Raw genomic sequence first — 72,089 nt, forward strand, 5'->3', positions numbered from 1 at the left:
CATATGTCTCTAACAGAGGAGTGTCTAGTGCAGGAGCTGATGTGCTGTGAGGTGGGGACATGTGTTAGATTTCTCTGCTGAGATAAGCTGGGGGATAGGAGGAGACCGGGATGGGTAAGGAGGAACTGGAGAAGTCCCAACTTTAATCAGTGTGGTTCCTTGTTTCCCTCACAGACATATGCACGAACAGGAACAAAACCACCCTTGTCTGGTAGGAAAACAAGGCCTATCAGGAACATTTATATCACAGGTCCAGACAAAGCCTGCAGATGCAGTCTGCCACGGGAAGGGTTTAGTGTCCATACTACAGCCTGTCATTGTAAGTGACTATATAGATACTCCACAGTGATAAATTAACTAAAAGACAATCAGCCATGCTTAGGATGCTTAATATCAGAGATACATTATCATGTAATGCTTCTGAACATAAAGCTCAGAATTGGTCTGCGCCTTAAGGCACTTCTACTCTGCTTGAGCCCTACCTAACTAAGACACCAAAATGTACTTTGTGACAGTCCAGATCAGTTAACGTTTCTGTGCTAGTCACTCCCTGATTTTAAGGCTGACAGCTCTGCATTTTCAATTCTTTTTAATGAAGAGTCAGGACTGTGGTAAACTGAGAAACTCTTGGCATTATCTTTTATAAATATTATGAGAGCAGCCATTTGCCTGCCCAGGTTTGCTCTGATGCCTGTTAATCTGTGTGACTGTGCTCAGAATCAAAGGAACTGCAAAGTAAATACATAAAGCAAAGCTTAAAAAAGTAATGACAGCTACAGCTACAGAACTTCTGAGAAGGGAAAAATAACTGCAGTTGGTTTTCTCCAAGCTGCGATCTTCCAGCGATCAAGCCTGGGATGGACAGAAACCTGACATCTTCAGAGGCCTGAGAAGGGAGAGGGATTTTTCTAGACATGCCAGAAAAATCACAGAATATGTTAATGAAACAGCCAACAATTTGGAAAAGCTGAAAACCAGAAGGCAGAAGTATGTTGTGGGCTGAACAGGCCCTTGCAGAGGGATCTGACAGGCTGGATTGATGGGCTGAGGCCAACATTATGAGGTTCAACAAGGCCAATTGACAGGTCTGCACTTGGGTCACAACAACCCCATGGGCTGTCCTCTGAGGAGCAGCTGAGGGAGCTGGAGTTGATTAGCCTGGAGAAAAGGAGGCTCAGAGGGAACCCGAGGGCTCACTACAGCTGCCTGAAAGGAGGGTGTAACCGTGTGGGGGTCAGGCTCTTCTCACAGGCAATAAGCAGCAGGACAGGAGGGAATGGATTCAAGTGGCATCAGAGGAAGCTGAGGTTGCACATCTAGGAAAACTTTTTCACTGATACGGTGGTTAAGCATTGGAATGGGCTACCCAGGGAAGTGGCGGAATCACCATCATTGGAAGTGTTCAAGGAACGATGGGATTTGGAACTTAGTGGTTGAGACGTGGTGGGGTTTAGATGTGGTCAAAGGTTGGACTCGATGATCTTGGAGGTCTTTTCCAGCCTCAATCATTCTGATTCTAAAAGTAAAGTAATATAGCTCCTTATTTCATAAATGGCATTGTGGCTAGGAATTGTCCCTAATAATCCATATATACAGCATGCCCATGCAAATGAGGAGGCTAAAATAGCAACAGAGATTTGAAAAACAAGAAAGGCATTCTAATTTACTTTCACAGAATTAGGAAAAATATACATAATTAGTACTGGACACTATCGTGATGGACAGCTTGGAAGTCTCTGAAGAATATAACCTGTTAAGGCTATGCCACACACTAAACTATTAAAAGACAGCCATTTGCTAAAATAATTCTTTAAGTGTATGCTAGCTCCAGACTGTATCATGAGAAAGTCACCCACTTAAAAGAATGGAGTTTTCTATGACTTCTGCTTAACAAAATTTTGATTGAAATCTAAAGTGTCAGCACTGAGAACACAGGGTTGACATAACAAATGCCATAGCCAATTTGAACAATTATGAGCCCAAATCTGCCATCATTTACATATACATGTGATTCCAGCTGGTGAGCTCAAATTATGTATGCACAACCAACAGAGAATACTTTTTTATATATCTCCAAGATTCATCACAAAAAATACAATGGATATTCAAGTCAACAGCATTTAAGCAAAACAAAAGATGCTTTAAGGAATATGCTGATCACCCTTCTCGGTGTATTTGTCCCAAATACTGCAAGTTTGATAGTGCTGTATGGTTTTATATGCAAACTTGCACTGTAAATACAAAATGAATGCAAAAGGATGCACTAATGATGTGAAATGCAGCAACAAGACAATTTTTTATATCTCAGCTGTTGTATTGCTGTTTGTTTTGTTACTGCTCTCCTCTAGGGGTACCCAGCCCAAACTGGTCACTTTTGGGAAGCTAGGCTTCCCAAAAGAGAGCACTACTTGTGCAAGTTTCTTTGGGGTCCAAAACAGAAGAAAAATCATTCCTGAATATGAATGATTCAGCCTAGAATCTGAAACAATCAAAGATGATCATGATGTGCTTCTCCTTCCAAGTGGGAGATGGAAGAAGTTGTCTTTATTCTCTAGCTTGAGCCAGCTTTGTCCATATGAAGTCTGACAGTCCCATGACAGAATTTAAGCAGCAACGCAGCTTCTGGTGTGCCTGCCTATTCCACCATAGCTCTCTACAGTCACGGAAATATCAACCACACCTGTAAACACCACCACAACCACTGCAGATTAGGAAAGCAGTAGCAACTCAAACAGCATCTAAAATAAGAGGACACTGGACTCCAAATGTTGGGAGTTTTCAAAATATAATCGCTGAATCTTTGCCAATCAATGATTCGCATCTCAGGCGTCCACAATGCTTAAGTGAGAAAAGCAAGTCTCTTGCAACCAGGATATGCCTGCATCCTCAAAGGAAGAAGAGGATAGGTGACCACATATCAAACATTTTGAAAGGGTCTAACTGGCTCAATTTCACAGCGCCAAGTAGGGAAAAGGGCACTAAGATAAAATGGGCTTTTGGAAATTACATGACAATAATGTGAGGAAGTTTGTTGTTTTGCTTCACACTATTTCTTTGACATATTCCTCTGTAAGAAGAGTTGTTAATGCTGTCTATGGATCAATTACAAGTGCCTTCCACTAACTCTAGTTGAGAGACCACAGCCCTTTCAAAACACAATGTTTCAACTCATGAAAAAGACTGATCCAAACAACATTCATATAATTTGTTGTTTAGGACTTCTCAAGGCTGAACAAACTCAAGTCTTCTTTGGAGAGATGCTCCAGCCTTCTGATCATCTTTGTGGCCTTCCTCTGGACTCACTCCAAAAAGACCTGGTCTATTTAATTAAAAAAAACCAAACCAAACCAAAAGGTGAAAGGGGAACCCTCTTTTACTAATAAGAACATATAGTTAGAAGCTATCTTTTAATTCAAATAATAAATTCCAACTTCAGTATCTTACTTAAAATGGATCACTACATCTTTGTTTTCTTATGAAAAAGCATAGATCAGCCAAACAAGTGTAACCAAAGGCATATGTGAGCAAAACCAAGGCATATGTGAGCTAATCCTTTCTGAGACCAGTGTCCAAGTCCAGCAAGATGAACCAGATACAATACACTATTCTCTCATTTATGTTACATCCTTCTTTCACTTCTTTTATTGAACATTGAGTGTCTCAGCTCCACAGACTTGCAATATAACTGGTCTCCATTTGCTTGATCAGCTTATTCTCAAGAAATGGACAAAACAAGCCATGGCCAAAAAATTACCATCCACCTCAAAGAGAAAGTTTGGAGCAAAACATAGAATGGGAAATGGTAATACAGAATAGGAATCTGACTTGCTCTGCTACAGCACATCATTTGCTCTTTTGCTAGCATACCTAGAAATATATATTGAGAACAAATGGTGCATTTGACCTTACTGACAGCAGCACCAGAGGGAATCCTGTGTTGTTTCAGAACTGGTAAACCTGTATATATCATCACGATGCAATTTGTCTTTATTTTTCTTATAAAACAACCCCAAGCCCCTGCATTACAAGCAAGCTAACAAGTTCTTTTTTCATAGCACTGTTATTTTAAAACACTATGTGTTCATACATATATGTTGACACTTTCTGGAAGGGAAATGGACTTGCTTGACACCAGGAGGGTAAATGAAGTTTATGGATGTATAAATACAAACCAAAAATTACTATGTTTATGGCGTGATACAATAAAGGAAATCAACCTTTCATGATTCACGATGAAAAATTCACTGAACTACACGTTTTAACTTATGGGTACACATATTAACCCATGAAAAAAATTATTCCTTAGTGCTATAATTCTTTCAAGCAAAATCTCAGAAGGACCCACTCCTGTAATCACATAATTTCTAAAGCTGAAAGGCTGGGGAGCTTAAACAGCAGCAAGGAGCACACAGAGACAAGACTCAGAGATTTTCACCCTTTTGAGTCAACAAGGGAGTGTTCCAGCTGACATATGCAGCCTCTGCTTGCCCTTTGTCATGTCTGTGTTTCACCTCAAAAACTGTCAGTGACTTGTCAGAATCAATCAGAAAAGCTAATGCAATTCTGCAATGATGTACAAGTTTGGACAGCATGACATCAAATTTCTGGTAGTGTGTGTCAAGCACCATATGAAAACAGATGTCCTCATTACTCCACTGCTTTGGTACAAAAGAGTACATCTTACCTTTTTGACCCGTATCTGGCAATTGGGGGATTACAATAAAGGACAGCCAGAGATTACAGCCTCTAGCCAGTACTTTTATCATATAAATCAAATTCTAATCCTCTTTATCTTCTGGCAAAACAAGTTTACTTTAGCAAGTACAGTTTTCCTACTGGATGCAGCTTTATGTTCCAAAGACTTAGAAGTCAGACTGCCAGTGCTTCAATGACCTGACAAAACCCATCATCTTGCTTAATGCAACATGGGGTTTCAGACTTCCTGTCAATAACTGCTCCAGTTTCACCAGAAAAGCCAAAGCCTTTTACTAAATGGCTGTGCAGCTCCTGGATGAAGCTGGAGCTTGGAGCATGATTAGGGACCTGAGATGCAGCCTCAACAGGGGTTTACATAAAGTGCTGTCCTTTCCTACAGCCAAAATGCTTGCTCCTAGTATGTTCCATGGTTCCCAAGTGTCATAGCTGAAGGTGAAGCATGCAAGAGCAAGGACAGCTGAAAATTCATTCAAAACGTAGTCAGTATTCTAAGTGCACATTTTTAATTATCTTATATGATGAACAGCAGTCCTCCAACAGCCTACCCTTTCGTTAAACCAGGACATACAAAACCCATCTCATGTTGCATTTCTCTTTTTTGATACTTGCCACTAAGCTCTACTGATGCTGTATCAGAGAAGAGAGGATTTTGTTTTAGGAAGGAAGGAAGTTAGGAAGACTCTAACTGCTGAGGTGTAACTGCTGAAACTGGTAAAATCCCCAGATAAATTAGTCTATCCAAGGCAAAGCATGGATACAGATGCCTGTCCTTCAGAGCATCTTTGTGAAAACAACCTTCAGACTCTCCAATTCCATTAGAAGATTAATTAAAGGAATTCTATAACCTGAGGTATATTAGAAGGCAAAAGAAACTTGATATAAAACTGATTTAAATGTAAAAAGAATAAATTTCAACCATATGCAATTAGAGGGAGAGGATTAGTTTTATCTCATGAGGAAAATGCAAGTACACCTCCCTGCACCAGGTAATACCCAGGAACAGACTCATAATTAGATGCCTTAGGAAGGAGAACCATTCTCCCTGCTCAGAGAGAGCTCTGGAATCTGAAACTTGCCAGAGAATTCTCTTTGTGCTAACCAGGAATGGCAAAGGGAGTCTCTGAATTACTCTGTTTGTTGGCTGTGACTCTCTCACACTCAGTGGGTTCTTAGGGTGTCCAGGCTGCTCTTATTTAGGATATCTGTACAGTCACAGCCCATCTCAGGGAAAGAGCTGGCAATGAAGCTTCTATGTAAGGATGGGCAATGACAAGGGAATGAATCTCATCTGCAGGAGTCCACATGGCATATTCCTCAGCACGGAGATCTGCTTGCCCAAAGCCACTCAACATAACATAATACAGTAATATCCAGTGTTTTGTATTACTATTCCTCTTTAAATGTCTAAGCATACTACAGACAGGACACAGAAAGCAGTAAGAAGATCTGGTTCATGAAAATGGATGATCTCTGTTTTACTTTAACAGGTCATACCTAGAAGACAGTATTCTTCCACAGCAATGGACAGAAAAATGTAGTGTGGACAGAAGCAACATCAGTTGGAGTAAGAAGGTAGTAAGCCTTTGCATCCTTTCAGCTAGTGGCTTTGAGAGAGGCAAAACAGATCCTGCACAGTACAAATGATGGTTAAGTTCTTTGTGATTTGTGCAATTAGCACACTAGCCGTCACAAGGGCCTGAGCAACTCATCTTGGGTGCTAAAATTTGGTTAACACTAAATTAGCCTGATCTCTAATTTGCCATGGAATTGGCTTCATCTGTGTCCACTCTTCACAGACATTTTAGTAGCTGGCTTTCCTCCAAGTATTTCCGAGCTTCTTACACTAAATTCAGCCTTTTCAGCTATCCACATCCCAAGAGTTACACACAAAACATTTTATTCCATTAAAACATCTAACACACTTTGAGTTAACACATGGTTTGCAAGAGTATGGTAATACGACTTAACACACAGTTTATTATTTAGCACACAAAAGATATAAGATCTTTAGATCTTTATGGTTATGAAGACCAGGGTCGGCATATTGCATGGCAGTTGTAGCTACTGTACTGCATGTACAATAAAGGGCTTTTATACGTCATCAAAAGCCTGTCCTTAAACACATACTGGTGCAAAGTTTAGGAGTATCATAGCTACAGTCAAGGACTCCTTGATGTACAATAAATGCATCCTTTTGACCTCCCACACCTTGTACATTATTTTCTTGTGCCACTTCTCATAAGGGCAACTTCCTCCAGGAGATGGACAAAATACAGGTCATCTAATGAAAAAAAATAATGATGAAGATGGAATTTTCATCCCCATCAAATGTACGAGTGAATAATGATCAACAGTGCCACCTAGTAAAGAAACTGTATAAATATTATCATAACTGTATTAACATTATTAATAGTAAGACAAACAGAGGGGGTTTTAAGGCATAACAAGTATGCACCAAAAAGATTTGCCTGCCTTCTCCATGTCCTGTATGTGAGAGGATGTTGCTTTAACTACCATTGCAGTTTAAAATATCATCATTACAGAAGAGGAGTTTTTGACAGCCAATCTGACCTCCTATTCCATATGCAAGCTACATCTTTCTTCTCTCTGAAACACATGCCAACAGCAAGGAGTAGTAAAACCCAAGCAACATGCCTACAAGAACAGAATACTGCACGTTACACAAAAACCTGCCATTGCTTACGCTGGAAGGGACCTTTTGAGATTGTATAGCCCAATTCACATGCTCAAGCAGGGTCATTTATAACTGGTTGTCCAGGACTGTGTATTGATAGATGGGGACTCCATAATCTACCTGAGCAATCTGTTCCAATGTCTGAGCACCCTCACAGTACAAAGGTGTTCAGATGTAAGGAGTAATTGGACAGACCACACGTGACAAATATTAGCCATGCTACTTCATGAAAGATGTTCTGATAACAAGATGCTGAAGAAGAGTAAAAGTCTTGGAAGATTAGGAAGGGCTGATTAAGATCTGACCTTCATGCAAGTAGACGAATTACATTCCCAGAGAAAGCTCCCTCCTGTTTCCCACAACCTTGCCCTTCCCATACTGCAAACCATTGCAATGGTACTCACACCTGAACTCCCTGCATTTTCCCAGGCAGCCAGGGTTTCTCACCCCCACTCCTTCCCTCTCACCCCAAGAATCAGGAAACTCCAGAAAACACAATGCATCTCAAAGGCCAAATATCGTCCACTATATCAGTATGACACCTCCAGCCACACTCCAAGTATTGCTGATCAGACAAAGCCAGTTGTAACACAAATGTTCAACAGATTTTCTTCTTAAAATTGAAATGAATGACATTTCTTCAGTAAATATGCAGAGTACTTTAACTGAATTTTTATTTGCTTTTCTGTTCACTGAGTCCTCTTTGGACCAAGCTCTAGGACTGCTCTGTTAAACAAATCTCATTTATCATTGAAAAATCTCAAACCTCTAAGTTAATATCCTCTTTCCTTAATACATAAGAATATGAATCATCTTGAGGCTCTTTTGCATTTGTGACTCTCAGTGGTGTCACAAAAATATTTTAATAATTTTCTCAAACATTAGCACAGGCTTTCAGTCGTTAAATCTTTTCTTTCTGATATGTGCTTTGTAAAAACACTGTCAAGGACAGCACAATTTAACTTCTGCAAACATCAATTTCTTATGATAAATCAACAGGGCAGCAGATACACGTATTATGAAGTTAATGGTCTGTCAAGATATTAACGATGTTGATTCCTGAAGAGAGGTCTAGAATTTAAAAGACAAAACTGGGTTTATTGGATAGGACAGATTGCTGCTTGTCTGACCAACTTAGTCTGTGTGACAGAACTACAAGCTGCCTTTGGGTTCACAAGTCCTTCAAAACCGAAGATTCATGGTAATAGAAAGCTTTTCAGCATAAAACACCCAACAATCACAGTTAAAGTTTTATTTATTGGCTCTGACCATCTACTTCTGTTATCAACCATAAGGGCCCATACACTTCATCAACTCCCAACAATAGCCGCAAGCTTGGACAATCTGTCTTGTGTCTTCATTGGGTAAAACTTCAATGGAGCAGCATCGATTAAAGGACAGCCCACGCATAAAATGGAAGCTCATTAAAATAAACTTTTTCAAAGGGGGAAGAAACTTCAGTTCCAATTGAATTGAACTGTTTTTATTTCAGAGATGAAAGCTCCATTACCCAGCTATACATTCATGTGCTCATGGCTTAAGTGCTTTTTATTTGACTTAAACTTTTGGTTTCTTCCCATGTCTTTTTGGAGGCTTGAGAAACATAATAGGAATTCAGAGCTTATTGAGCTTGATTGGAACACAGTATCTGTGAACCTCACCATAATACCTCCTGGACCTTTATGTTTATCGTCTCTCTATGGCCTCTTTTGTGTGTTTTCCTGGCCTTTCCTACAAGAACAATTGTCTCCTTTCACACATATTTGCAGAAACGTTTTTAATGCTTTAAGCATTTTTAAATGAGTGGACAAAAAATAATGAAGAAATAAAAATAACCCAGGTGTAGTCATTTACATTATAGATGGAAGACTGCATAAGTCGCTGATGTCAAGATGGCTTTTCTAAAGTGTTTATATGAAAACTGACTTGCAGCTTACTGCCTGAAAATCTCACCTTGAACTTATTATGAGGGCAATAATAATATGAAAAAATACAGATGGTATCCTGCACTGTCTGGAAACTTCAGTTCAAACAGAGGAAGCTTAATACACGGTAGATTCTCATTTATATCAAAGCTAAGTATCAATATTCCAAATGCTTTGATTTTAGATGACTGAACACTAAATGAAATGAACTATATTCTCGGTTACCTACATATACTGAATGTCAAGAGAAATTTGTTTTACACTGCAAAGCTATACAGAAATATTCACTGACTGTGCCACCAAACACCCTGCATTGCAGAAAACGAGCCCACAAATGCTTTACAAAATTTCATCACACTATGTGCTTTTGCCTTCATACATACTTTTATGAAATATAAAGTAATCTAACTCTATTAAAAATACATGCAGATATTTTTTAGAGCCTTCTTCTTAAATAATATTACATGGCTTGCATAAAGATTAACATAGAGAAGGCAAGTATGTTTGTGCTTCAAATTCACCACCAATATTTTTTTCACCTAAATTATCATTCAGGGTGAAAAATGTGAAACACCTTTGATTCCAGCTAGACACAGATGCACACAACAGAACTCAGTTCTTCAAGTTTACATATGGCCATACAAAGGCTGAGAAAACACAAAGGTCTATTAATGATCATCTCCCTGGAACACAAAAAATGTACTTCATGCAACACATTATTTAAAAACAATGTGTGGGAATCAGACAGATTTAAGACCTGCATTATTCTAAATTTTTGCATAAAGACTCAGTGTTGATTATAAATTAGTTTTTCTTATCAATGTGTTCATTCTCACACATTTAATTCCTGAGGCTGATAGACATTAGTCTAACACTTAAACAAGACAAGGAGAGTCTGAATACTCAAGAGAAAGCCATGCAAATCTGGGAGTCTGGGACTCCCAAATCTGATTTCAATCTTACAATTTCCAGATTGCATTTGTCCTTCAGATACTGAATGAAGGTACAGCTCACAGTCCAGTGAGGCAAACCCCAGTTAGCTTTCAACTTGGGGCTACAGACAACATCAGCTAAGATACACCTAGGCTGCCCCAAGTTTGTGTGCTGACCACTGCACTGCCACAGCTTCCCCACCCTTCACTGCTCTCACTGCAGCTAAATTAAAAGTGCACAGTTATGGCAGCTTGTGCTTCAATTGTCCCACAGAGATACCAATCACAGGAGATAAATGCTTAAGCACACCAAAAAGTCCCTTTTTCCCACCTCTGCCTCAGTTTCACCAGCTGTAAATTTAACCTGCTCCATGGAGATCCTGCACTAATTGGCCAGTGCTTGCACTTAACGTAGGCAACACATTATGTAAAGAACAGTTTTCAAAACCATCTCTTTTAAGGGATTAAATAGCTGTTTCCCACTCTAAAAACATTTTTAACACCTGCAAAACGTCTCAGAATTAATTAAATATATTTCTTGTTTAAAATCTCAACCTATAAAGTCATTTGAGAGAACAACCCCACATTGGTCAGGCCACCAGAACCTGCAGCCATGGATTTTCTGCACAGAAAGTCACACTAGAGTAGGGTGAGAGTTTGGTACACAAGAAATGTGGGATCAACTGCAGATAGGTTAGATTGCTGTGCTACTTAGCAGTTTTTAATGAGAAACTCAAAAGGCAATTCAGAACAAAAAAGGCGCACATCAAATACAGACGTGTGATCTGCATCAAAACCAAAGACAAAATAGGCAAATTAAACGTATTTCAAAAATAGAACATTATTACTGGAATGATAAATATTTTTAAAGTATTTCTCGAGGGACTTAACAGTTCAAACACACTTATGTCAAAAGTTAAACTTACAAACCAAAGCAAGGGTCTATAAAGCTGAGCTATGCTTCTACATTGCTGTTCCTAGAGTTTATGTTCAGTATAACTCACAAGGATTACTACTCCCTTTCAGATATTCTCAAGCGAATCAGAGAGCTTATAAGAATAAAGCAGAAAAGAATAAAGTAGGACACAGAATTCTTGCTTACATTGTCTTCACAGGCCATTTAATTATTTTACAGGTCATTGCAATCTGCATATATTTTGCAAAGGTAATATTAGATATGGTCATATTCGGGTTCAAAAGTGCCTTTTATATCCCAAAACTGAATGCTGTAGTTTAAAAAATAAAATACGAATGCATCAAATTGTTATAGTTTAACTTGAAACTATTCCCTTTTTTCTGTTCTCATAAAATACAGACTTGCACTACACACAAAAAATCCAAATATTCTGAAAAGTTTGCTTATACTACTATTGTAACTGCTGGCACGGAGCTCTATCCCAATTAGACCTTAAGGAAATGTACTGTCCTATTATCTGAGTGTGTTTTTGGAAATGGCAATCAAAGAAATATTCTAACATGAACAAGTGTTTCTAAGTGCTAATTATTCATGGTATCACTTGCTGATTGGTGCCTGCGGCCATGAAAATTTATTTCTAGGCTGTATTTACAGTAAAACCAAAAGTGCTTAGTGGCAAGTAGCTTAATCAAATTTAAGAACAGCAGACAGATAACATAGGAGATTTTTTTTTTTTTTTGTTGCTTTAATCCTCTCATTTGGTTTTGAAACATAAGGCCCTGTTCACTTCATTTAAGTCTCACAATGACTGGAAGCCTGATCAATCTGTCTTGTGTCTTCTTAGGGTGAAACTGCAATTGAGTGGAAGCAACAGATGAACAAAGCCCACATTCAAATCTGCAGCTCATTAAAATAACGTTAAAATAGGGTAAAATCGCAATTGTAAGTGAATTGTAGTTGGCTTCTTTCAGCTACATACATTTGATTAATAAACCATACATTCATTAGCCATGAACCACTGGTCTTTAAAGTAAACTTAAATGAATGACCCTGCTTTTTTGATCTTCAGACAGTTTTGAAAACAGTTATGAAATAAAGCTTAAAAAAATAGGTCAAGGGCTGCTTCCTACAAGCCAAAGAGCTAATGGGATACAATCCGTCAAATCCTATAATCAATTCAAATTCTGATACAGAAACTTAGAAAGCTGCAAGTTTACAAGAGACATATTGTAAAACAGCTTTTCAAGAGGGGAAAAAAAAGAAGTATTGTTAATTTGCTTTAAACTCACAAGCAGTTCAACACTTCCAAGAACATTTAAAAAAATACTGTAAGAAGGCAACCTTAATTAAGGTTACAGCAACTCAAACAGCAATGAGAGAATATGGGGATGGAAGAAACCCTGTAAGTCATGAAGCTGAGTATCATGCAGGAATTCACCCCAGACCATCCTGTTCAGAAACATAAATTAGGATGATTCTGCCTTATAACATGGATGAAGTTAAACTAGTATTTTGTTGTACAGACTTTCTCCCAAGATCATGGAATCACAGAATGGCCTGGGTTGGAAGGGACCTTAAAGATCATCTAGTTCCAGCCCCCCCCCGTCACAGGAGCACCCTCTCAGGAGCACCTTCCACTAGACCAGACCGCACAGGGCCCCATCCAACCTGGTCTTGAACATGTCCAGGGATGGGGCATTCATATCCTCCCTGGGCAACTCATTCCAGTGCTTCACCACCCTCTGAGTAAATAATTTCTTCCTAACAGCCAATCTAAACCTGCCCTCTTTCAGTTTAAACCTTCCCTTGTCCTTGCTATCTACCTGTATAAAAAGTCCCTTTTCCTCTGTTTCATATGTCCCCTATGGCACTGGAAGGTTGCATTGAGGTTTCCAATGAAACCTTCCAATCTCCTCTCCAGCTGAATAGCCCCATCTCAGCCTGTTTTGTATGAGAGATGCTCTAGCCCTCTATCATCTTTGTGGCCCTCCTCTGGACTCACTTTAACAGATTCATGTCTTTTTTATGTTGAGGACCCCAGTCCTGGACCAGCACTCCAGGTGGGGCCCCACGAGTTTAGAGCAGAGGGGTAGAATCCCCTCCCTCAATGTACTGGCCACGCTGCTTTGGATGCAGCCCAGGGTGAGTTTGCCTTTCTGGGTCTGTAAATGCACACTGCTGGCTCATGCCCAGCTCTTCATCCACAAAAACAACCACACAAGAACACTCCTCTGATGGGATGCTCTCAATGGCTTCTCCCAGACTGTACTCATGCCTAGGACTTACCCTGACCCAGGTGCAGCAGACCTTGGACTTGAACTTAGTGAACTTCATGAGGTTCCCATGTCCCACTGCTCAAGCTTGTCCAGGTCCCTCTGGATGGCATCCCATCTTTCTCTTGTGTCACCTGTACCACTCAGCTTCATGCCGTTGGCAAACTTGCTGAGGGTGCACTCAATCCTTCTGTGTCATCGATGAAGATACTGAAGAACACCAGTCCCAAGACATATCCCTGAAGGACACCATTCATCACCAGCCTCCACCTGGACATAGAGCTATTGACCTCAACTCTGGCTGCAACGATCCATCCAATTCCTTATCCACTCAGTAGTCCATCCATCAAATCTGTGTCTCTCCAATTTGGAGAAAAGGAATGCCGTGTGGGACCACATCAAAGGCCTTATGGAAACCTAAAAATGATATGTGTCAGACTTTCTCCATCAACCACTGCTATCACTCCATTATAAAACATTACCGTATTGGCCAGGCACAATTTGCCATTAGTAGAAGTGTGGTGGCTGTCTTGGATCACCTCCTTGTCTTTTATGTGCCTTAACACATAATTAAATGAAGGGTAAAGCTTTGTCTCATGAACAGAAATCACTGTTAGATGATGAAAAGAGTTATCAGGAATTGCTCCTGAAAAACATTATTCTAGGAACACTTTGGTTTTCCTGGAATTAATCAGTTGTTTTGTCTCCACTGGAATAATTACAACTGTCTGCCACCATTTTTTTAGGAATTCTGCATGGGCAAGACTCAAGTTGCAAGACATGGTGACAGCTGGAACAAACCACAGTTAATCCTATACATAACAAAAAACCATCAGGTCATGGTTTTGAAGAAGATGAGCAAGAAAATGATTCCTAACTCAAATTCAACACTCAGCCCAACATCTGAGCCAGCCAACCACCAAATCTGTTTGATATTTGTCTGCCTCCCTAACACCACTGAGGTATCACTCCACCCTCCTTGCAGACTCCTTATTATACTTGCTTTACATTTCAGGGGTTCTCTCTGAAGCTGTAACATGAAAAAAAATTCAGACCCTGATTTATCTGTCTTAAATTAAAGCAATCAGTAAGGATCTTAATCCCCCTGCACATCCTAGACAGTGCATGAAAAGTATACTTCCTAGCACGACTGCTAATTCAGGTGCTCTGAATTCCTCTATAGAGATACCTGTCTTACCTCCGTAGCAGAGGGACAATGGCAGTCTTCACTTCTATGTAGTCAGGTGCATGAACTTAGTATGGGTGAATGCATCTTACACTTCACTTGTCAGAATTTCACATTTTATTTAAAGATGAGTTTGCACCATGATGACTTTAGGTTGGTAGAGGGTGGCATGCCAACAAGTTTCTAGCCTCCATCCCATGTACCAATGAAGACAGTAAGTACTCTGCTTTTGGCTGTATGTTGGTTTCAGACTAAATTTTAGGTACCAGAATGTAGGTATCTAAAATTGCTTGAGCTCTCTGTACCCAAATCAGTACTATCAGTGGAGCTTGAACTGATTTATTTCACCTGAAGTAAACAAGCAGAGCTCAATTCAGCTGCCTCAAGATAGGGCATTATCTAGCACTGTGAGATACTCCATGGTATTTATTTCACATTCACACATAGCTGGCACGTCTGACACTGCCATGGATGGAGAATTACATCCTTCTGGGCCCACAGCTGGAGGCCTCACAAGACAGACATCTCTGTTTAGGAGAATGAATGGTGCCCTTTATGTCTTCATTACAAGTATGTCCCTGCATCATAAATGATTTCCACAAAACCATTAACAGTATCTCAGGAGAGGTGACCAGGGGGAGAATAAAAACTGAGGATAAATACACTAGAACTGGTCTCCTTGCCCATTTGGACATGCTGGAAGCTCAAAGGGCTCAACACTCTGAGGTACAAATATCACCACACTCAAATAAGGAGTCTGTGCATGTATCCCACCAAGCTTCCAGGCAGGGATCAAGCTGAGAACTGGACATCACATATAGACTATATGGAGCAGCAGAGCACTCCCACTTACATGGCAGCACTGATTTTATCCTTTTATAAATCAAACTCTGCCCTGTTTTTGGGCAGTAGCTAAACAATGTCAACGCTCATTTTTGGAAAAGTTACTGCAACTGTGGTAACCATTTTTAACTCTCCCTTAGTACATGCCATTAGATGGTGATTCCATGAAAGACAGATTATCCAGTCTGATCAAAAAGCGTATCTCAGTTCAGCTGGGCATGGGAAGTCTTGAAGTTAAACTCATTTAATGTTTTTCCTATACTGGCAGCATAAATCAAACCAATCAACTTTAGTGAAATTTCTCACAGAATTAAGGAAACAGTAAATTTTACTGATAAGCCTATTTAAAAGAGGCTAAAAAAAACCTGTGTTTTTTTTTCTTTTTAATTATGTCAAGTATTTATTTTACAACAGCCACAATCCATTGGTAACTACTGTTATTACACAGCATTTTTCATCAGTATTTTACGTTTGCGTCTTCATTGCAGGAGAGAAAATGGCAATAAGACGGTAGCAGAAGTAAATATTCGTCAGTTAATAACAAAGTGATGGTAACAGAGAGCTTTAGACCTGAAATCTTTCATATTCTGGAACTGTTTTGATAATTTTCTTTTGTATTTACTTCATGCATGAACTGTTAATTTAGCTGTGTTACTATAATTAAACTTTAATTCACTCAATGCTGGAATTAGGAAGTTGACATGTTGCTTAAGAAGACAGCCTTTACTTCAAGCTGAAGGCAGAGAACACATTCCTCTTTTGATACTGATTATCACTATGCATATTGAGGACTGAACATGCAGTAATCATCTGCAGTGAGTACTAAATATCAAATTTGTTCGATAAATTTATACACAGAAGTCTCCATGTCTTTAGAAATATCACCCACTTTCCCAAATACATAGGAACAGAAAGGGCATAGATTCCTCCTAATTTAACAAGAGAAAGCTACCAGAGAGCCACCCTCACTTGAGGAAAACAGAAACAGCTTTCCATTTTGCTGGTGTCCAGCTCTCTTATGAGGGCTGACGCCACTCAGTTACACTACAGCCTCAGCAGTGCAGCCACTCAGAAACCACTTTCACCTGTTTGGAATTAAACAAGGGACAGCTGGGCATATAAAATAAAGACTACATCATCAAATGAAACCTAAAACAAATATTAGTAAGTGAAAGGTATTTTCTGAGATGAGGGGGATACACTACTTGGAAGCAACTAAAGAATTGGATGAACATGCCATGACAAAGCTTTCTATAGGATGTCCTAATAACAACAAACAGTTTCCTCTTTTAAAAACCCATTTGCAAGAAGGTAAGATAGTTTTTCTATCAGTGTGAATGGGTCCATAAATGTTGGCTTCTTCTTGGAAAGTTAGAAAGACGCTTTTCAAGACAAACAAGTTTCTGATTAAAAAACATTCAGAAATCGAAATTTTGCATGATCAATTGCTCCATAAAACTCCATACAACATCCATAAAGTGCAATGGAACTTCACTTCCAAACACTGAAAAAGAAGATTAAAACTCAAGAATAGTCTGCTTTGAAAAAAGAATCACTGCACTAATTTTTGCTGAAATAAATACTCTTCATACAAATCAAGAGTTGCACAATATAATTGTCTATTTCCTCCTAATTTAGACATTAGGAATAAATTCCCTTACTGCGAGGGCAGTGTGGCACAAGAACAGGTTGCCCAGAAAAGTTGTGGCTGCCCCATCCCTCAAAATGTTCAAGGCCAAGATTGAATGGGGCTCTGAGCAACATGGTCTAGTGGAAGGCGTCCCTTCCTATGGCATAGGAGGGGCTGTAACTAGATGATCTTTAAAGTGCCTTCCAACCCAAACCTTGTATGATTCTATGATTCTGTGAAACAGTATTTTACATCAAAAATTGAAACCAGCAAAACCAGAAATTCTTAATCTATCTGGAACTCAACAGATTATTCCAATAGTCACAAACAGTTCTAGAATCAGCTGCCAGTTCCAGTACTTTATACACTAAAAAAAATTATTCCTACAGGAAGGAGGATATTAGTGAAGTACTTTAGGGACTGGCTTCAAGGTTGGTTTGGTTTAAAATTTCCACCAACAAAATATTAAATGTGAATGTGAAGTCGACTCACTGGCAACAAAAAGAAGGATGCGAAATCACAAAGATAAAATGTGGGGCATCAGTACTGGAAGCTTTGTTAGCCTTACTTGAGACATTGTGCAGTTCAGGACAGGGACAAGAACTGCTGGGTGCTGTGCTTCCACAACTGAAAACACAGAGGAGGCCAAGGACCAAGAACCAAGAGATATCAGTTCTTTCTAGTAATGAGACCCACAGACACAATAGTACAGTAAATCCACACACTGTCAACAGGAATACTTGTATCACGCCCCAAAAAAATATCTCTGATGAAGCCTCATCTAGAGTTTCAAAGAAAATTTAGTGGTCAATAAAATAAATAAATAAAGATTTATATGCCATAGGAGTGAGACCAGTTCTTTGGACAAGGACTTATACTTACTTACCATAGTAAAACTTCAACTTCACAAAAATATCCTGGGAATAACTGGAAAGTAAAAGCAGCAGATTTATTTAAGCTAGTATAAAAGTGTAGATAAAAAATTCTGGGTGTTGCTGATTAGCCCATTTGGGGTTGAGATGAGAAGTTTAATTTTATGGGTTTTATTAGCTTTTTTCATCTTTGTCTTTCTGTTCTCTCAGCCACAAGAATGATGATTAGAACCACAAGCCAAGAAACCTGTTTGTGTCCTGATTAAGATGAAATTCCTACTCAAGCAGTTCACTTTGCAAGTTGAATCATCTGGAGAAAGATATAAACCAACAAACCAAATCTTCCCCATTTTCCAAAATCTGTAGCAAAACGACAGCTTGCCCCAGGAAGAGTGGAAAACAAATCACTGTAAGATAAGTCCTTCCACGTCACAAATTAGGCTTGATAAATCAAATGCCTTGTCGTACAAGTTTTGAATTCATGTGCCAAATTGGGGATAGCAGGCAGGTCTGCCTTCCCACCGTGGTGAAAACCTGTCTCTGCCTGAAGTCCACGGGCAATGTGAGAATTCTTAGCCATCTGACAGCTAAAAATGTGACCCACCTTCAAAAAAGAAGCATATGGCTTCCAGCACCCAATTCTGACAACATTTTGTCCTTATTCCAATTTTGTGCCAAATTCTCTAACTCTACTACATTTTCGCCTAACATATTATTCACCTTGTGAAAGGATGTTAATCAGTATCATTGTCAAAATTCTTCTCTGGGAAGAGAAATCTCCACCAAGAAAAGGAGACTGCTTAAAAATATTTTTAAGGGATATAATAACATGTCCTAAAACAAACAAGCAAACAAACAACAACAAAAAAACCCCAAACAAAAAAAAAACCACAAAAAAAACAAACCAAAGGGGAAAAAAAAAGAAAAAAACACAGATTTAGATTTTTATCCTGATGCAAACCATAATCTGAAAGGAAACAAAGTCAAAGAAGCTTTATTTCTGTGTGCCCATCCCAAAAATATTATTTATATCAGACTATTTCCCTGTCTCCTATAGGATGCAGAGAATCGGAGTCTTCACTTGATCTAAAGAAGAAATTCCCATTTTTTTCCTCGATAAAACCCCAGCCAAATAATACACAGACCCACAGTACTAATAGTCCTGCATTATTGTTGTTTGCATCTCTTTTACAACTCATGTACACACTTGATTGTAATGCATGATAGACATGTGGGCATTGGATTGACCAAAGTAGAATCTAATCCATCCTGAGACCACAGATAAATTATTCCCATCAATCACTGCAGCATAAAAACACAACCCTACAACTTTACCCAAGTGCATCTCCACAGTTTTTCTGTTGAAAACTGGTAATGAGAAAAGGTTGAAGTGCAATACACTAATGACATATTTTTCCAAGGCTCAGATTTAGGTCTATCTATGTATTTATACTGCTCTTGATCAGAAGGACTATAAGCAAACACTGATATTGTGCAGCACCTGTTTGTGTAATTCCATCTGAAGTAAAGTAGATCAAGGAACTGCACTTGGTAAGATCTCTTTATTTAACTGAACTGTAATTTCATTTGGCAAAACTGGGCACCCTTGGAAGTAGGCACTGAAGTTAATCACTTAAGGCATATAACAAAAGGATTGCAATACAAACCCATTTCCAGAAAATTATGTGAGAGCAAACAAAAGATTAAAAGCAGAAGGAAACTGCTACTGCTTAAGAGAGGCTGGGGTTCTTTCAGCTCTTTCAGCAAAGAAATGGGCTTTATCAGTACATTGTGCAGCACACTGTACACAGCTAAAAAGCATCCTTGAGCAGATGATTTCAGACTCTACAACACAGGATGAGGCAAACACAGCCCTGAGTCTGACACAAAGAGTGCAACTTTGAACAGACTTTCAGAGATGTGACAAAGAAGTCCCCAAGAGTAAACAAAGATTTTCAGGATTCCTCCACTCCACCCCTTCCAGGAGGTGCAAATAGCAGGTGTCTTGGCTCCTCACCATCCCTGAACTTCACTGGTGGTGCAGCATTCCCTCTGTCTCTCTCTTGCTCAGAGGTTTGGTCCTCTGGCAACCAGCAAGTAGGTGTCTGATACATTTTTTTTAACTTCATGGCAAGGATTGCACTTTGTTAATACTGCCAGACATATATGATAGCTGTCAAGCTGGTGAGTTATTTTAACACTTGGAGAACTGGCTCTGAAACAGTCAGGTAGCAAAATGCTAATGAAAAAGATAAGCAAATGAGTCAAATCAAGTATGCTACACTGTCTGTCTTAATGTTGCTTGGACGTCTGGAAAGAAAAACAAGTCTTTCTACTGGCCAAATTCCTTTTTAGAACACCCAAGTGACTTCCTATAATTCACTAACTCACCTCACTCATAGGTCTCTCCCCTGGAGATAATTGCATGTGCAGTATTTTTTAAGTACTCGAGATTTTATTTCTTCTACTCACCTCCAGTTTCTCTCTGTGGAATTTTCCTGCCAACAGACATGGACCTACACGCACTTAGAAGGGTAAATGTTTCTGAAGAATATTACTCTTCAATATTTAGTAGAAGGAAATGCTTAGAAATTGTGTATACACTGTATGTGCCCTGAGAAAGAACCAGTAGTGCAGAATTTTCTCTTCACACAGGAAAGCAGACACTTCTTGATACTAGTATCATTTACTGCTCATCTGCTTTACCATAGTTTTTTTCTCCAAACAGCTACATGATTGAAGACTTAATTTACAAAAAAAAATAAATTAAAAAAAAAACCAAAAAAACCCAAAAAACCATAAAAGTAGGCCAAATCTAGAGCAGTAACAGCAATAACCATCCTATTCTTATTTTTTCTTTATATTAGAGTTACTAGTCAATTGACAATTCAAAGTGCTGCAGCAACTGGATATTTATACATCATATGGATTGTTCTAAAAACTATTAACTTAAACAAGAAGGAAGCCCGGGAAGGAAGCACTCACAGATACTGCTAAGAAAATGACTCCGAAATACGTTAATAATGGTGCAAGGGCAAAAGGACAATGTCGCTATTTTTACTCAAGTTTTTCACTTTTTACACAGAGGCTGAGAGTGGTTTATTAAGTTAGGCTGGGGTGTCCCTTCATAACATTATGCAAGCAGCCTGAATAGAGAGTACATTTGAAAAGCTACTCTGAGCTGTGAAAAGAAACATGCTGCAGCTGGTGCAGGTGATCATCTTTTCATTCGGGCTGCCATCCTCCTCTTGTTTTCTTCCCTCCTACATGCACATATACATCATTGTTAATTTAAAAAAGACATATCCTTGAATGTGTTCCCTCTGCAGATTCTTTATTACCGCATCATTTCCATCCCTGAATCACAAAGAGAAAGGAAAAAAATATTCTTACACAAAGAAATTAATATTAAGCTTTATGTGACTGTGATATGATTCTTAAAGACAGCAGTCCCCTAACCACAGTTGTTGACAATTGCATTTTCAAAAGCATAATCACAACTTAATTGTAAGTTTAGATTTTGTAATATCACAAATAAACAAAAAAGATGTATCTATGTATTGTAATTGGCTCATCACACAAATACTTATTAAATATAAACACATATGCTTTTGTAGATTTGTTAGAAAGATTCGTTAATTGCTTAATGAAAGATGTCTTTCAGATACTAATTCCTTCATTTAGTTCGACAGATTAAATTTTATATGAGGAGATATTAGCATGCATGCAATGAAGTGACAAGGACAACTAAAAAGCTTAAAATGTTAATGGATGAAGTGCAGCTTTCTCGGTTACTCCAAACTAAAAGCTATAATCTTCATTACATGCACTAAAGATCATATTTTCCTCTGCTTTCTGCAGAGATAAGACAGCTATATTTAACAGAGAAATGAACACCACAATATGTTTCGATTCAGCTGCTATATTTTCATCATCATAAATAAATTATGAAAACTTGAAACAGTGCATGAATGATTCTGCATAGAAAACAACAACAAAAATGCAATTAATTTTTATAGAAGAGAAAATTGATAGTTGACATCCAAGCAATCCAATTGTTTCTATATTTCATCGCAGTAGCTTTAGGTAATTATCTTCTTGACAATCTCTCTTTGCAATGTGCTTTCAAAAAAAAAAAAACAAACATAAAAGCCTAAACAATTGGCTTTAGTTACTAAGGCACTAAAGGGTTAATGTCAACCATTACTGTAAAAAGCAAATTACTAGCAATACCAACAGTCCAGATCCTTCCTTTTTGCTGTAGACTGAAGTTCAATCTGGCATCATCTTTTCTCTGTCCCCAGTAGGGTGCAGGGAGCCCTCTAGCTTCCATGTGGGATTCCTACTGTGGTACATATTGGCCAGCATACAGCTGCTCTAAACAACTATTTGCATCTACAATGCGGTCATCCCACCACCTTCTTTTCAGATCAATATGATTGGGACAAACAATAGTTTGATTTTGATTGCTCTATAGTACGCTTGGGTAGAGCTGCTGAATGCAAGCGCATCGCTCAGAGACAATGGGCTGGTTCATCATCCAAAGCGTCCCTTTTCAAACAGCTGCCTCTGCCACACTCACCCTGACAAACGTCCAGAAAAACAGATGGTTTCAGCATTCATGGGCAGTTTAGTGAAAGCCCTAGAGTCAACTATTCAAGACATTTTATCATCTAGCTGATAATAGAGCATTGCTTGGAGATAAAAATTAAAAATACATTTAAAAACTCTATTAATTCGCATCCACGTGCACCCCCCTTGCACATACACAAAACAACTTCCCCATGCCCTGTAACAGTGCAAAGTGCAAGTACTAAAGGAAGCTTCAGTCTTAATTCCTTCTGTGGAATAGCAGCACCACTATGAAAAATGACAATCAGCGGGTAATCCCGCCAACCACATAGACTGCAATACCCACAAACAAAAGCAATGAATTAGTAATTGAATGGGAAGTTTAACTTTGAGCTGCCTGAGGTTTGCTGTGTATTAAACCAGGTTCTGCTATTATTTTTTTTTTTTTTTGCTTGTGTGTATCTAAGAAACAGAGATATTTTTTGCTTGTTTTTTCCAGGCTAAACCACAAATGCTTTTGAGGCATTGTATTGAGAAAGGCACAGGATACACCGTGATATAAATTCTGCTCATACCTATGGACAATCACCTCATTTCCAACTGATTCACTGGTACTAAGCAGCCTCCAAGGCAAAGAAGCTGTGCTATTAAAAAGCTGAGGGTCTGTGCTCCCTTGAACATGGCTGTGCCACACTGGTCTGGAGGGACATGAAGGACAATGGCTCCTTAGCTCCACCAGCCACAAAGCCTGACCTAGAGATGAGAAATGGGAAGTATTATCTTTCTGGGATGTCTGGGCAGTGTTGTCTTTCACAGGATGCATTACTTCAATTTGCTCCACAAATCCCTACAACTTTGGGGAAACTTAAGCTCCTTTAAGTCACACTGAAAAGTTTAACTCTTCTTGAGGGAAGATAGGAAGATTTGGCTTCTTTGAAAAAAAATGGTGTTATAGTTATTATTCTTCAATTAACAATTTAAAAAAAGATTCATTATTACTGATCTATTAATATTTTGCTTTATAATCATTTATAATGATTGATTTATAACGATTTTTCCACAGCAAAGATAAATGCCATACTTGGCACTGCATTAGTCCACCGAGAAGAGCTGCTGCACAATCATGTTCACTCTAACTCTGCTTTTCAGCAGAGCACATGGGACTGAATCTTCCAAATGCTGGGAACTTTCTGGCAGCTGCATGCAAGTATGTGTCACACAGCTCTAAAGAAAAGCAAAGAAACAGAAAGAAAGGGTCAGCAATCATCTTTGCCAATACCTCAATGTCTAAAGGATACAACTCAGCAGATGTATTTTAGAATTAAAAAACACTCATAATAGAAAGAACAACAAATCTGGCCATATACTGTGAATGTGGACTTATTTTTAACAATTTTTGTTTTCTAAAAACATTGTGCTTCATCTATTGTTTTCAGCTCAGGGAAATTATATTCTGAGTCCAACCAGAAATCTCCAGCAATGAAAACTTTACTGAAGGAAATCCCCGAGTGGTGAGAGATGGTACCAACTTGTAAAAATGAAAATATTTTAGTCCATGTGGCCATACACAAATATAGCCATCATGTAAAAAGTAGCTTTTCTCTACAATACCAATGATGTCAGTATTAAACATGGGCTTGTATTTTCCCAATAAACTCTTCTTTACTGCTGAACATGCACAAACATGCACTCTGAAGCCTCTTCTAGTGTCTGCTTCCTCTTTCAGAACTTCTCCCTTACCTCTGCTATAACATCAGCTAAGTGTTACTGAGGTGAGCATGTTATTCAGAATGACAATATTACAGTTAGGGCTACAAAAACAGAACTCTCAGATACCTCAGGATATTGTTTAACCCCTCTACTGCATAAAAAAGGGCAAGGGGCATAAATATTTTATACAAAACTAATTCCTTGAATCTTTCATTTTAAATCATTCTTTTAAAATTCTTGATTTCCTCATGATTTCTTTTGGAAACTCTCCAATTTATCTACATCTTTCTTTATATGCAGTCCCAAAAACTGGATTCAGTACTCCAGCTGAGGCCTCACCAGCACCATATGGTGCAAAATAATTACTTCCCATGTCTTACACATGACACTCCTGTTAAAGAATCCTGAAAAAAGAGGTGCTTTATTTGCAATAGCATGTCCTTTGTGAGTTGTATTTCACTTGTGATCTCCTAAAGCCCCAGACACTCTTCTGCCTTCCAGTTACTTCTACCTTTTGTCTTTATGCATTTACTGTATTGTGGGCAGTATTTCTTTTTTTTTTCTTTACCAAAAATTCACCTGGTCAATTTTTATATAGATGCTTCTGAACCAATTCATTACTCCAAAGTGTTGCAAACCTCCCTGCCTGGCCCTGCCTGACTCTATGAAAAAAAAGAAAGTTTATTTTCTCATTAGCATTCTGAATGATAGATTAGATGGACCAGAGAGCAGAACTTTCTGTGGAAGAGCCCATTCAGCAAAGCCAGGTGAGGGGCCCCTGCTGCAGCTGGGAAGGGCACCACCAATAACTTCTCGTTGAGAACACTTTTCTACTGCTTTGCAGCCATTCATAGTGATTTCATCTAGGCCATATTTTTCAAGCTTGCTTATAAGAATGTCATGTTGGCCAGTGTCAAAAGCCTCACTTAAGTCAAGATAGATCACATCTCCTAGTTCTCTGTTATCCACTAGGCCAGTTACTCTGTCAAAGAGGGAAATGAGATTGGTCTGACACAACTTGCTCTTGACAAATTCATGCTGGCTGTTTTTTATCACCTGATTATTGTCTAGGTGCTTATAAATTGCCCTAACATTTCTCCAGGGGATCAAATTAGGGCTAAACTGGACTTGGCAACTGGAAAAAGGAGTATCCAGGGAATTAATGACAAGCCTGGCTTTCTTCAGCCCTGCCATGCTGCTTCTGTTTACACTAAACACGGCTTACAGCTTAAGATCAAACCAACAAAACCTGGCCAACTTCTTCAGTAGGACCCTCTTGCAGTTAAACACTCACATTACACTGTGACAGTGCAAGAATCATTTTGATCTACAAGAACAATTTAATCTAATACCTGTCTGGGAAGCTGCGGGGCTGAAATCCTAGTCCTGCTTTCTCCAGTAAGGCCAGGACTTGGTCTTTCATGTTGGGATGAATTACCTCAGACTTCGGCTGCTCAGACTTTCAGGGCTTGCTTTAACTCCTGATGACACATTATTGCAAATGAGGACAAATACTTAGTTTTCTAGCACATTTAAAATGTTACCCCGACAGTCACATTAAAAGGAGTCTTCACAGTGCTTTGAACCAGGTTTCAAACAGTCTTTGAACAAGGCTTCAGAACACAAAATTTATAATCTTTGTTTTCACAGCCTCTTTCCCAGAAAGGTCCTGACCTTGTTTGAGATTTTGAGTGGTACTGCAATAAGAGTAATAAATATAATGGGAAAGTAATAAATCCCACCTCAGTTTAGAGAATGAGAATATGTTGTGAAATCAGGAGATATTTAGCCAGAAAAAGAAAGAATAAAAAAAAAAGGGGGGGGGGGGGGGAAGGGGAGCAGCAATCTGGGAGCATTCTGTTGCCAAAAAAAAAAGGAAAAACCAAAGAAAAATTCACAAAACAAAACCCACAAAACCCAAACAAGAAAGGCCTTTCCCACTCTTTTACTTCCAGCTTAATGTTTCCTTGGTCATCTTTCCCAATTCTTTATGTTTTCCTCATATTCAAGTGAGTTCTTTCTCATGCACACATTTTTATGCAAGAGATGAGCAAGAAATTCTTTTCTTCCTCCTTTCTATCACTTCTTTTCAGCTTTCCTCTTACTTTTTTTTCCTATTTACCCCTCTCAGTTTCCAACACATCCATCCTCCCCCACATCATCTCTCATCCCCTGTCAAGTCTTTTTTTTTCCCCTGTCTTACTGTATAGGAATTATTTCTCAGTTCCCTTCCATAAGTCTTTTTAAGCAAACAGGTTTTTATACAGGTATTAAACTAAGTGTTGCACATAATTTTACAGCCACATCTGGGTCATCTCGATTCAGCTTCCCACACTGCTGTTTCCATTCATGTCTGCTCCAACACATCTCACCCTTTGAACTGCAGAGGTCACAGAGCATCAGAGAGGAGTAAGGCAGGCAGGACCATGGGAATATCCATGGCAGCACCTCTGAAGAGAAGTGAGCGTAGTCGGAGAAGACCAAGCACGAGAACACACAGCCAGAAGCCTCCACAGCCCTGAAGGACAGCTCACACTTGACTCTGGTCACGGCTGCTCCTCTGCCTTATTTAGATGAGTGATTTTGCAACTGCTGGAGACCCCAGGTGGCCCAAACACCGTTTCTAAGGAGGATATGGTAGACAGCTAACGTATGCTACATGGCATCCTATATGTACCAGGGCCCTCAGTCTTAAAAAAAAAAAAAAAGATAAGCTAAAACAGCACTTCTAGTTTTTTTAAAGTGGTACTAAAAACATTCAGTGAGACCTTGTTCCAGTACTCCTCATTGAAAATCTGTGAGATTCTGTAAAGCAGTCCATTCCTTTTCTTCTCCGTTTCCTCTATGGCCATCTGTTTGTCTTGTTTTCATGATGCAGTTTCTTGCAGGACAAAGTATTTTGGGCTTTTACCATGATCAACACTAATGTAATAATACATAGGTTTGTATTTATAGGCAACACTAATAAAAAAATCAGATTTTTAAATCTCTGTTTATTCTGTGAAAAAAGAATTAATGTAAAAAATTCACTTAAGAATTTGTGTTTAAAAGTATAATTTTGTTTAAAGTCTGTCTCAGTGTTAAACTGCATAAATGGATTTTCCGTTGCTTTTATGACAGCCTTGCAGTCCAACACAAGATATAAAAATCATTAAAGAGGAAAATGTAACAGTAGAACTACAGAAACTGCCACGGTAACATAGAAATAGAAACATTTTCTGAAACTACTAGCTCTATTTTTTTATGAAATTACTACGTATCAAGTTGACATTGTCAGTGCAAGTAATCTTGAAATTTACACTACAGTAGTTTCACTATCTCAAGTCAAAGACAAAAAAAATAAAGGAAAAGGTCATTTTTGAAAGCTTGTGTATTAAAATTTTGAAACTTATTTGCTGGCTTGATGAAAGTTATTTCATTATAGACAGAAAAAAAACCATTTTTTAAATTAAGACACATATGGTTTCAAATAATTTGCTGCAGTGTCATCACTGTTACAGAACAATACACAATGAAAAATCAGATTTTCTATCTGGTCTGAGTGCTGTGAAATCCAACCACCTAAAGGCATGAAGCAGAAGGTTCAGATTTTATACTTAGTATTTCATAGAAACATAAAACTAGATCATTTAGGAGTTAAGCACAAGATTAGAATAAAGTATATCCTGTAAACTTTGTATATGGTATAGGCCGCATATGGACAGTTCTTCCATCTGCCTAGATGACTTCAACGAAGACACAAGTAGATAAAATTGAAGTTAATTTAGTAACATGTACCCACATGATAGCAAGTCCAATTTTGATTGAAATCATTTGAGGGTTCTAACATTTGCATCTCTTCAATCAGCTTTCATTTCTTACAGAGATTCATCACCTCAGTATCTAGCTGGATTGCACAAAAAATATAGACCTCCATTAATTTCTAGAACGAAAAATTGAAACAAATCCCAGAGACCATCTGGAAGGCATGAGTAGCATAAAAATTCAGCTCCTTGACTGTAAGGCCACAGCTTTTCTTTAAAAGGAACAAGAAGGAACGATCCCACAAACTTGTTTTCATTTTCAGTTGCAGGTGTGATTCAAGGACCTCAGCATCCCAGTCACACACATCTGTCTCAATCATAACAAAGGCAATGCGGCACCCAAACTCAGAATTCCAAAGCCTGTGTGAAGGTGGAGCTGGTAGCCAACATCTACCAGAGTATTCACTTCTTCTAGCTGGAATATTTCTGGAATCTAACAAAGATTTTTTGTTGATGGATACAGAGAGGACAAAGTGAATGCAAGCCAAGTATTTTGGGACAAATCTTCAAACTAGTTTTGATCCTAATTAAAGGTGTCTATGTGAGCATCAACCTTGCCAGAAAAAAATGGACCTGTCAAGTCACAGAAAGCAATAGTAGATGACATGACCCTTGTCTCATGTTACTGCTTCTTACATGTGTAGTTTCACTGAAGCAAGTTTGATTACAAATATAAATAGAGTTAATGTATGAGTATGCACACTTACACACAGGCAAAAAAAAAATTCTAGTCTTTTCCAGAATTAACACATTTTTTATCATTCATTCTCTTTAAGAGTAAATCTCATTACAAAGTTTTAAAAGTGGTATATCATAACAACATTAGAGATGTGTTTATTACATTAATGTGTTTCCAGAAAATACCCCATCTACATTTTGTTTCAGGGCTTAAACATATCTGGGGGAAAATTAGCTCATTCAGAATAAATGCTTCTTTAAATCCGCTTTTATTTTTTTCTGTTGAGCTAATCAGATATGACACTGATTTTACCCTGTACTCAGAACCTGTTAGGTATTCTGTCCAGCTGAAATACAAACACTGTTTCAATTACAGAGGAAGGCAGGTAGAAATTAAAAGAGGCATTGCTCCTTTAGCTTTAAAGTCGCTTGGCTAGTCAGATCTTCAAGAAGAATCTCTGTTACTTAGCTGAAGATTTAAACAATCGTGACTTTCAAGAGTGTGTTTCCACACCATTAGTGATATAGTAGTTCACATCAGAAAGAACGACTGCATTTTACAGAATTCAGCAGAGAAATGATTCTTATCTAGTACTTGGTAGAGGCAATATTTCAGGTTTTTTATGCCATGGTTTTTACAATCTAAACACAGAAATTAAATGCCTGTAGTCATAACTCATATCCTCCAATTGCTTTAAAATGGACATTTAGCTCCTCAAAGGGGTTGACAATGTCTTTTTAAATTACTACTGCTGATTTATATCACGGTGATATGACAAAGTAGACTTACACTCCTCAAATCTGAAGATAGAACAAATATTCTTTGCACAAAATAGCGGGCAAAGGTTCTTCAGAAATAAAATATGCCTGCCCTCTACTGACCATCTAAGAAACTCTTTTTTTTTTTAACCAATATTTGCACCAGTAAAATTTTTAATGAAAATTTAAATTTCTTTCCTCATTTAAACTGTCTCATAATGTCATGTCTCCAAATTAGATTTCCAATCTCCATGTACTTGTTGCATCCCTCCAGAAAGCTCAAAGCCTGTTGGTTTGCACAAAATGTTACACATACCCAATTTTTTTTTTTAATTCCCTGATCCGTTGAGAAAGTTGAGGAGAAAGAATAGAGTAACCAAGAGTTTAAAATCTGAGTGCCTGCCCAGAATTGCTAATGTAAAAGACTTCTTTTTATGCAGCAGCTGTTACAAATCAGGAAGCAATTGTACTTGGGACATTCACACAAAATGAGTTTTATCCTCAGGAGGGCTTAGAAAAACACCAGAGTGTTTGCAAAATTCATTGGATACCAAATTTCCAGGAAAATTCTAATTCAGTTTGAAACACTGTGCACATGTGCTATCACAACAAACAGTTTTTAAGAGTAGCAAGAAAAATAAACTCCTGGCTAGATACATGGGGCCAGTTCTGGCAGAGATACACCAGGACACATCTGGATTAGCCATCTCCTTTTGAGTTGCAATTTGTCTAATCTGTTTTAGATTACTTCAAATGAGATGAACCGTGCTTTAGAAGTGCTCCCCTCCACAAATTGTACATGCAGTCAGATGAATCTTGGGGAAGTTCTCTGTATTATTTATACTAACCACCAGCAAACATAGCCCACAAGGAGGAATAAAAGGAAAAAAGGAAATGCTCCTCTCCTGGCAAATCCAAGGACACAAACTGCTTCGAAGTGCAAGAAGGAGGAGTTCAGTCCAGAGTGGATTTTACCCTTGGACTCTGCGAGTGAATGGGATCCCAGACAATGAAGGTACCACTGTTTCTTTTGGGCTAGGTGGGACCAGTACTGACCCTGACATAAGCCAATGCTAACTGCTGCTGCTCTCAAAAGCATTCAGAACTTGTCTGTGTACAAGTTGTCTGTGTTCTCATTTGAACACAGACAAACAAACAAATGAGGCTATGAACTCTGAACAGACCAATTGTTCCTGTTTAGCTGTCCATGTGGGCACTCAAGGATAGGAAAACATTCAGAGCACAAGCTATCCACCTGACCTCAAAACAGGACCTAAGGCTCAGGCTGTCCAATTTTGACACCGATTTTAGCAGTGCTTTCAGCGAAAACTTATCCAGACCAACTCGTAAGTGCTACTAAGAGCCAAAGAGTTAGTACATAATGAAGTGATTGCTCTTGCCATTGAAAACCTATATTCACTAGGTACAGTCCTGTGCTAATGCAAGGCTTACTAAGCTTTACTTTCTTCAATAATGCTGACTTCCTGTAGTCACCAGAAAGTGACTTTCCAACTTGGAAATGTTCCAGTCTAAGTTTTCATCAGCCTTTAAAGCAAGTTGCCATCTTCAGAAATAGTAGAATAGCTACAGGCACAATACTCTGAGCTGGCATATAAATAGATTAGTGGAGAATATGAAAAAAAAATCCATTGAGTAAATAGTTTTCTTTTCCTATTTATATCCCTAGCTAACCTGTGAAGAAGAAAAGCAACAGAAGGTGTAGGTCTTAATAAGCCATGTAGATAGCCAGCCCTTTTCTGAATCTTTTTCTCTATGTAGCACACAAAGATATAGGGAATATGTACAGATATATATATATATATCTCCCCAGTAATAATAATCAATAGCTACATTTTTATGGGGATGCACACTAATGGTGCTTCTGCTACTGCTGCTAGACAGATGCCTAATGCTTGTGGTTTAAAAACATCAATTTCCTAAGCAAGAACAAAAAGAAGTACCTCTGGAGTGGAGTATTTAAAAAATGGAATTAACTGCTCATGAATGAAGTTTAAAGAACAAAAGCTTTCTTTCACAATCAACTCTCCACCTATCTGGACATTTGAATATTCTGTCACCACTGCAATTCATAGTGCCCTGTTTTGAAATTTTTTTCCACTGGGAAGCTGAGGCTCTGCTCTGAAAGTCCACAGAGCACAGGTAGTGATAGCAACATCATGTAGCCACTGGAAGTCAGTCTCTGTAGAAATGAAAGTGGAAAGGAAAAGATACAATCACAATACTTATATTGCCTACTTAAAGATGAACTTTCAATATAAAAACATAACGATAGTAGTGACATTGTCAAATATGAACAACATGGATTATTCTCATATTAATTACCTCTAGTTATTAAGATGAGACCAACAGTTCATGACATAATATAATAATAAATATTCAGATAATAAAAAGTCATGCTGACCAAATAGTGATCATAGATAAAGCATATATGATCCTTCCTACAAAAGCCCAAAAACATTATTTATGCATGTAAAAGCAATAGGCAGTAATTAGTCCTCACAGTATTTACAGCAAAATTTCCTCCGGGAATTTTTTATCACTCTTTCTTTAAGAATAGCCACAAGCAAAAAAGGCTGGTATTTTCCCTTTCATAAAAAACTAATCACAACCCTTTAAAAAACCAACTACAGCAACACTGAAAAACTGAGTCCAGAGACATCTTCAATATCTATTTCTTCCCTACCAACTTTGCTATAGATACCATAACAGAGACAGATGCACAGTATCAAGAAAAGCACTCTGAGCGCTGCCGCTGCCAGACTATTGAGCCTCACAATGTACATAAAAAAGTGTTACCCCTGAGGCAAATAAACATAGCAAACACAGTCCTCCAAGAAATACTACACAGTATTGAAAGTTTTATGCTATATTTAAATCTCATCCTCTCCTTTTAATAAGGAAATATTGATACTGAGAGAGAAAATTACTCTTCCTGATAATTTAAAACAGTCTGTTGATTTTCACAGTAGGACTGTTAAGTGTCCTTTTGAAGTTCCTTAATCCACAGAGTCTCATAGAGGCAGGACATATCTTTGGAGATGGAGGCTGAACTGAGCAGAAAGACACAGCTCTCTTGCTAACACTGGAGAATTTCACATTCCTTTGTCTGGGAGGTAAAGGTATCTTTCACCTTATCACGAAGACAAGAGCCCCTGGAGTTTTGCACAGTCAGGAAACATGGAGTTTGCAAGTGGAGGTGCTAGGGAAAACTTAGGTACAGCAACCAGCCACCGTCTCCTAATGAGACAAACAATCAAAGAAGTAACGCTAACCTCTGCATTTTATTGTTGAACATTTCCCAGATACAAAAAAAAAAATGAAGTAGTCTCTTTAAAAACACCTTTAGCACTTTCTTTTTACTTGCATAACAGGACACAAAACTAATTGGTGCAATGCCCTGTCTACAAAACCAAAAAGATCTATCATGGTAGCTTTCACTTAATGTTATATGTTTTAGTTTTGATGTTCAACTGCTTCCTTTTCCTTCTTCATTTCAGCTTTCTGAAACCATCTGCTTTCTGTTAAGATGAATTCTTAAACTCCTCTGAGCTGCTCATATGAAGTGAGTAAAAGTTGGGTTTTCTAAAAGAGGCAGAGATTTGCAATGTAAACAACCTATATGCAGCTTACATCTTCATTCAGGTTTATAGCAAGTGGGTGGATGCATTGCATAACTACACTTCAGGAGAGGTAATTAGGTACTGAAATATGCATTTGCTTGAGTAGTGTACCAAGTGCACTAACCCATACAAACCTCCTTATTTTTGTGCTCATAACCGTGTTTTTCTACCTTCTAAAAATGTGAATTCTTATGAGAATGAGTATTCAAGGTTATAAGGGCCCACAAATCCCTTTCACCACTGCCTATAACTTCTGAGCTCTTCTGTCTCCAGTTACACTTCACCACTTAGGAGACTGTAGAGCCCCATTGAATGTATTTTGTGTGATTAGCGAAGGTTGAGAAGGTTTATTAAATGTTTCACAAAGATTAAGAAATAACAATACCATGGCGAATTGTGCCTGATTTGCTTTCTTTAGGTGCATTATATAGCAAACAATCCAGCTGCAGCCCAGAGGCAGCCTAGTTGAGCTTACACAAGTGGGGCATCTGCCAACACGGTCTATGGGCAGCTTCCTGCCCCAGAGCTGCATGGAGCATTGCACGGCCTCATTAGCTCCTACTTGTTTAGACACTGGTTCTCTTCCCTTTGTGTTGGTTATTCTTGAGAATTAATTAAGATAGTCTGCGGATTGCAATAATAAGTCAGCAAACTAATAAATGTTAGGATGCAGAGGCCAGCAGGGCCCATTATCCTATCCAATGTATGGGATTGCTGTGGATTAGCAATGGATCAGACACAGCCCCTGTGGTATCTAGCTGAGACTGCACAGCCAAGCCCCAAGCTGAACCCGTTCACTTCCTTTAACAGCATCTTTAAAGTCTCAATCCATGCCTCATTCCCTTCGTCAGCGGGTTATGGACAATAACGCTGTCTAGTCCCAAATTACTGTGATGACAAGATCCTCAGGAAGGAGGTGAAAGATGACTATATAACTTTACTAAGTACTGCTTAATTCTCTTTTGAAGTAGATGGAGCATAGATCATATTACCACTCTAATCACATACATGTCTTTTGCTCTGACATACTGGCCTAGTTCAGCCAAAAGTTAGTGATAAAGAATATTTTTAGGTATCTGAACCTCACTAAGACATCATTTAAGGTCTTTTGCTTTTAAATACAGACAGCTACTTCAATTTTTCCTGAAAGGAGTGGATCACATTAGCAACATGGTTTGCCCCTGCTCACCTTGGCTTAGAGGACCTCAGCAATGGTATTCAGATGTTGCAGGCAAAGGACAAGTTCATACCCATAGCTGAACCACAGGCTTATACAGAATCTGCACCTCTGGTCTTGGTTTGGAGAAGAAATATTATGAGAGGGCTAGCTGCATTTTCAAAATTAGAGTTAGTAGCTTGTTACTCTGCCCTGGTGAGGTCACAGTTGGACTATTGTGTGCAGTTCTGGGATCCACAGTACAAGAAAGACATGGAGCTGCTGGAGCAGGCCCAGTGACTGAGAGAGGACCTCCTTAATGTGCATAAATATCTAAAGAGTAAGTGACAAGCAAAAGGACAAGAGGCAATGGGCAGAAACCGATGCACAGAAGTTCACCTCAACATGAAGAACTTCTTTACTGCACAGATGAGCAATGGAACAGATTGCCCAGAAAGGCTGTGGGGTCTCCATCACCAGAGATACTCAAGAACCACCTGGGTACAATCCTGTGCCATATGCTCTGGGCTGACCCCGCTTGAGCACGGAGCTTGGACCAGATGATCCACTCTGGTCCCTTCCAACTTGGCTGATTCTGTGATTCTGCAGTTATATTGTCAAATGCAGACATGGAAAAGTCACGTGTTCTGTTACACAAATGATGAGCACAACAAGTCTGACTCTAGGAAAAGAACAGCTGTAAGCAGCAGGTCTGAGCAAATGTCAGCCTGGTGAATACAGCTCTCCAGAAGAGAAGCACAAATTCTAAAACATATAACCTAGCTGGTCCTGGATCTGCACCCCAATTAGTTCTGCACTAAATAGACAAAATCTGAACCACCATAAAATGTCTGAGTTATTAAGATATCTGTGGTGTGATGTACCTCTGGAGACACTCAAAAGGTTACAAGTTCAAGCACAAGGCAAAGCACTCCCTTTCTGCCAAAATAATTGGTCAATGTAAAAGCACTGAAGTAGGTACGTCGTGGTTTCAAAGAAAAAAATTGGGAGTTGTGGAGGGGGAGCTGTTAATAAATCTGCCCTTTAATGAGGATATTCTATTACAAAATAATTTGTAAGTATATTAACCTGTAAAAGCAAATTGCTGATGGGTTAATGGGTTCAAAGTCCTTGTTATGGAGAACCATTAAATATGTAAAAGAGTACTCAAGAAGGAAAGGCTGAAAAGTATAGACCGGAAGTATAGACTGCATTTTTTTTCTGTTACATCAACAGCACACTTGCTGGTAAAAAAGACAATAATTTATTATAGCATTTACATTTTGTTCCCTGTTTCATAAAGTTTTAGGAACCCTTTTTTCCCTCTTCAAATTGTGCAAAAAAAACCCCCATCTTCCTCTTTACCACATACATGGTTTTTCATGGTTTTAGGTATAAATACACATCCTTTCTCTCTGAGAACTTAATGGATGACTGGAAAATTGGTGAAACTGCAACATCACAGATTTGAGCCTCACCAACATGCAAAACAGATTTTTAACCACACTTCTGAATGCAACTTTTCATTCAGGCCCAATTCATTCATTCATTCATTCATTCATTCATTCATTCATTCATTCTACCAATTATATTCTTACAATCAGACCAGACAGTTCCTTTTAAACCATGCCTTATATAACCAAGATCTTCATTCTGGGATATTCAAGAATTATTGTAAGACATTTTTATTGACTACAAAAAGGTTAGTCAAGTCCCTAAAATATATTTGACAGGAGGGGAAGTGAGGATGACTTAAGGACTGGAAATCTAAAAACAGGGGATCCAGAACAAGAATTCTGCAATACACACTTAAATTTTAAGGTAAGTCAAAAATAAATACTGACCCAGGAACCTCAGACCTGACAGCTGAGGAGATTCTCAGATATAATTCAAACTCTGTAAGGAAATAGATGAAGGAAGTCAAGCAGGAAGAAAGAGTCCAGTGACACAGACATGATACCAGTGAATCAACTAGCATAATTCTTAGGTCCTAACTCAAAGCTGAGATTTTTCTCCTTAATACTCATCCCGTGACAAACACAAAATGAACAGAGGACTGGCTGGCAGTTAAAGACACAGGCTGTGCAGGCACTTTTGGCCTGTAAATTTGTTATTTGCAGCATATATCATTCAGCCCATTACAAAGGCCACTCTTCCTGCAACATTGTCCCTATAGCTCATAATGTCTGCTATTTGCTTTGCAGCATCCTGGGAGTATTTTCTGAAGAAAGACCCACCATCTCCCTGGAGCAGGCCTCTTGACCACGACTCCCACTGCCAAGTGAAAATACTTCATTTTCTCTTTTTTTCAATGTTTTGCGCGGAGAGATAAAAACAAGAAAGAGGCTCAACATAAAGTAAATAAATCCCAGAATTAACATCAAAGTAACTTCAGTGACTTCGGTTATTCTGACAGAAAACCATAATAGTTATTATTGTCATGTTTTAGGATTTTTTTTTTCCTGGGGACACATGGTCTTTTCCCAATTTTGTACAGATAGCTGTCTGTACCAATCACGAACATCCTCTGACCAAGCACTGCTTTCTGCCTTCTTCTCAAGTGGAGAAGGGAGATGGAGAGATGCCATTCTTCATGGCATGGTTCCAATACCAGAGCAATCACCAATATGTATTGAAAGGAAGGTAGCGAATAATTTTTTGCTATGAAAAGAAGTGCTTTACCATGAATTCCTTTGTTAAAACAAGATTTATTTAGTTTTTATGTTTTTTAACAAGCAAAATGTTCTAAGATGGTATTTTAGAATTTGCTTATGCAAATTCAAAGGAGACCTCTTGGACAAACTTCATCATTTCAAAACATACACTTTACACCTAGGAAAATGTATCAAAGCCACAAATGCTTTGGTCAAGAAGTTTCACCCCTCTTGAATTGACTGATGATATCATATGTTCTAGGAATATTTTTATCATCTGGCATGTTGCTCGGCACCATATGGCACAGCACACTGACAAGAGAGAAAGGACTAGTTTTAAATATTATATATATATATAGGTAGATAAAAATAAATGTTACACTTCTATAGAAGTATAAAAGCACTATTGCCCATTTCTGTAATTCTTATTACAGCAGTGGTTCATTGTGGAAGGTATGTTTTTCATCCTCACACTGAAATACAGAAGAACTACAGAAGCAAAATGTAGAATAGTTTTTTTAAAAAATAAATGCAACCTCTCAAAAAGAGCTTGAACTGAATGCAACACTTTTTTTCTCACTTAGGAATGCTTCTTTTTCCAAGACTTGTAACTATTATAATAATGACATATTAACCCTTTCTCATGGAAATTAATTTCATGCAGTTAATTCAGATAGGCAGGTTTTATAGTCACTTAACATTTTTATATAGAGCAATAGCTCCAGTTCTTTCAGTACTGGCGGGGGGAGGTTTTCCAAGAAAACTTTTAAAATGGAAACTTCATGTCATTTAGCATTAATACACGTATATATATTGTATCTCAATTTTTCACCATTATTTGAGGTCAGATGACATTATGAATTGCACAAAACACTGTAATGAATATTTATTTAGTTAGAAATCACATTCTTCTTCTATTCGGTAAAGGAAATGTGAACTTTGGGATTTTTTTTGGTGAGGTCACTAACTGTGTATGATAGAACATTTAGCCCAGAAAAGTGCTCACCATGTTATTGAAATTCCTCTTTTATTTTCTTCTCTGATATCTTCTTGATAATTCTTCATTCAAACTCAAATACAGCAAAGATCTCATCTTCTCCTCTAACATGACAATACCCCAGAGAATGTGAAAATGGGTCTAGAGAGACAGAAAGTTTAAACATACTCTGTGCTAATGAAAAAGTAACCAAAAGTCCATGGCCTCCCCACAGTAAAAATCTGCTGTAAATTTGTCCTTCATAATTCACCATTGTAAGAGGATACTAAACTGAATATAAATCTTCTCAGGCCTTTAGAACCATCTTCCTGTCCACTGCATGTCTTAATCACACAAATATTTGTCTATTTAGGCCTTTCCAGAGTACTTTTACACAACCTAAGCCTGTAGGAAGTCTGAGCTGATGGCTGAGTGGTTTTTTCCTCCTGCCTCCAGGTCCTCCACCTTCTCTCAAACCCATGCACAAGATTCTGCCCCACCTTCAGAGATACTTGTGCATATAAGACACTATTTTTCAACTTTGCTACTGTTCAAATCTTTACTAATCTTTTGTCTGTGACCACAAAGAATTGGCCCATCTCATAAGGTGCACTACACTCTCCCTGCCTGCCTATCATGGCACAGGCACACTCCCCATCCTTACACGATTCTCAGTTCCAGACTTTGGAAACGCTCTTTCACTCTCTTCCTCACTAGATCTCCACATCATTTAAGACCTTAAATGAAATTACTGATTTTGCCATATAATTGTTCCTCCTATATCTGGAATTAGCACACTATAGGGCAAAGCAGACAAAAATACAGTGCTCTGAGTACTTTTCCAATGTCACCTATTCCTTTGAGTTGCAAGTTCAAAAGAGGTTGAAATAGATGGTTAAATTATGTGCATTATACAGTGCCAAGAGGAAAGCAAAGTCTCATTTTCAAGAACTACAGTTTCCCTGACTCCCACCAGTGAAGACCAATGAAGCTGGAGGGCAGTGCAAAGCACTGGTACTGCACAGCTCAGAACAGGCTCTGGCAACAAGCAGGGCAGATGCTGACATGTCTAAGAGCTCCTGAAGGCTGTTCCTGTGCTTGCTCTGTGCCCTCGACACCCAGCTGGGGTCCCATGCTGGTTCTTCATGCTGGACTCTGCATCAGAAGCACAGAGGGGTGGAGGGTCATGGCTGTGTACAGTTTGCAGATCCCATGGTCCAATAAAGCCATGGTACCGCCCAGTTTCACTGTAGTTTCACAGCTACAACTCTGCACCTGAGCAGTCTGGGGATGAAGGGGTGATAAAGAAACTGTGCATCATTAGTAAAGTTGTTCTCACACTGTAGGGATGCACTCATCCTCATGCACATCCAGTATGGGAAATAAAATTATTCTCCTGTGAAAGACCTTTTCTTTGGGTGCCAGGCAGACAATCAGAAAACACCATTAGAGTTTTCACCTTTTACCATCAGCAGAGATACCCTGTTCAAGATAGAGTAACTATGCAGACATACAGAGATGTAATAAATCACTGGGCTGGAAGCTGGTGTTGCAGTAATCAATAACCATGTCCTGGATTATGACCAACATGGACAGTTCCAAAGTCAACAGCTTTAAAGACCAGTTTCCAAATGTTACAGGAAGGCCTAATAGTAGTAACTCAGGAGGGCAAAATTACAAAGACAAAATGCAAATGAAATTTAGAATTCTTCAAGAGCATTTTGATTTCTATTAGCCAAAGCCTGGAAAACTATACAACTTGTGTCAGTAAAGAACTGAAAACAACGTTTACTAATGAAAACTAAGGTATTAAGGAATATTCTACAGCTATAATACACAAAATACATAGTCTTACTTTAAAGATTTTGCTATCCATACTTTACTTCTAACGGGTATTCTCTTCCACACTTAATAATCCTCTGTAACTATGTCTCGCAGCCCCAGAGTCAGTTGGCTTATTGCAAATGGGCATTTGGAGCCCTCACAGGAACAAATTCAAAACACAGTAATGGTTGGTAAGCCTAAAAATTACAGGAAGCATATTAGAAACAGTGAAAAATATAAAAGGAAAGCTAAACTTTCTATAAAAGCATACTGGCTTGGAAATATGGGGAAGGGTGTTAGTGATCAGCCAAGGGGGGCTTGAATTCAATCCTACATAAACAGGGCTTTAGCCAAAAAAAACCCTCTTATAAAGACACTATCTCTAAAGAGGAAAGGGAATCAACCACCACACAGGTAAATGAAGAAGCATGCAAAAATTCAGACAAACTAAAAAACTGAGCAGGCTTTCATCTTAGAGAAACACATAGCAACCACCAGTGACAGGGAAACAACAAATCCTTGTTATAAACATGGTATTTTTAACAAGAGGGTGAGGAACAAAAGGAGCTGGCTTCCAGGAAAGCACAGGGATGGTCTGGAAGATGTGTACTCTCCAAAGACATGATGGTGTTGAACCACCAAGTGAAATGCTAAGGTCCATTTCTAGAAAAGGGTCAAGTAGATGCTCTTTTGGATTTATAATAAAAAGATGACAAAATCAAACACTTTATGGTTAGAATAGGCCTAATCATAACAAGGCAACACAGAAATGTCTTCTGAAAAACAGTAATGCAGGAACAACAGCACTTTATTTACCATTCAGTCTTATGTGCACTGTTAATTGTCAAATTCCTTTGCCCCCAGTCCCTCTCCCTGCCACCATTTGTTCAGTTCTCCCTCACTTTGACTAATAAATCCCACTATCTTTCCAATAATTGCTCCTGATCACTTTTCCAGCCAACTCTAGGGATCTCCAATTCCCTGTGGCTCAGTTAGGCAAGGAAGAGGGGTGGTTTCACAGGCAGTTACAATGCTGAAGTCCCTGCACAGGCTCCAGCCACCATCCATACTTTGTATTAAAGAACACCAAATATTTCAGTATATTGTTTTGTAACAGAAGATTCTGAAATTAAAGTCTCGAGTGTGCATGTACGGAACAGTGGAAAAGAAAGCAAGTTACCTGTAAGACCATCTTTACTTCACCATTTAAGGCAAAATTTGATACAAAGCAAGTGTACCTCAGCATACTTGATAATCTGGCCTCTAAGGATTATGTTTTCTATAAGTGCCTCATTATTATAAAAATTAGAATTGTCTATTAACTGCTTTATCTTAAAGGACTTTTCTGTAAATATTAACACCCAGAAGTAATACCCAGAATAAAACCTCCACTTCTACAGTATTTGTAAAGCTATTAATATAATTTTATCTTTGAATTTTTAATGTTGGGAAGACCTTAGGTGTACACAGAGTTTATCAAACCAGTGTGCAAGAAACCTGTTCTCAAATTTTTATAACTTATCTTAGCACACAGTTATGTAATGCTGCTGTGCAAATAGCTACACCTTCTCTCAGTTAGTTTTTAAAGTGGTGGAGGAGGGCTAATGCAATGCAGAGTTATACAGGAAAATAAAGTGAGTTTACTTCGTTCAGTATCACAGGTGCCCAAACTTCAGTTTTGTTTCAGACCAGAAACTTTTGTGCATTCAATGACAGTAACAGCCAGGATAATGGGAAGAACTGGGCCTACCAGAGAACCAAATGACCAGTGATGTAGATGGCCAGGACTCCAATGACAAATTATAAGATTTCTCCTATTAAAATCACTGGCAAAACCTCATTCTGATAGATAACATGAATACCACCAGCCTCAAGGAATTTTATTTATAAAAGCTATGTAAAAAAATCACAAGAAAGACTGCATAAAATTTTTCAGTGGATTTAAGTGGTTGTTCAAGTGAGTGAAAAATCTATCTGTTTGCTGAAATGAAGGACAGATGTATGGTAGATAAAGCTCCGTGAAATACTCTGTAAATCTCTGAGTATATATTAGCAACAGAATAAAATACTCCCCTCCAACTTCTGACAAAACTGAAAACATGGAAATAAAGATGTTAGTTAAACAGCCCCCTTCTGGAAGAATGCTAATTAACTTTTATAGGTTACATTTTCTTGATATACCGAAATCAAAATGACACAGCCATTTGTTTTCCCTGGCAAAGTCATGCACATCACTGATTATTCAGGTTTTGAAAACTGTGTATAATACATACTACCACCTACACAACAGCACAACGCTGACATTTCAGCACAGAACATGTCGAAGCAGTATTTCTGTACTGGAAAAAAAGAACAACTAACAAAGACATTTCCTAGAAGGTATCCATCGAAGAGAAGAGAATAATGTATAAAACATGGGCCTTTGCTTGAGAGCCTGAGGTTACAGATGCCTTTTTCACCACATCATGTTCCCAACATAACAAATCTGGCAGAAGAAACAGGTTGAAAAAATGGAAAGTAATTTTCATTTTGATTTTGCGGAGCAAAAAAGACTTATCAACTTCTTGCAGTAATTTTATGTGAGGCAGACTACATTTAGGGGAATTACAAACAAGTTGCCTGAAGGTCTTTATTCCATACTCTTTCCTGATTAAAAAATGTATAAATGTAAATGTAAATGTATAAATTATTGTTGCAGTCATCACTTTTAATAAGACAAGACGAAATGACTGCAGTCAATACTGTATCAACCTTCTTCTGTTACTCCTGCTTATGAGAGAGCCAATTACTTTTCAGCCATGAGAAAATCCAAGTGATCCTATCTCATACACAAGTTTGACCCTGATAAATTTTGAATTAGTATGAAAAAAAATTTAAAACCTCCTTATACAACAGGATGCTCCCTGGTGAGCAATAGAGGCAACTCCTTGCTCTGCTGGAGCCAGATGCACCCTACTGTCAATGGGCAAATAAATCCCTGCTGTCAATGGGCAATTTCAGTGAAGTCTGCAAAGTCCATCAGGCCAAAAATAGTGCAAAGGACATGAAAGCCAGACTGGATCCTCACAGCACCCCTGGCATTAGCAAAAGGGTGAGGAACTAGCAACACTTTCTAGAGAGAGTGTACGACAGGTGCTCTCACACACTAAGCTGAGAAACATGGCAGATGACACAAAGTGTGGAATCCCAAGTGTGGACAAAAGTAACTTCTCACTGAACTCTTGACTAACCAGCCTGTAAAAAGAGGTTGAAGTTTCTGACAGCACTGTATGACTGTGCAATAATGAATTGAATTTCGCCATGAAATTTAGTGGTGAATACTCAGCATTTTTATTTCAGTTTTGGAGTAAAAGTGATTTGAATCCCAGTGTGGCATAACTGAAACACCAAAGTCAAGATGACCTCTGGGTACCAAGAATCAGCACAGTCCACTATATATTACATAATTTAGAGATCATTGATACAGCACACAAACAGCACCATTCCAGCACTGCCAAATCTAAGCTGCAGCCCTATAGTCATGCTGGGGAGTCAAGCGACAAATCTGAGAAAAAGCCAAAGATTGGTTACAGTTTGGTTCCTATAACAAGTTTTGTGGTTTAAGAGGAAAAAAAAAAAAAAAAAAGGAAAAATGCAAGCTCAGAATATCGTTAAGTGAACTCTGAAAACACATATATTTCAATACATTTATGCGAAACAAACTCACTTTAGAGAAGTTGGATTGTGCTTCCAGTTTCACACAAAGATCTCCAAGTGCCTGAATTGATAACAAATGGTAATTGACACTAAAGAAAATAGCAAGCAATGGAAATAAATTTTATGGAAAAAAAGAAAAAGAGATCTTTTTTTTTAAAGTTATCATCATAAAACGACAAGACCTATGTTTTGATATTTTATAAAATATATACACCATGAAACATTTACCAATATTTTTGACACCAAAGAGTATAGGTTGATGAATGCAAAGCTTAGACAAAAATAAGCACCTCATGTAGCATCTTCAGGAGTTAAACCAGAGTTAAAGGAAAAGTGCTTATTTGCAAGCATCCATAATGTATCAGTTGTGGTTAATTAGCATGCTAAGACTGCAGCAGTGTTTGAGTCTGATAGTAATCAAAGGATACTAGGGATATTCAGCCTGCCATTCTCTTCTTGTGAGCTCTCTTTGTTTCAAAAAGCTTTACCACCTATAAGAGCACCTACCCTAAATCTTTCTCATTGTATACCTGGAGTTATCTTCCCATTTATTTCAGTCCTCTTTTTTTTAGGAGAAACCACCTAAAAAAGGAATGATTTTGGAGTTGAAGTAGAAACTGATAGCTAAGGATTGAACATCAGGTTTAGGAGAAGTGATATTCCTTATGGTAAGGAAAAACAGAGTAGAGGACTCACACTCTTCATGATTGCAATGGCATAAATGTGATCCCTGATGAGGCGAATGTCCTTTCTTTGGAAAAAAAAAAAAATTAAATTACGCTCCACTTGGCTCTGTCTGCAGAGCAGGACAAAGATTGCTTCCCAGATGCTGACTGGTTCCTGTGACTCACCCCGGGAGTACGCTGGGATTCCTGCCAGCCTACCTTCCTTCTCCCCTTACAGCTGGTTTCTGTGGAAAGAAGTGCACAGAAACAGGCACATTTCACAACAGGAAAAGCCCATTATTTTTACTACCCACAGACTTTTGTTCACACTAGAAGGAACTATATTGTACTAAAGTGACCACATGAAATTCTTAAAAATTTGATAGTAGCAATCTGTTCAGCTGAAAGCTACATGAAGAACTTCTCATTGGAAGCTCTCACAAACTCAGGATGGATTTTGTTGAAGAAGTTCTATCTTAGTTTCTAGATGTCCAAAACAAACAAAAATGTGTTATAACATCAGAAAAACTTTGTGGCTTAAAAGTCACTATGTGACATTTAGCAACTATGTTATTACTTTCATCATCATGACTAGAGAAAATTCACATCTGCTTGGTTCACAGCTGGAAGACAGAAGTCCTTGACTATGCATCTTACTGTTTACAATTGCAAAAAGGCTCTGAAGACTTTAGGCTTCTCAACAACCCAGAGTACTTTTGCTCTGTGTAAGTCAATAGAATTACACTTCCCCACATTTTTCATGAAAGGCGAATAAGCTTCAGATTGCTTTTAAAAAGTTAGTATCCCACTGGGAAACACCATATCAGACTCATTAGCCAGTGTGGTTAAGCACACGCGTGCCAGCTCATGGAAAGAAAAATAAGGAGTTTAGCAGAAGTGAGCGTGCCAACTCTGTCTAGCCACAGGCAGCTGGTAACATTACAGACCCAGGAAGGAGCTTGAGAAACAAGTCACTGTATCACATTTTCAGGAATGAGAAAAAAAGTCTGCCTCATGATCATGGCCATTACAATTCCATGCAGTCCGTAAATTCAAATGTATGTGATATTGCATACAAAAGGAAACCTAGAACCAGCCCCAGCCTTGAAAGGTGTCATCCAGCATGGGTATGTAGATGGAAGTGAAAGTGTTATTTTTAAGTAACCTCAGTTACCGACAAGAAGTGGTCTCCTCCTCTATGAACTTTGAAATTCTGTTCAAAGCATAACATTAGAACCACATTTCCACCCCCACCCCCCCCCACCCCCAGAAATTAGTAGCACTAAGGAGAGGAAATACTGCTGTACATTGTGTATCATACCATCAAGCCAGAAATTCACATTTGCCTCAGCGTGAAAATACAAAAAATTGAGTTTCTGCACTTAGAAGCTCAAGTCCCACTAAAACCAGAAGCTATACAAAGACTTAAAAAGAGCCATCACTTCAGCAATTCAGTGAATAAGAATGCAAGGGTTCAATTCTGTGAACCCAAACTAAACTCACAAGTATTATCCTTTACATGGTAAGGTAAGGCACCACATGTAAGGATGGTGAGATGGTGAAGTCCAGCAAAGACAAAGAACTCATGCATGGTTAGGACAAGCAGCCTTTAGCATTAAGGCTTCCACTCCTTCCTGTATGGCCTGGTCTGCCCTAGATATCAGTAAATTCCGTATGAGCAAACATGTCTCAAGCAGACATACAAAGGTGGCTCCTCAACCAGAAAGAGCTACCACAGCAATCCCCTGTTATGCCCAGGTTCTGCTGCCTCTGCCAAAGGGCTTCTGCAGGCACAGCCCTGATGGGAGGACAAACCACAAGACCATCTAATGCAGCCAGGTTGGCAAGATTTTTCTGGTCTTTAACATGTCACCCAGAGATCCAGAGTCTGCAGTTATCCCAAAGGCACCCTCAACTACTGTGTATTCTTATCCTGCAAAGTAAAAATGCAAACCTTTCCTCTGTAACAAAAACCAAAGCCATTTCATGGTAGAAACAGGACCACAAACCAGACTATTATTCCCTTTTCAGAAACCTACCACAGCAAGATTTGCTGTGATTTTGAACACATTTTTCTTCCTGCAATAGTATTCCAGTTGTTACTGATGTACTATGAACCACAAAAAGGCTAAATCTACACACACCACTTACAGAAGAGATTTCATTTGGCTGTATGATTAAGATGTTTCAAAGCTCTATGCTGTGAGCAAATAGCTAAAATAAAATCCCGGGTTTACAGAAATTTGTGGAAAATCTCAAATGTCTAAAGTAAGACAAAAAACTCATGTTTGAATGTTGCAACAATACAAAATCTGATAAGGGTCTGTTATCACTTGTTAACTGCTTTGACATAAGATTAGAAGAATTAAAGGTCTGAAAGTCAGAAAATTCCAGCTGTAGTAGTTATTTTATTAGAAAGAAGATAAGCACAGAAAAAAAAAGGACTTAAGATAAAAAACTGCTAGACTGAATGACAGAGAAAACTGCCAGAAAAATCAAGGAAGACCTAAATGCACTAATTTTTTACTCTGTCTAAAACTGTTGAAAATCAGTTTAATCAGCCAGTCAAGAAAATTACACTGATGTCAAGGCAATGACAGAATTATATAAATGAAGAGAATAGTGATGGCTCTAATCCCTTCCCTGGGTGAAGCAAGGAGTCCTGCAGAAGGCAGGTAGGGCAGAAAAGGAACTAAGCTTTCAAGCTACTCTCAACAAAGTCGAAGATAATAAGGGACTACGGTAGAGCTCAAGGGGAAAACATGAAGCAAGACAAAAAAATAATCCAAATATATCTTGATTTAACATAAATCTAATGAAATTTGGAAACATCAATAATTAAAAATATTGGTTAAAAAAACTCCATTAGGTTCAATGCAAATTTTCTTCAAAAGCTAGAGCACAGGTCAACCCAAGACTCACAAAGGCCATCTCCTTTTAGATACATTCAACTAATAGATGCCATTTCATTTCTGAGCTTGAAATTCATTCAGTTATACTTTCTTAAGAATTTCACAAAACCTTACGCTAGCCTCATGCTGAAAATAATTATATGACTCTGGGGTAGATGAGTGCTTAGGCTGATGCTCAGTACAGTAGGCAAGACTTGGGGAGGAAGATGGAGACGAATCAATAATTGGGAAAGCACGGAGCCTTTGTAAAGGGTAAGTGTTGAAGTCCTCAGCCCTTAGGTCTGCAGAAGTGGCAGGGTCCTGACATGAGCTGAGCTGTTAGGGAAGTAGCAATACAAGTTATGAACTGAGATGGCAAGGGATCAGCCACAACCACAGGACAGGGCAGGAGGCTGGATGAGATTTCTCTTCCTGATGCATGCTGACCATCCTAATTTCATTCTTTTATTCTTTCTACTGCTGACTGGAGATGCACTCTGTCACTACCTGCTTTCAAGTTTCATCCCATCAATTGAGAAATCCCACACAAGGAAAACAGAGAGGAAATCAAGGGCAATTAGAGGCACTGGGCGTTAAGGAGTCACTCATGTTTGCTGACAGCTACGTGGAAAATCCATGAGGAATTGCCAGGTGACTTACCAACAAAAGTGCTTCATTTTTTTGTTGTCATTTTGTCCACAGAAAATCCTCTTACAGGTTCCAGTGTGATAAAAGCAATTAGTAAAACTCACTCAAATGAAAAAAAGGCTCTCATTAGCCTAGCTTACCCACTGAGCATAGCAATGAGAATTCACAAAGACAATTACTAAAGAGCACAATGAATTTTGTGAACAGTAAAAAAAAGTGAACTGAGAAATCATACCAAAAAAAAGTGCTCTAATATCTAGCAGAACAAAATGGATGATACAAAACATAAAGCCTGCTGAAAAAGTGTGGAGTGATAAATACAAACTTTATCCTTTAGTGACATAAATCTGGTGCTATGCAGCAGCCAAACTCTGCAGTCAGGGTTGTAATGATTATGAAAAGATTGCAAAAGAGCCCAAGAACCTTACCTGTATGATGCAATCCAACCGTGCTGGTTGCTTCCCCTAAACAGAGCAGTTCTGAGACATTTAACACATAAATTCTTATTCACTGAGGCTGCTTTGACCAACCCAACCCTGGAAAATGAAAGAGCTCCACTTCCAAATGAAACAGACTGCCCAAGGATGGGCAAGACGCCCATCCCTGGAAGTGTTCAAAGCCAGATTGGATGGGGCTTTGAGCAACCTGATCTAGTGAAAGGTATTCCTGTCCATGACAAGGGAGTTGGAATAGATGATCTTCTAAGGCCCGTTCCAACCCAAATCAACCTATGATTCTATGTTATTCCATACTGACTTGCAGTAAAATTCATACTTCAGCAGGCAATTAGCTAATCTATCCCTTCCACAGTCTTAAGAAATCTATTGACTGCCAGGAGCCAGAGAGAGTTTCCAGCACTCTGCTGCCTTTAAGGAGACTATTTGATATTTGCCACAAAAAGTAAAAGGAAGGATCAGACACAGCAGGGCTGAAGATGCAGATGTATATGATCACTGCACCTGGGACTAACTAGCATACAAAGGGTCACATGTGGTAACAGCAGGGATTTTGTCACCCAGAGCCTTGGATCCTGACTAAAACTATGGGGGTGAAAATGCCCTGCACATGTGGAAATCCTAGGGTAGCCTTCACTTTGGAATCCACCACCATCACAGCATATATGGGGATTTCCATCTTCGTCACCTCCAACACTGCAGTCATTCACTGAGAACTGATCCAGGTGTGCACTCTTCAATACCATAACCGAGGGATCAAAACCATTTCTCTGTAGGACATTTTCAGCACAACCAACTACCTACTAAGCTGCAACCATATGCACACATAGAAGGGTTTTTTCACATGGTCTAACAACAGAAACTATTTGATGTTCCAAATCAGCACATAGTACTTGTGTTAAAAACAGTTACAAGAAAAATCTTCCAAGGCCTTCATGTTGATGAAACCAACAGTATCACTACAATTTAAACAGCTTTATATCTCACATTTCTACTGGGTACAGTGGATTTGAGAACAGTGCATCTGGAACTGCTGCAACACAATTTGGAGGCACGAGATAACACATATGCCTGACTCCTAAACCATAGTCTCAGAGATATTATTAATAACAAAATATGCTGAAATAGTGTGCAAAACAAAACAAACAATATTTTCTTTATGTTTAAGCAAAAAAATGAAGCACTGGTTCATCTGGTCCTATCCCATTTGAATTATCTCTGGCTTTCACAGTCTTCATTAAAAGAATTGGCTGATCTTTTTCCCAAAACAATGAAGCAAGCATGCAATGCAGAGACTACAGAGCAGCAGCAGCAGGCAGCACACATAAATTGGTCCACCCAAACATTCTTGGCAATGGAGAAGAAAGTATAAAAAACAAGTTGCTTCAGTTCACACTAAATTTCCATTGACACACAAGTAAAGACATGTCAGATGAGCTTGCCCACACCTTGAAGCAGGTATTTATTTGCAACAGCAGTATTTATTACTTTGAACAGCAGATGATCTTATTTGTTTGCACTGGACGACATCTCAGGATATTTTTCATAACTTTTGCTTAAATTTTTCCCTGTTTAAAAGGATATATACATCCACTAATGAGAGTGAACCCACCCCCTTTTCGAAAAGTGAAAACAGAATGGTAAGAACATCCCTCAAAGTAAAAAATAAACCAAAAGCAGACATCATTCCATGCACAGTTGTGTTCAAACACAATTTAATATAGCTAATGCAGGAGACGTTGCAAAGGGCTAGACTGTGTGGGAAGTAAGACTGGATGGGTCACAATAACTGTGCTTTGTAAGACTTGGGTTTCCAAGAGAGAAACACAAAGCTTTCCTTCTGGAAAGGAGATCACGAAGGCAGGAAACATGAACTTTCTTTTGAGCCCAACAGATCTCAGCATTGTCTTATTTTAGCTTCCTACCATTGAACAGACACAGCCCGCACAGTTTTATTTTAAAGTCTTCATAACAACAGATTTTTAAGGCTCTAAATTTATTACAGCTGATGTAGTTCTATGTGAGGAAGTCCAAAGGTTGTGAAAAAAGTCCCTTCACTCATAACGTGGTAATACCAAGTAGGATCTAGTGATGTTTTTACTACATAAGATGCAAGAAACTAAACAGCTTATAGAAGAAAAAATAATTCTGACTCATTCACATATGCAAGATTTCTTTGAAGCTTAATTATAATTTTTGTATTTAAAGCAGCAATGCCAGAAATTGAGCTGTCTGTTCAACCACAAAACCAGACACTGCGCAAGCAGCTGTTTCCCAAGCCACTGAACACTGACATACAGGGGGAACCTCTCCAGTCCTGCTGTGAACAATTCTGTGTCACGCCTTAACGGTGACAGATAATTTAACCTGGCTTTAAAGGATATTACGTGCAAGCTGCTAGGACACGAACTTCAAGTTTCCCTCATTTGGCCCTCAGAAGGAGCCCAGGTTCTGACCCCGGCTTGCTGCCCTTGTTCCAGGGCTTAGAAATTAATCACCATCAGTCATGGCTACTGTGATGGCAACTGTCACTGAGAGGCCCAAACACCTTTCATGTACTCATGCACTATGGACCCCGTTTCACCATCAGATACACACATCTAAGTCCTACCGCTTTTCAATCAGAATCTTTCAGGCATGTTCTTAAGGTTCAAAAGAGCACCACATACAAGCCAGCTCTCACAGTGCTTTCATTTTTCCTCCCAAGTAGCAATTCAGTGGGTTCATCACATTTTACAATTGGTTCTTGGATGACTCCTGAACTGAGAGACATTTCCACTTCTTGTACAGCTACACAGCTGCTACTTTTTAAACAGGAATCGCAGATGAACGTTGCAGTGCGGGCTCTGGCAACACACCTCACACCCTCAGCTGTAGGTCTAGGAAATTTGCTATTTAAGCAAAACAGTTATGCTGAAACTAACCTAGTCATCTTAAAATATTTTAAAAACAAAAAAAAACATCTGCTCCAACAAAAAAATAGAAGTTTTTGAGAGGGGTATGGAGGAAACACATAATGCACTGGAAACAATTTACAAATACTGGTACCTATAAAAACAAAAGCAAATCTTCCATGGTCATTTTTCTGTCTTAAAGAATATAAGTCTGAGCTGAGTAAATACTGCAGATCAGTTCCTGAACAACTGGAGGAAAAAAATTATGCCTTGTCATCAATCTGCTCTTTGAGCTATTTTCAGAGAAGCTTCCCAAATGTGACTACCAAAGCTTCTCATGCTGAAAAACCAGCTGGAGAGAATTAGCATGACTATGATCTATCTCACACCAGAAGCTCTGAAGATGAGCTATTGTAACCTGAAAAAACATGCCAGCACTGAAGAAGAAAACACAAAGCAGTACTTTCCAGCTAGGGATGCAGTGACCAAACACTACTGCAGCATCAGGTGAGTGGACCAGCAATGGAAGTCACTCAAATTCTCTCTGAGGAGTTACTAGCAATTGTCCTTCTTTCCTAAACATCCTGCTTTTGTAAACCTGATTTAATGGCAGTTTCTAAAAATATTTTTTTTTTATTTTCCTTAGGGACTTATTAGAAAGCTGGAGACCATCTCTCTGAAGCCCTGAGAGACCACAGTATTACACTGTGACAAAGGGGAAGATCCACCCTTTTGCTGGTATGCATGCAAAGGGAGAAAAAGACTACAAAAAGACTGAAAAACTGACTTCTTCATCAGTTCTGTCCACTGTGTTTTAACAGCGATAGTTTTCTCATGTTAAGGAACACACGGGTTCCTTTCATTTTTGTTTTTTTAAATAAACAGATCTGCCAGACTTAATAATTGCAAAACTTCTGCATTCTCACACCATGCTGAAATGAGACTGTAATTTTTTTCTAAATACTATATCACTTCAAAAAGTAATGAAATATGGAAATTTTCTATGATCATTTTTTCAACATATCACTCAAAAATTTCTAATGTTGTTAAAATCATTTTAGACAAGGCAAGGTATATAAAAATTTGTCATGCCCACTCAGGAGAAATCTGGGGAACGATGTTAAGGGAAGCAAGACAATAGGGTAAGCAAAGAGCAGGCCACTAAGCAGTTTGCTGACTTTTTGGGGGAGTCACAAAAAATCAGACAACCACACTTAGCAGTGCTGCACTCTGCCTTAGCTATCAGAAGCACATTGACTCATGAAAGAAAGAGGTGGAAGGGTACAGAGTAAGGCTGTCAGCAAGGAAAATTAGTAGTATGTGACAAACACACACAGGCTCTCTGACAAATCCCTGGGCTGCCATGGGCCAGGAAGGAGACACTTCTTCAACTGCCCACTATGGACATGAGTCTACAAAGTGCACTGCTGGAGTCCAGGTTTTCACTGCAGTGTCAGAAAGGGGAAGCTGGATGGTGGAGAGGGTACTCCTGTAACACCCCATTTTAGTTTCATTTTTCTCATCTGTTCTTTCTTCACGTGCCTCCACAGGCTTGAGCAGGCCACTTTGCCAGGACTCCATGCATATTCTCCAAAATCAACAGGAACACATCCATTGCATTCAGCTAGAACCTCCTACCGCTAGGCCTACAGTATGAGAGCATTATTTTTTGAGAGAATTGGAATATTGCTTAGGAAACTACAAGATTAAATCACAAGAAGCACAACCATAGCATTTTTGTGCTGATTTGAATTACGAATAGAAAGTACGAGCAGTTAAGAGGAAACAAGATATGTTCTATACAAGAGCCAAGATTTTTTTTTCCTGACATGTGCCAAACAAGGAGAAGAAACAGAAGAATCTGGCACCATTAAAAACAGTTTGTGGAGAAAGGGACTGAATATCTACAGCCAAGATCCATGTGGTTTGTAAAGAGGAAACTTTTGTTTTATGGGACTCTCAGTCAGCCAAAATTCTCCCAGACGGCATGCAAATGGATATTAGCCTAAAATCCTACATGCTTCTTGTAAAAGGATCAGTAAATGATGGGGAAAGAAAAAGAACACTACTGAAGTTTGAAATCAGAATTCAAAATCTGCCTCATGGTTGAAAAAGTTAGTTTACCAGACAGCTATAATGTCATACATATATGGTAAATGTCTTGGAAAGAAAAGGCAGCAAGTTAAAGCACAAAACTACAAGTCAGGAAAATGTGTTCCAAGTCTGGCTCCACTACCAAGGAGATCTATAAAACTTGGATAAAAGAGAAAAAGAATGCCAACTTAACAGTGAGATTTTCCTTAACTTCATATAGTGTATTAACATTACACGTATGCTGTTTCTTTTAGCTTCTGTATTTCCCCCACTCTCTGGCAATACGATGCACTAAGTTAAATAAGTGACTAAATCAAGTGCTAGGAACAGTTATATTACTTTATCAAAACAAGTCCTTCCCAACTTCTTAATCAAAACACTCAACTGGAAAAACAAAAAAAGAAACAAACAAACAAAAAAAAACCCAGAAACACCCAAACAATTTTATATAACTGAGTAGCACATTAAACCAGCTGGCACAATCCAACAACTTAGCTGACTATTGCAAAAATACAATACCTAAAATTGTATTTCAGCATATAGGAGAAAGGGATGGACAGGCAACAGCTCCTCAGCACATGCTGAGCAGTTATACCATGGAAGAATTCTTTCCAGCATCTCTGAGTGCCCAATGAAGCAATTTTCTCTGTTATCTATAAATCAAGAGACCACACTGACATCCAATTAACAGTAGAAGAGGGGAGGAGTCCACAAGCAAGACTGCAAGCCTGGGACTTAGAAAAGTCCCTGGATCCCAGTGAAGTCACTCCTTCCTGGGGGAGCTAAGATCCAGGTAGCTTTGTGAGGTGAGACTCCAAGAAGTCCTGCAGTCTCCTGATGATGCAGCTCTCTAGTTACATCACCAATTATTAAACACACTGGGGCGAAAATGTCACCATCATGCTTAAAGGAGAAGTAGTTCATAGCTCACATCAGGGGACACTAGGATTATGATTTGCCCCTTTTTGTCTTCCTTCACACCAGCCTTTATTAGCAACGTTCCAGCTAAGATTTGCCAACCAGCTTGCTTTTCTCTTCTAAATACAGTGGTAAGCATGAATATAATTTTTGAAGCACTATGTATTCACTTGGGTTGCTCTCATTCATACCTTTGGGACTATCAGCTTGGAAGAGAAGCAGAAAGGTTAATTGTTCAGAACTTTCTGTAAGCTCTGTGCATTTGTGTACAGTGCTCTAGATGGATGCTCCATGCCTCATGTTTCACTGGAATAATAAAAATTAATAATTGCTGAAAGCAATTCCTTTTAATTCTCACCCTTTAATTTTATTTGCTCTAAAGAATAAAGAACAGAAGAAATCAAAATCAGTAATTTCAAGGGGAAAAAAATTGTAGGCTCTTTCAACAAAAATGCAGGCAGGAAAAAACACCATGAAAGTACAAACTATTGTATTTTAGTCAGAAACAAGAAACTAGCAGTTCTTATTGCCACTAAAAATATCTCCACCTCTCATACATATACATTTACCAGGATGGCATCTACTGATGGGTTCTGGATGCTGATCAAGACCAGACCAGGTATAAATTATAAAGCTGAACAACGCCCAACAAAGTAGGTCAAGAAAACTGGGAAGGAAGTGAAACTGTTGCTAGGTGGCAGTGTACCTTAAGCAAAGAATTCTGTAAATCACAGATTATCAGGAAGGTTCATTATCTTCTAAAAGAGGTCTCACCTTTAGTGTCATCTTCAAAGTACTACTAGGAAGTAGAACGCAAAATGCAGGCTACAGATCAGAAGGATGAGAAGCATCACAAAAAAAAAGAAGAAATAAAAAAAAAACAAACAAACCTGTCTTGAAACACACTACTGTGCAAGACCCATGATGTAATGGTTCTCCCGGCCTATTAGAGCCATAAGAAAAACCAACAGCCTGTGAATGAAGACTTGTACACCTTGAGAAGGTTATGGTTTTATTGACTTCATTTTATTCTACCTTCACTTAAGCTCTGACCAGTAGAAGCAAGCAAAGGAAAAACCTTCTACCACATCTTGGCACAGCAGTGAACAGTTGACAGAAAACCCACGTGTGATGGTGAGAAAGAAAGGTTTCCTAAGGCTATTTAAGAAACAGAACTGTTACTTCTCTGCCTTAAACAGTTTCAGTCTTCAGTCCTTTTCAGAGTGGAGTAAGAGCAGACAATGACAGTAAACAAAAGGAGGTCATGAAAACACATGCAAACCTTAGAGGTCCAATCAAAAGAATGGAGAAAAAGACCTCTGTAGAAGGCCAAGATAAGAAGGAAGAGTCCAGATTTTTCTGGTATCCTTCTATCTGTCCTTCCTGATGTTCCCTCCAACTGAAAACTACCTTAACATATTGCCTAAATTAGCAGAAGTGGTAAAAAAGACAGGCTGATGACATCTTGTGAACTACAATTCGCTTGGTAAGAGAGCTGTTAGCAAGCTCACAGCTTGTCACAGAGAAGGATAAGATGTTCTTGAAGGCAAAGACAAAATCTATATTTTTTCAACAATATCTGTCTGGGTTCAAGAGAGCAATTTTGGGGAGAAGTATCTTAGATTAATGTAATTGTATAGATCAGAAGTATTTTAAAATATAGAATAAAAGGGAAAAATGAAAGGCAATTTGCTTCAACAAGGCTTTAAATACATAACTCAGGTAATAGCAAAATCCTTTCTGAGAAATGCATCATTCAATTCTTCTTATGTTGTCTTCAATCTACAATTACACTGTTTAAGTTTGGAGGTTTTTTAATACCATGTTCTGATGCATTAGAAACCAGTCAGAAACAATATATTAGAAGGCACATGTCCCATCTAATGCAGCATGGAAATTCCTACACTGCTGTAAAGTAAATCCACAATACGTGCCGCATATCATAGCATTCCTCACAAGCAATCCTAACCATGAAGACCATTCCTAATAATTAAAATACCAACCCTACAAACCTACAGAATCATGGAATGGTTTGGGTTAGAAGGGACCTTAAGGATCATCTACTTCCAAATCCCTGCCTTGAGCTGGGCCCCCTTCCACTAGACCACTAGACTTGGTTTAAAGCCCCATCCAACCTGGCCTGGAACACTTCCAGGGATGGGGCAGCCTCAACTTCTCTGGGAAACCTCTTCCAGCACTCATCACCCTCACCATAAAGAATTTCTTCCTATTATGTAATGTAAATCTACCTTCCTTCCATTTGAAAGCAATAGAATTGCAGAGGGAAAAATTTTTGAAACCATTGATGCAGCTCCCATCAGATGTGTGTTAACTTTGCAAGCAGTTATAAACTTCTGATGAGGAACTTCTTTCCAGGTTCAGTCTGCATTTTCTTTCTCTGAAAAACTTTGGGATGCAAACCTCAGAAGGAGGATTCAATTTCAATAGATAAGTAGGGACACAATAATCTGTTCCACTTCTCTCCACTGTCTTCTTCCCCTAAGGCAGCGATTTTAATCTATGGTCAGCCTGAGATTCTTCTTCCTAGTAATTTGCAGCATCTGCTCTTCAAGGAGGGAGTCAGAGAATCCCCCAACCTTTTCCACAAATTGTTGGTTACAATCTGTAACTATTTTCAGTCATGGACATGCAATGAACACGAGCAGCCAAAAATATGCATCAACTAGAGCAAGAAAAAGTGAAATAGTACTACACCAATGGAAGCATCTGGAGATCTCAAGGGCCCTTCTCTGATTTGGGCAGCATCACTGCTGGAAGACAAATGGGAGTCAGCTTCATGTGACACCTCACCTCCTGCTCCACGAGACTGCATACAGCTAGTAAAAGAACAGTTTGAAAACACCAAAGCACATAAAGCTGGGGCTGAGATAAGACATTTTATGAAGGCAAAAGAGAATAATCTGTACAGTCTCCAGGCTAAGAAATCATCAGCTTTTGCCATGGCAGAAATATTTCTGTGCAGCAGCAAAAAGGAGGTACTCTCTGAAGAAAACACATTCCCCAGCAAACAGCCTAGGTAGGCTTTTCTTCACTTAAGCCAGTAAGAAGGAGATCTCTCTAAGCATGCAGAAGGCACTAAGACTCATTTGACATGGAGTTTAACTGAAACTAATTTTTTCTGTGATTACAGAAACTTTTGTTCTACTTCTGTTTCTTTACCATCTGTGATAAAAAACCTGGCAAAAACTCCAATTAGCTTCCTTTGTGTTATTACTGCCACAAGCACTCAAATGATAAGCATTTATACTAAAGGAAATTCCTCTTCCTTTCTGCCCTGTCTCTGAGAAAACTGGTACTGAATTCGCCCCCAAATCTTGTAATGCCAGGTTACATCAACTTCATTACAGAAAAAGGTAACAGCAGATTAAGTCAATACACCACCTTTTCTGCTCCAGTAATGAGCACTTCAGCCTCAGAGGAAACAAAGAGGCAGCACCTTATACCAGACAAGGTGAAATCCTGTAACATCTGCTTAAGGAGCATAAGTGAAGGATTTAGGAAGTTCTCTTCTCCAGGATATACAAACCCTCATTATGTTCCTAGATGTGTAACTCTCAAAAGCCACGAAGGTGGTTGTGCTTCACCTCAGTGAAGCAGGACAGAGGCATCACCCAGCAAAACAAACACACAGAACTCTGAAGTGCAAGTTAGTGGTGTTTATTTACTTACTAAAGCTCTTCATTTATATATATACACACTTGCCTACTGTAGTGATCTTAATGGAATCCATGCAAGGCTGTGGTTAAGATGTCAAATTTGATCATTCTGGTATAGTTTATCTTGGTATCTTAAAAAAAAAAAGCCTTTGTACAGGGTTTGCACACTGCTACAAGCTTACCAACATTAAGGCAACGTATTAACTTATATAAGCGCATTTGAATGCCTGAATTACCAACATTTCTTCTAGCATAGGCAAACTCCACATTGTCTGCTCTTCTGTCCAAATGGCTACAATCCATGACCAGGAATACAGCCTTGACTTTGGCATTTATTTATGGAGTAATCTGCCAATACTCCCTATGTCAACAGGTTCCCAAATGTGTACAATGGATTCCTGAGGGAGGGTAGGGGGTAGCCCACCTGCTGCAAGGTTTGTTAGATTCAAATAGAAGAAAGGGAAAGAAGAAATCTGACAAGTAGAGGACACATGGGGATGGATAAACTGATAAGGGTCTGATAAGCAAAGGGAGATCACAGAGTTGCACCAAATCTGAGAAGCATGAACTAAACTCTAACCCCACTTTTTAATCCACTGCACTCTTAGAACAGTTTTTCTTCCCACAGATCAGAAATAGTTGTTGAATACCAGCAGGCTGCTGCTGGGCACCTCTACAGACCACGCATGATTTCTTTCTTTATGCTAACAGAAAAATAATTAATTGCATATTTTATTGGAGCCGGATAATACCTTAACATCAGCCCTTCTGCTGAGGGCTGTACCATACAGAAATTGATGGGTTTTATCAATTGTTATTTGCAGTTTCTTGCTTGCTAGTGCTTCGTACAGTTGAGAAGCAGCACAGGCTTTCAAGTAGTTAATTAATCAAACAGCAGTTTGGTTTTGGGACAAGAGAGTATGCCTTCTTGTGAGGTCTTCTGTACAACATCATTCTGCTGTGACACAAACATCCGAACCATTTTGCTGTAAACTGTAAAGAGTGCACTTGAAAACTTCTACAGCATAAGAGGTAAAAAAATAATTCAAAATGGGTTCTTTGATCCTTTTTCCCTACCACTCAAATGTGTTCCTTGATCCTTTTTCCTTACCGCTCACATCTGGCTGAAAACTTCACAAGCAACAGCTTTGCCCGTTTCCATTTTCAAAAATCCTGTCTTTTACAATTGTACTAGAATTTAAACTAATGACAGGCACAATTTTATAATATGGCTGAGGCAGTATAATATCTTCCAGCCTTAAAAAGACACCCAATCCCACTTGCCTTCCTGCTCCCCTTTTGGTTTCTGTGCTGATGTTCTTTAGGGAGCTAGACTGGCATCAAACTAAACCTATAAAAAAAATAGTTTGTATGTGTTTACCTCCCAGAATAAGTTCACAGAGGGTCAGATAAGCAACACTGATGACTATGAGGAGTGAACTGTCAAGTAGCAGCTGTCTATTTCATAAACTGAGCTGAAGCATGAAGCAGCATCACAGACTACTCTGTCAAGTGGTTTGTGTTATGGGATGACCCCACTTAAACACTGGGATGGATGTCTCACTTAAGGAATGGATTGGACTCCCTAAGTTTAATCACATATAATAATGGTTCCAAACTAGACACCATGGAAATAACCCATCTCTGTTTACAGATGCCTTCCGGGATAAAACCACAAATTTTCACTGTTTTTCAATTCATTATATACATGGTCCCAAAGTTAGGGGTATTGGTCTAAAAATTGCCAGACTGCCTTTCTAACTTTTTTTTAGAACCTAGTAGTGCAATTTATTTTTTGCATTTGGTTGTCTACGTCTTCCAAAATAACTTACAATTATTAGGAAAAATAATGGTTTACTATTCAGAATTACATCTATCATTTTCTACGCATCTCATTTTATGAATTAAAAATAAGCAAACAATTCAGTGAATACTGATCCCTCCCCTTCTTCACTCCTCCTCCGTCAGCCTTTACACACGTTTATTCATCAGCTGCAGAAGGGACACTGAAGAGCATCAAGTACTGGCTTCACGTGGCCAAGCATTTTTCACTTCATGCAAAATGTCAGCACATAAAGTAACGGGTATTCATTCAGAAAGTGTAATTCCAGCCAGTGCTTCTTTTCCCCTCAAAAAAACCTGCACGTTGTTCTTGAAATGTCCCAGAACACGTGCGTACCTTCTTCGAGGTTATGGATTGCACACTTGGAAGAAACTAAAGGCACCAGCGTGAGAAACACTAACAGAAGTCACTAGAATGTCCATGACCCGAGCTACTCGGCACAAAGAGAAGGGCAACGAGGGCCGATGTCGCAACCCCGCGGGGCAGCGGCCGCAGGTACGGCGGGCGCACCTCGGGCTCCGCGGGGCAGCTGGGTCTGCGCCGCTGCACGGGGCGCTGAGCTCGCGTTCGGCTTCTCAGCAAAGCTCAGCGTCGCGTGCGCTCGCACATGCCGAGCTGCCCGTGGGTGTGCTACGTCCACAGCTCCTTTCGGAGCACGGCAATCCCCGCACCCCCGCCAGGCGAGACCAGAATCCCACGTGCCAGCGGCCGCCCCCGCCCGAGGTCAGGAGAGGAGCCGCCCCCCGCCGCACACTCCCGGGCTCTCCCTCGCCCCCGCGCCGGCCCGGCCGCAGCGGAGGCCGCCATCCATCCCCGGGGGCCGCCATCCCCGGGGCCGCCGCCCCCGGCCCGGCGGCGCTGATAGGGCGGCCCTGCGCGGAGGGGCGGGCGGAGAGCAGCGCGGCCCAATGCGCGGCTCGGCGGCGCCGCTCCCGCCCGCCCGGCAGCCCCGCTCCCCCGGCCCGGCCGTGCAGGAATGCGGCGGCCGCCCCCCGACCCGGTACCTTCTCCTCCTGCAGAGCACGCACACGGCCCAGAGCAGCAGGGCGGCGGCGGCGGCCGCCCCGCCGTAGGTGCCGAGCGGCAGCGTGTCGGGGCCCATGGTGAAGGCGCTCGCCGCGGCGGCTGCTGGTGCCTCGCCGCCGCCGCCGCCGCCGGGGAGGAAAGTTTCGCCCGTCCCTCCCGCTCCCGGCAGGAGAGGCGCCCGGCCGGCCGTCCCTCCCCGCCCACCCCGAACCCAGGGGGCTGGGTTTGGCTGCTCGGAGCCGGACTTGGCGAGCGGGCCCGGTGCGACCCGGCCGGCTCCTCCCCGGGGAGCGCCCGGCGCGGGGAGGGTCGCGCCCGCCCGCCCCCGCGGCTTCCCGGAGAAGGGGGAGCCCCAGCCTTCGGCATGTCGGAAAAAAGCTCCGATGCAGCGGGAAAGTGGCAGGATGGAGACCCGGGAGTGATGGGGGTAATCTCAGTGCTCCCCGCCCTTCAGTCTCTTTGAGCCGTCACGGCTCCCCGGCAGGGTCTCGGTGCCCCGCAGACGTGACCTCGGGTAGTGGTGGCTTGTCGGTGCCAGACTAGGACAGGTAGCAGCTCTGGCAGCCCTTTGACCTCCGCTTAGTTTTGATACAGACATCCGATATGCATCCGCTTAAAAAGCGAGGCAGCATCCCACAGCTTCATAAAACTTAATCTGAGGTATGATAAATGACATACAAATAGCGAGGGTTGATTCTTAACGCTGTATGAGAAGAAACTGGGTCCAGTCCTGGCACTGTGCCAGCCCCTCTGGTGTGTTATGGAGAAGTACAAGAGAGGAGCAGGTGAGACACAAAAAACAGGCAATGGGGAGGTCCCCAGCGCGAGAAGGTGGGATGAGGTGGAGCGGCAAAGAGGTCCAGGGAGTTCAGTACTTTGTGGTAGGGCAGGGACTAACAAAATACCAGGCAGCAGCAGCACCTTAGGGCTCCATTGCCATTTGGTACAAGGTATACTCAAATGTTGCTGTGATCTAAGATACAAATCAATGCGAATTAACACTAAGAGATGGAGTAAAGTCCTTCAGGTTTTGGAGTTGTGGCTTGGTTGAATGCTGGCAGACAAGTTCATGCTCATTTTTGGCGGCATGCTGTATCATATGTCTTATGTTTCATAACGCTTGGTCGTTTAAATAGTCCTTTCACCTTGGAAACATTGTAAAACACCAGTCTTCTGACTCGCCCTGTTGCAAGTTTTTTTTTTTTTTCAGAATTATAGAATCCCAAGTGTATCTTAATAGATAAAAAAAGCCAGTTAACAAAACCCTTCTTTAGCAGATTTCATGATTTTTGAGAGCCTGAGGCATATCTGTGGGTTTGAGGTCATCAGAGCTGTGTGTCTTCTTCTTCAGACATTCCTTTTAGTTGCAGTGAAATATTTAAAAATGCCATTATATTAATCAGGAAAAATCCCACAATAAAAGTGGCCCAAATCTGAGCAACATTGCTTAAAACCATCAGTTGTCTATGCCTCTTGAGATCAAAAAATCAGACACCCTTATTGTGCAATATGATGTGTGGAGGGAAACCGTAAGAGAAACTGATGCTTTGCTTGTAGTTTTTTTAGAACTTCTTGCAGGTAATCTGAAATCCCCATCTTGGGAATCCCAAGGGGTTTCTTAGCTGCTAGTCCTGTAAATTTATGGAAAATTACTAATTCAGAACTGAACAGGATTGCACTGAAATACATTACACAGTAAAATATTACTCATTCTGCAAGTGACCTCTGCTGTGAAAATTTACTGTTTCAGTTCAGTTTTGTGAGAAATAACTGTCCATATACAATTAAATAGCTGTGGCAGCTAGAGTAAGCCGTCACCCATAATCAAAACATCAAAACACCAAGAACACCAAGATGTAGTTCTGCCAAAGGTTATGAAGAGGGTTATGACAATCTTTTTTAGTTTGCACTTTTCACATTTGCTGAAAGTTACTGTCTCAGGTCAATTGCAGATGAAAAATAACCCAGCCCACACCAAAAAGCATTTTGAATCACACCATGAGCACTTTAAAATACAGGGAACAAACTCTGCAACATCCTAAGTATCTAAGAATGCTGAGTACTGTTCTATGTCAACAATTAAAAAAATGTCTAAGGAGGATGGATTAAATTTTCAGCTAGTGAAGGAATCTCAAAAGAGCTGGAAGCTAAGACATACTAAAGTTTGATGTCTCATATATAGTATGAATTACATCAATGCAAATCAACTGGATGATATTTACACATAACATACCAGTTAAAATTATAATAGATGTATCCATAGATATTGGCATCTCAACTAACTGGAGAAAGACGGTGAGGCTGAACAGTTCCTTTTAATATAGCTCTAGTAGGAAAGAGGAAATTAATTTAATTTCCAGAGGGTGCATACCTAGTCTTACAGTGTTGTCTCTTGTTAGGAAAGTAGTTTATTAAGAATTTGAGAGATTTTCAGTTTCAAGCTGTCATGAAATCTTTATAGAGCTCTTGTTGCAGCATCGTCATAAGTGAGGAGAAAGAATGCAAATACTGTTACATTGTCAGGTGGATAATGTTAGTCTCCAGCTGGATACAACTGTGTCCAGTTATCCTTACTGGTGGGGTGTAATTGCTGTTGTTCCATGGTGATAGTAGTGGCTCCTTGACAAATTTCTTCAAGTGTCCTTTGTATGTGTTAGAAAATTTAGAGAAACAGCTGCAGGCTGGAGGGAGGTGAAACCGTTTGCAAGTACTTACAAGTTTGGAGGAGGGGGGAGGGGAGGGGAGGGGAAGGGATGGAGAATTCTTAAGTTAAGCTTGGAGGGTTTTTCAGTTGGAAAGATTCCAGAGAGGTTCCTAATACTATGGTAATAAGCCCACAGAGACAGATAGATAGATAGATAGATAGATAGATAGATAGATAGATAGATAGATAGATAGATAGATAGATAGATACTCAGCTACATTTCTCCTGTTTAAATTGTGAACATTCTGTACATATGCTACAGTTCAAAATGCATACTGTGTGTATGTTTCATACTGCCAATATTGTAAGATGATATAGATCATATTTTTTTGTCTTATGAAAATGCAGAAGACTCAAAATAAACTTTGAACAGTATATACTGCAATCTGTACAGTATTTTACACATCACAGTGTGATTTTGCTATATGCAGCACATGGACAAATGCCTGTTCTACTGGGTAGCTTTCATGTGCACAAGGATTTAAACTCCCAGGCTTAGACAAGAGCAGATTCTCTACCACTGAAACACCAGTGACATATGTGTTATAAGCAACAGCGGGAACAAGGCTTACTTTTCCACTCACCCAGCACTACTCATTCAAAGGTTATTTTCAACAGTTTATAGCTTTGATCTGCTATAACCATTACAGTTGCAATAGTGCAAGGCGATTCTTGCTTTCAGTTCAAGTGTGCATGAATTATTTCAACCAAAAACATTTATGTATTTTTTGTGAACAATGCTACAGAAAAATACTCATGGTAACATTTTTTAGTGATTCTGAGAAATGGCAATGGCATTAGACTTTGAAATGGGGTCAACAAATTAACCTCTGTGTCAAAGATAATCTGTCCAAATTTATTTAGGTTATAAGCTCCACAAGAAAAGAGGTTTTGTACACTCTAATGACCTGATGGACCTTTGGGGCTTCATTCTGTGAAGATGCCACTGGAACTGGGTCTGCTTCCAGCTCTTAGCTCAGCAGCTGTTTTCTCTGGAAGTGAAGCTCTGAGCTAATAGAGATCAGGCTGAATTCAGGGCAATGAAACTAAAAGCCTTTTTGTTCCCTGCTCTCCGTCTCCCTTCCTGCTAGAATACAGGCAAAGGAAAATGCAGTGATTTAAGTGTAGGATGAAAAGGCTTACAGACCTCTTGAATCTTTCTTGATTCAAGACTAATAATTTGATTCTCACTTTCTGTTCTCTCCTTCAAGTACACACCAATTTGCATTTAATGCTTTTATAACACAGCACTGCAGGCGCTCTCCCATGGCCTCCTGTGTCAATCACAGCCGATCAGCCTGAGCTCTGAACAAGATCCCACGCTGAGATGGCTGAGAAGTCCCATTCATCCATCCCTGCACATCAAATATTTTGGTCCCATCTCCTACTCTCATGTGGAATGCCATGCCAAGCACATACTTGCTACATACACCTCATACATCTCATATGGACTCATGAGAAAAAGAAGCTGAGAGGTCTACAGGGACAAGGACGGGAACTGACTAGACAAAGAGATCATGAATGGGAGCCAGGAAGAGGAAGAAAGGAGGATTAGGAACACATGAGGGGAAACTGAGGAGAAATGGGCAAGGTGAAATCTGGGACCCAAAGGAAAGGAGATGACAGTAAGAATAGAAAAGGTTTTGAGGAGGTATGTGGCAAACTGGCAGCTGTCTCTGTGTAGAGATTAAGATGTGGAATTGTGATATAACTCAAACATGAAATCCAAGAACAGAGGTGGAACTGGAAATGAGTGGGGATGGCAGTGTGGGAGGGAAGAAGCCAAGAGGGCTTAGGTAAAAAGCCTCCAAGATAGTTCCTACAGTTTGCAGGCTGAGTCTCACTGGGGAAGAAGAAGAGGATTTGGGTCAAAAATTGACTCTGGGAAAACATAAAAGTGATGGGCAAGATGATCAAGGTAAGAAGGGCCCAACAGAAAATGCTGTGTCTTCCTGGCTGCAATTTTATTTTGTACAATTGCAGAGCCTCAAAAGCCATGGTCCTGTTTCTCCATACTGCCATCTGTGCCACAAGTCATGCAAGCCCATCTTTTCCCTTCTGTTATAGCTATCATGTGGTCACAGTGAGATCTGGTTACTTCCTAATCTGGTATAAAACTCATTCACTGAAGGGGAAGAAGGAATAGCTAGCATGACACCAGATAAGCCATTGATTCCACTCATTCTGAAGCTGAATCTTTATCTTGTGAGACAGCAGAATGGCAATCTAAGATATGGACTATGGATAAGGGAGGCATCTTATTCTGGGAGTTAAATAAAAAGGGAGCTGCATTACAGATGCCACGTGGAAGAACTTTCATATTTTCACTCTGGATTTTTAATGAGAAAACTTTAAGACATACATGTGTCTACAATTTAGGAATGAGCTTAACAGATAAACCTAGATTATGTAGTCAAAGAGATTGGAGAACTCCTGCTTCTTCTTTGTTGAAGATGGAAACCTCGTGAGAGAAGGGCATGACTGCTAGAGCTGTGGCTATCCTGGCTAAATTAACTAAAGATTCTCTTTGACAGTTATATTCCATCCATTTCTGGAGATAATTTCTATACCATTATACCATGGCTAATTGTTTGATAGACCCTCATTTTCTGCAGGCCAATTTGAGAGCTGAGGTCTGACTTTCCCAAAGTGCTAAGCCCATCAAAAGCAATACATATCTATAGTATCTAGCTACAAAAACAGTGGTGTATTAAGGAGTTGCCCTTGGAACATGTAAAGCACTCTTAGCATAAAAACCTCTGGCATTTAACTCCCCTACTGATGAGCATCCATGAAAATATTGAACCTAAACAGGATTTATATTTGTGATATAGTAAGGTACTCAGTTGTATGCACTGAGTAACCTAACAAAGTTTTGAAGAATGCTGTATTGCCTGCATAAGATTATATATTCGGAATTTGGCAAAGTTATAGTAAAAAATTAATGTAACTACATTATATTTACCTTGGTTAAAGGCCTACAATTCTGGGATTTTATAACTTTCTAATAGCTGACTTTGTAACCTTCAAAATGTACTTTTTATTTTTCAACGCTATAATTCAGTTTAATTTGCCTTGGGAATACTGCAGTCTTTGCTAGCAGCAAATATTTGGGACAACTAAATAGTGTTTGTACTATTATAAAAACAAATACCATGTATTAACTCATTAGCTGGCAGGTGTATGTATATAAACAACATCTGGACATTTTTCATTTCTCTGGAGTACTGAACATAGCTATAGCTCAAATTGGAAGATAGGAGAGGAGAGGGGAGGAGAGAAAAAGGAACGTATGTAAAGGAAACAAAAGATGCAGCTCTCACAGTCCTGTCTATTATAAGGACCGGTCAGCAGTAGGGTGAATATCCTGTTGCAAACAGAAACAGTTCAAGAGAAAGTCTAAAGAGTACATGATTACTCAAGTGAGAAGAATGAAAGATTGAAGACTGTAGATTACAAATTCCAGAACTATTAAGTGTGTTATTGATGCATGGTGATGTAAGAATATTATATGAGCCAAATGGTTAGATGTAGAAGCTGTGAAAAGGAAGACAGTAAAATCCAGACAAGTTTGTCATCATGATCAAGTTTGTCAAGGATGATCATACAACTGATTCCACCTACAGACATTTCTGAAACCCCACATAGGGAAATGCAGGAAATACATGATCACAAACCAAATAAAGTCAGTGGCTGGGGTATTGCCCTAAAATGAGTAAACATTCACATAATGAATGCTAGCCATTGCAAAACAGGGCAGATACATATAGAAAATACATTTTAAAAAATAGAAGTGCTTAAACAGGAGACTAGACCTGCTAAACTGAAATAAAATCAGTAATACACTCAAAAACTTGTGAGCTGTCTTAGCAAGAGCAAACGAGGTGGAGCAGTGCTGATCTGATCAAAGTGCGATAGAAAATGTTTCAAGAGCAATGCTATGTTACTGCTTATGTAGAAGTTAATTATCAATAAAACGCAGCATAATTATCAACTAAAATCACGTGTTATGTAAAAAGTGGAAATATGCACCAGTTCCAAATGCATGTTTGTGTTTTGACATTCACACTGCAAAGGAATGCAGTTAACGAATAAGGTTTGAAGGAGGAAAAGCTCACATAGACTTAAAATGTGATTTTGGATAATATGACTCAGTCACACAAATTCTAAATCCTGCTATATTAGACTAGAGCTGACAATGATTCCCACAATGCCAACTATACTCCTGCACAACCAGTTTTTCTTCTTATTTATAATTTCTGGACCACAGTTTGTCAATATATTGGGGCTACAGCTTTTTAAACCATGCCTTTAAATTTGTGTTCTTTGCCCTTTGTTAGCTTACTGCAGTGCTTGTTCCTCTGATATTGCATGGTATTAGTGGTCTTGCTGATCAGCCACATCATCAAGATATCTAAAAGATTTGGGTTTATATTTTATTGTAGTTAATAATTTGAATTAAACCTCATTCTGTGAAAAGCAAAACATTGTGGCACAGTAAATTTGAAACATATCTGGAGAGTCCAAAACTTGGCTTAGCAGTCAGTGTCTCAGAGATAATGTGCAATCAGTTAAGACAAAGGTACCTGGTACTGCTCAGCACTTTTTATGATTGACTTTTAAAAACCAAATCGGATGTACTTCAAGATGAATTGTGCGTTTCTTCTTTCTTTTCCAATAGTCTCTGTGTTTATTACTTTAACTGTTTCTTTTCCTCGGGAATGGCTTCTTTGGAAGCCAATACAGAAACTTTTGCATCTCAAAGTTCACCCACAAATTAAAACCCTGAGTAGTTTTCTTCCACCTATCTGGGATAATTTTGACTGACCCTCCCATTCTTGAGGTGAAGACTTTTGATTTGCCCATGAATCAGCTCCTGATCCACCATTCTCAATTGCCCATATCAAAGTAAACCAAATCTGAATGAGTCCTTTGATATTTAATGAGCAAGGCTCAGCTTGTTGGTGAGGCATGTATGTTCTTGTGCCAGAGACCTCACCACAGGCCTGGGACACAGGCTAATGGCCTGTCATTATGTTACTCAGATTGTGATCTTGGGCTGCAAATCTGTCAAAAGCCTGAAGTCCTAGAACTGTTGGGGCTGCTAAATGTGTGACTCCCAATGTGTGGGCACACCTATGGGAGGTGACCTGATTAGAGAAATTGGGCGGAGTATGGGGTAGAGTCCATACTTTGGGCTCTGTCCTAAATAGATACTTTTGCCAAGTTATGTGTGTGTGGATAGAGACTAGGTTCAGGCAGGTCTGAAATGGGACCTCAGAAGTTACTCAATTTCTCCCTAAAGAGTAAAGCAAGCAAAGTCCCTTTAAGAGGGGAAATGGTAAATAGGTATGTAGCCAGCCTATGCCCCAGTTACTTTCCAGGTTCGTTGTAGGCTAAGTTGAAACTGAGGCCATGTGTAGCTTGTTACTAAAGTCTCTTTTGATTGCCCTCAGACTTCTCTTTATTTCATTGCTGCCAGTTTGAACAACCAATAGTGGATAGTAATCAGAAGGCCTTAGTAGACTCGTGAATTTTCCAGTAATGTCCCTTATCTGAGCCCCTGGGAGACAGCAGGCTTCCCTGTGAGTTGGGTCAGGTCTGCATATCGTATCTCCATTCTCCTTGGAAGGCAGTCTCCTGTCACAGCTACCCTTCTTTTCCTGCTAACACAAGAGGTCTTGATGCAGGGTGCAGGTGGGTGGTGTTGTTTTCAGGAGGCCCCACCATTCCAGACAGATCTTCCCCCACATCATCAGTTGTTTGGCCTTCTAGATCCAGAGCCCCATACCTGTTGGAAAAGGTACCAGTCCTACTTGCCAAATCCAGAGAAAGAGGAACCTTCTTGCTGGTACATGCTGTGATGGTGCCTGCAGCCTTCATCTTTAACAGACCCTTGGCTAACAGTCCCTTGACCCTGCAGGGCTCTGAGGCCATCTGCTTCTGCACCACAATGGAGGTTCAAGACTCCTGGGTGTCTGAGACTGTAGCACTGCTGAAAATAACCAGTCTATCTCTTGCTCTTTCACTCAGTCTGTTCACTTCTTCCTGTAGCTCCACCTGCAACACAGCTCCTCAAACACAGCACGCTTTCTGCAAAATAACTCTTTGTCATCCCAAACTCGCAAAGAGGCATCAGGCACTTCTGGCAGCCTGGAGAGCCACATCTACCATCACAGAGGCTGGCTGGAGGCCTCTGACATGGCTGGGACAGTGACCTTCACAGCTACAGAGGATCAAGCTTGATGGCATGTCAACACCACAACTAAGGAAGCTTAAGCTACTATGCTAATAACTCTGGAGCTAAAAGGATCTCTTTGCTCTTCCTTACCAGGTATTCAGTCCATTTGCTGCCTCTAGTGGCTCCAATGGAATGGTTGGAGAGCAGCCCTTCCTGCCTGAACTGCTGTGCAAGCTGATGTGCCATGCTCCAGGTTGCTCACGCACCCTGGAACCATCTAAATCTCCCATGGTTGCTCCTGGCACGGCCCCATCCTTACCTGGTTGGCTGCTGACGGATTCCAAATACTGACAAGGCTGGGGGCAGCTGAAGGTCTTCCTGAACAGGGGAACCCCCCTGTACAGCTCAATCTTACCCCCTGGACTTTCCTTTAGTCACAACTGCTTTGCTGATTTACCCACGTTTTAATTGAAATTATGATTTCATACATTGAGTTATACTCTACAAAAGCTGGAGGAGTCAAAATAATATAATGCCAGATGCAGATGTCAGTGTTCTAACCAAAGCAGCAGTCTTCTGGTCATATCCCACATGAGCGTGGAAAACCAGGCCAAAATGGAGCTCACAAACACCAACCAAATCAATGGCTACTATAAATGTAAGCAAGTGGGAATAAATAAAGAATTGCCAAACCAGAAAAGAAGTATTTAAAAAGGTAAAATAATTGTGTGCCTAGAAAAACATCTGTCATCTTGTGACTTTTTTTCCTTTATAGGAAGGAAAATTGGTGGTGAGTGGGTTATATTTCCTTGATGCAAACCTTTTCTCTAAAGGGAGCAAAGACCTAATTTTGAGCTCAGACTAAAATTGTGTGTTTCCATTGTTTGCATTTACAGACCTTCCTCTAGCCATTATTTTGTTTCTTCTGCCACGTCCACTGTTCCCTGCCTTTGCTGTCTGCTTGATGTTCTGAGTGTTTCTCATTTGCAAACCACAGAATCATAGAAAGGGTTGGAAGTGACCTCAAAGATCATTTAGTTCCAACCCCCTTGCTGTGAGCAGGGACACCTTTCACTAGACCAGGTTGTTCAGAGCTCCATCCAACCTGGCCTTGAACACTTATAGTGGGATCACAGCCGGTCTCTGCTTCCAGAAACACCCAGAACCCAATGGTAACTTCCTGCCTACTTTCCCCAGCTTTAATTTCTGGGTGAGCTGTGGTTTGGGCTGTGACTTCCTTTCTCCCCCATTACTCCAGATAAAAACATCACTGCTCCAGCAGTTGTAGGAGGAGAATCTGTGAAGGTCGGTAACCAGTTGCATCAGCTTCAAAGATGTGCCATCCCAACATCCATTATTCCCTTGTATAATATTCCCAAGTGCTAAATGGATACATATATTTAATAGGCCCTTATGAATTTCAAACTTGTGTATGTTCGGAATATAAATTATTATATTTATTTCCTTATTTTGGAAAAGATCCCATTTAATTGAAAAGCAAGTCTTTCCCATTGTTTTTTCTGATAACTTACAGATTTTTCTATCGCCTTTTATTTTCTATTGCCAATTTTATATTACATGACAGAGGCTGGTTGAAAATATAATGATACCATGGTCATTTTCTGCTGAATTCGTTATTCACTTCTGTTCTGAAATTTAGCTGACATCTATTTACATTTCTATGGTATTATATTGGAATTATCCTTAGAATTCCATGCATTTTTTTCCTAAGTAAATTACAATTTACTTTTTAAAAATAAAGGCAAGACTTAATTAGTGGTGCTGAATAACTGATAGATTTTGTGTTTCCTGAGCTTCTCTCAAAATTAGAGTTTACATTTACATTCTATTTGCATTTAGATTTCTAATCCATTGCTTGGCCTTTTGAGGAGAACAAAAAATGTTTGCTTAAAGAATCTGTTTATGTCAGGTTATTTGTTTAAATATAAAAAAAAATCATTCTGTAAGTCATTGTTGTATTTTTTATTATATATTGTTTTAGAAAAAAGTTGGTCTTCATTCCGTATATCACTATCGTTACCTCTAAAAGCCTGAATGGTCTCAGGAACTCAAATTCAGAGGCTACTGAAGTTCAATGACATAGTGAGAGGCATCTGCTGGAAATTTTGTTCTTGTAACAGATAGTGTTTAAGCCCTAAGAACAACACCAAGGACTTGAGCTTATATGTCTTTCACATTTAGAATTCCTACAAAGTCAGGGGAAATCTTCATGAAGCAGAAAAGTGTAATAGTACAATTATCTGCTCGAAAACGGCATATTATTCTAACACCTATTAAAATTGATATCTTTGTAAGTTTCTATCTCAACAATTTTGAAAGCAGTAAAATATGTGCAGAAATTGTTAAGTATTTTTTTTATTTTCTGACTCATAAAATTTTGCCCTTATAAGTTTACAGAAAGTCAAATACTAGGCAAGTATTCTCTCCATACTATGGTATCCATGTTTTTACACTGTTCTTGTAAGCAAAAATGTAAGAAATTATGGAAAAGAAATACTAAATAAAATTCAGTGTGTCAATTCACTTTTATTTTAAAAAGAAATTTAACTGATACTAAATCAAAGCATTTTATGTTGTGATTTATTGGCAGTACAACATGTTGATTTTCAAGTGAG

This window comes from Cinclus cinclus, chromosome 1 (genome assembly GCF_963662255.1).
Source record: "Cinclus cinclus chromosome 1, bCinCin1.1, whole genome shotgun sequence".
NCBI classification, from domain to species: Eukaryota; Metazoa; Chordata; class Aves; order Passeriformes; family Cinclidae; genus Cinclus; species Cinclus cinclus.